This window comes from Liolophura sinensis, chromosome 7 (assembly GCF_032854445.1).
Source record: "Liolophura sinensis isolate JHLJ2023 chromosome 7, CUHK_Ljap_v2, whole genome shotgun sequence".
NCBI classification, from domain to species: domain Eukaryota; kingdom Metazoa; phylum Mollusca; class Polyplacophora; order Chitonida; family Chitonidae; genus Liolophura; species Liolophura sinensis.
The window spans coordinates 6,141,043-6,201,753 of record NC_088301.1 but is presented as its reverse complement, the minus strand read 5'-3'; the positions used below and the strand labels follow the sequence as shown (position 1 = coordinate 6,201,753).

The 60,711-nt window shown below is 39.3% G+C and overlaps 1 protein-coding gene across 1 annotated transcript; it reads left to right on the top strand.

The window, feature by feature from the left end:
- Positions 1 to 7,387: 7,387 nt before the first annotated feature.
- LOC135469907 (receptor-type tyrosine-protein phosphatase mu-like) lies at positions 7,388 to 33,212 on the top strand. Its single transcript, XM_064748547.1, has 22 exons — positions 7,388 to 7,406; positions 7,905 to 8,114; positions 9,081 to 9,230; positions 9,840 to 9,989; positions 20,437 to 20,548; positions 20,789 to 20,865; positions 21,090 to 21,247; positions 21,646 to 21,733; positions 22,868 to 22,941; positions 23,189 to 23,225; positions 23,651 to 23,748; positions 24,477 to 24,602; positions 24,936 to 25,087; positions 25,441 to 25,576; positions 26,010 to 26,159; positions 26,797 to 26,896; positions 28,475 to 28,548; positions 28,781 to 28,915; positions 29,504 to 29,626; positions 29,836 to 29,990; positions 30,639 to 30,774; positions 32,407 to 33,212. Exons 1-22 carry the CDS (start codon positions 7,388 to 7,390, stop codon positions 32,479 to 32,481), a joined length of 2,535 nt encoding a protein of 844 aa, XP_064604617.1. The 3' UTR covers positions 32,482 to 33,212.
- Positions 33,213 to 60,711: the final 27,499 nt, after the last annotated feature.

Genomic DNA, 60,711 nt, shown 5'->3' with positions numbered 1-60,711 from the left:
ATTCTGTCTAATTAATGATTTGTGAGTCATTGTAACATGTAAGTGATTGGCAGTGTATAATTGTGTATCACAAAACTTGGATAAGAATAAGGAGTTTGTCAAAGTCCATCTGCACACATTGGTGAATTTATATATACAGATATGCAAGTGACACAGCTACCAATCTTCCTATCACCAAATTAACAGATCAACATGCACAGCACGACCCCACCATGTTAATAACTATTAACACTGGAAACGAAATGATACCATTTATATCACCATGGTAGTACCACTGGGCTTGGGTAGTAATCTTGGGCAAATAGGGTTCAATCCAAAACAAACAAAATTCCTGCTACTTGTTGCAACAAAACAAAATTGACATTTCTAATGTATCACCTATCTATAATATCTTTGTGGAGATATTGTCCAATCATTGCTCCAGTACTTTTATTGGGAGAAAATCTTGGACCAAGTTGTATGAAGAGCACGTATGTGTAACATATGTGGCAGCTCTTACATGTAAACATGCGTCTAAATGTGTCATTGAAAAGGAACATGCATGGCTAGAGACAGAAAACATTTGGTGATTAGGGGTAGGTGTTCAAATCCAGGTCTTGGTGAATGGTATGCGTGAAACGATAACATATAAGTGAAATGGACTCCCTACAATCCTGTTTTGTGTCAGTAGACCTGGGACGGCATATATTCGTTAAACGTTCTTGGTTTAGTCAGCATTTTATGGTGAAAGTTATCCAGAGAGAAAGTTATCCAGTGAGTACAGGTACACCCGAAAGGCCAGCAGTAAATCTGTAAATCTACACTGTTTTATAGGCTGATATTTCCTTCATACCATGTGTATTTGAATCCAAAATGACCTTTTCTGTGTGATACAGCCGGGTGTTAAAAGTTGCAGCTACAACCAACCTGAAAGTCGTGTACATAGAGTTATAGATGGGGATTTGTGTATAAAGGGGTAATCACTATGGTTTTAAGCTGGAGGTATATTTGCGCATGCGTAACAGACACACTCATTCATTTTTCACTTATTCAGCTGTATACTAAACGCAATAGGAGCGTGACTTCCTGGTTAGTGACACGAATATCTCAATAGAGCACAGTATAGCCAGGCCAGGTACATGTAGGTGTTTACTTGTTGCCTAATGCCATACTCGAGACGCTTTCACTAACACTATGATCTGCATTTAGCTTAGGGCATTGGCGATGTATACAACCATACACGACACATTAAGATCAACAGAAGAACACAGGCTGTGTCCCTTTACGTAAGTTTAGTATCTGCTATTCTGCCGATTGTAGATCTACGCTTTGCGCGACGACATAAATATCGAGAAAAGTGAACACAAAGACATCAGGGCATGCTTTTGTGAAATTCCGCACACATATACAGATTCTCAGCACGCATATCTGTCTGTATATAGGTAAACAGTTTAAAAACTGACGAGAACGCTTTACCAGTGGGATCGGTACACACTTTTAGATCTACTTCATCTCATGTCTCATGATAGATTTCAGATGGACTAGTGATTGAATCTGCGCATTTCGATTGGATTTTCCTAAACTACACATGGATAGAACTTGTATATGTGAAGATAATAACTTATAGAAGCATTTTATGTGTCGTGAGAACAGCTTCATGGTGGGAAATCCTCTCCGGATAGAGGTGAATAACTTTTTGTAATCTGAGGCGGTTTACAAAGATTCCTAGTACACATGGGGAACCATAAGCCACAGATCAGCAGAGTGTTTCTCGTGATGATATACATAACATTAGGTAAGTCATGCGTGAATTGGTATTTATCTGTATATTACTTAGTTATTCACCTGTTGCATGAAGTGGGGACTTCCGTTAGCCCGCTGGGAGCTTCTCCGGCCGTATTATGGATGATCTGCGAGTATCCTGCGGACGGTCGTGGGTATCTCCCGGGCTCAGCCCTCAGCCCGGTTTCCTCCACCATAATGCGGGCATAAAGAATATTCTTGAGTATGGCGTAAAACTCCAATGAAACAAGTAAATCAATATTGCATGAATGCGACTTGTGTAACATTCGTTAGTCACCTGCTGTACGTGTAGGTGATAAGTACAAGATGATATAAGTGATGTAAGGTATTGAGCTGATATGTATAAGATATGATATCGGTTTAAGGTCTGCTGGTCGCAGTGAAACGAAATGGTTCATGTGTAGAGGTGAAAATTAAAGGAGTGCAGACCTGAACGATGGCATAAGCTGTTATTTACATTATTGCTTAGTAATTACAACAGACAATGCTTGGTCGAAAGAGAGAAGTTTGACTAATGCCGAGAAATTTTAGAAACAGTCTTTGTTCACTGCATTAGGTTTATAAGTTAACAAACGATACAGCGAATGTCTAACAGACAAACAGACAGACAGCAGTTCTGTAAGACAGAAACAAAGAAATGAATTAATACCATGAATTACACTGATTATAGTGTCCATAAACATGCAGTCAAGAGGCATATACTGTCATGAAACTATTCCTGAATACCTAAACATATTGCTCAATTCAAAAGGAAATAAATGGACTACAATATATATATATATATATATATATATATATATATATATATATATATATATATATATATATACCCCCATTAGCGCTAACGCTATATAAGCCCTGTAGCCCGTAAAGGGTCTAAAAAAATACGAAAAAAAAAATGCTTCCAATTCAAATCTGACACCGCTAAGTATTCGTTATTTTCCACAACAAAAATTCCTTTTAATAAAACACGCGAACAATAATTAGTTCATTATGACAAGTAAACTGTAAAATTTATTAACTGATTTGGTATTCATTTTAAATTTCAACAGAACCCAAATTAAAAACATTCTACATGTGTAACCATAATACGCGTACAATAGTAATTTGCAACAGCAAATGGGAGGTAACTCGGAATTTCAAACTACACCTAACGTTAATGAGCGGTAACTCTAATATCGTACTAAAATCGTAACCTTAACGCACTACGACAATTTACCAGTTACTTACTCAAGCGCTCTTACAATGAAATGAATTGTAAATAACCCTCTTACGCTATGAAATATGTTTCATTATTCTGTAATGTATTAACAAAGAATTTAAGCGAGAAAAAAGCGTCTCGGAAATTGGGCCTTTATGACACAAATAAAACCGAATATTACCACACATGTTGCAGTATAAAACTCTCCCAAGAAGAAAAAATATCTAACGCTAAAATATAGACTGTATGTAACCTTTCGAAATGTATATACACGTACCTGAAGAGTGAATCTCCGTGGCACGAACACGCAACACAACAGGACAAATGACTCAGAACAGCGCAACAGGCAGGAACGCGCCTCTCTTGCAAATAGAGATTCTGCTGGCGACCGCAGCGCTCCTACGCAAGGCCGGAAATTGCGCAGATAATCTCAACCAGTGCTTCTTTCATTGCACTGGAGATTAACTATCTCAAGTACCATGTAAGTCAATAATTCAGGACATGTACATGACAGAAACGTTCATTTTATGGTGGCAGCCTCGTCATGCCAACCAAATGCTTTTTTTTACATTGATAGCGAAAGCTCGTTTCTGTGTGGGGCCACTGAGTTGTACCTATATGTATCTGGTAACCATATGCACATGTACAGTTTGAGTCTGATTTATGTGGAATTTACGTCGTTAACGTGGGTCGGGTAGCAATACAGCATTACAGCAGCGCGATAGGTAACTAAAGCCTGGGCGTGTCCACTATGTTAATACGCTAACAGGTGCCTGTATGGTTACCCTGAAATAGTATATATATGTCATATAGATAATTGTGTTTGATTTGCTTAAGTTGGTTCAGTCTCTATTATTTGCACATAATTAGTTTAAATGTGGTAGCGGAATAGTCCATCTGCCTAAACTATATCATAATGTTGACTTTATATCTGTATACCACGCTTTAAATCTCCCTATAGCGCTTATTTACACAGTAAAGTGTAGTGTAGAGCTACAGCTTACATTACGTTTGAATGTAGACCTACCATTTAACTTTTGGCCGTGTATATGAATGAATGATTATGGCTTAACGCCAGGGCTGTGTATATGAAAAATTATTAATTTTAGCTTGGGGGCAGCTATGCACGAACTGTCGGGATGGATGTAATGAAGATACAGGAAAATGTTCCGGAAGCTGTCGTCGTGGCTGGGATGGTCCCACCTGCTCCAGACGTAAGTAACACCTAACAAGTGTTATCCGTCAGAATGTATGATTACGTATTCAGGAGATTTTGATACTTGGGATTTTTTTTCCTTGCTGATACTGGTAGTGTATAGCGACACAATGTCTCTGAGTAGGCTAAATGTCATGAAGTAAACTACTCACACGGATCACATACAAACCCAACATGTAAATCGTGAGCATTTTCCCTGCAGGCGGAGTATTGTGTACGTCAAAGCCGGCGTTTGTATTACTCCGTATGACAGCGCGTTGTTCATGTTGCCCGCTAGAGGCAAATGGGCTCCAGTTAATAAAAAATAACCTCAGCTAATGTCGTGTTAATGTGCTTATTGTTGAAAGACATTTCTTGTTCCATGTAATCCATTATTCAAACAATTAGCGTAAAATCGGGAAGTAAAGTGATAAAGGCAAATCTAAGCAAAGTATTCTATCCCGCTTCTATACAACGCGCCTTGCCATGGGATGCAAGAATAAAGTGAGAAGTAAAAAGTTCATTTCTTCATTTTGATTGGATGGGCAATGTGGTGATGAGTTGGCCTAACTGTATAGGAAGGATTAAGGCCATTCCCATTCACTGGCAGGTTATGAGTTGTATGTGATTTAAAATAGTTAAATTATGTGAAGGTGCTTATGTAAATAAAATTATGTCACATGACCCATGCAAAGGATTTTAATGTCAGGCGAATAACCCGTTTAACGACAAATGTAATTCAAGGGAAGGGAAGGCAAGGGCCGGGCCAAAAACAGCGGTGATGTTTGCAATAACTGCTAATGATTGGTATGCATGCCGTAATGCAATGCCAGACAAGTGTGTTGTGACCACTTTGAAGCTTCGCAGCAGCCAGGGTTCTGTTTTCACTGTTGATAGCAATACTTGAGTTATAGCACAGAACACTTCGCGCAATTGAGATTTGGACGATGGAATTTAAAATCTCGATATAAATGACATCTTTTCGCATATGACACATATCGTTAGTTTGTTTTTATAATATAATACAGGCATATGGTCTCATTGTTATGTTCAGATGTTGTAATTATCAGCACGTTACTGTATAAAAGTAATTCTGGCATGCAAGTGTTACAAACGTTACAATGCTAAGAAACTGTTCTGTCTAATATTTGTGTGTTATTGTTTTATTATTTTGCTTAACAGAGAATGTGGCATTGAAGAGAAACACCACACAATCATCGACCTATAGCCAATTCACATCTGAACTCGCCGTGGACGGTGGGACAGAACAAAAGTTGTTCAAGACACCACACACATGTACTCACACAGAAGAGGGAGTACAATCTGCGTACTGGACGGTGACACTGGACAAACAGTACAACATCTACAGCTTCAGGATCTATAACAGAAAAGAGTATTGTGAAGGCGGACGATGTAAGTTTACTTATATCTTTATAACCACCAAGAATCTATAAATACCCGGCGTTGGCGAAATGTTACAAATAAACAGAGTTATAGCCTTTTAAATGTCTGCCTTTATGACAGTTAATAATATTATAATAATTTTAGATGTGAATATTTGCGAAAACATGCATACCTTTTTAAATCTGATTGTTCAAAAACATTTATATTGCTGTGATGGTGATTACAAATGTTGATGTTTTCTCAAATAAAATAAAGACAAGTCATTAATATTGGCACTGAAGTGTAAATCCTACTAAAGAACACGTTACCCTACTGATTATAAACCTTTTCCTCATGGTTTTTTTAGCAAATATTTCCACACCGAAGAAATATTTCTGCTGCGAAAACCATTATAGATTATTATGTCGTCTTCGTTTTTTCCCCATTGTGTTGTCTTTCTATTGTGACTGAAATCTGTAGGAAAACAACCAGTGAGTAAAAACTAGTAACATTGCACTAACCATTTACAGTAAATTCTTTACTATGGTAATAATATTATCCATTATTTGATTCTGCAAATAAAGATTTCATCATATGAATTTCAGGTGATGCATATTTAAATTGTCCGGTAGCTATCTCACCATAATCTCAGCGTACAATTTTCAAAATACTTTTTTTCAGATTGAACTTTTTTTTGAAGAACAAGTTTTTGCTCGATATTTTAAATTAAAATGGGTATCTGTAACAGAAAGCGTAGGTTGATCAGAATGATACTTATTTATTTTTGATCTATACTTAAAGCTGTTCTCTAGGCTGTTTTATTCTAACGTTACGGAGGAATGACGACTTCGGAGATAATCAAGAGGTAACTGACATACCTCCAGGTAAAAAGGCAAGGAGGATTCGGTCTCAGTTGTGACAATCAAACAGCCAAGTATATGTAGTGGGAATTTTCTGACAAGAAGTTACAGGAGATGTTGTGATGAGCCTGACGGTACGCTGCAGCTCCAGTCAGAAGTAGATCCATTCAAAATCACTAAGAATTTCCAAACAACGTTGGTGACGGTAAATTACCCACCTTTTCTTTTTGTTTGTCATATATCCAAGTCCTTTCGGTCATTTTGTAATCGTTCATAGTTTAGTGCGTGGTGAGTTGATTTTGAACCATATTTTGACCAACGAAGTCTTTGACGGCGCATCTGGCTAGAACTGCAGCATGTCGTCAGACTTATCACAATACCTGCTCCAAGTTTTATTTAGAATATTCGGACTATTACCCAATTTGATTGTTATGTTTGAGAAGAATCTGCCTAAGTCCATTAAGCACAAAACCAGAATCAGGAATGCACCTGCCAGCGGATAACAACGCTCGTCTTCATACCCGCGGAGTCAGGGACGATCAGGTTCCGGCTTATAGCAACACTGATTGACAATGTACCAGTCAATAACTTTTCAAAAGGGTTTTAATGAACAGCATGTGGAAAAGCATCTCCAAACATCTTTTTGATACAATTACATTGCACACCCTTGCAAATTAAATCGAAAATGGCTAACTAGCAGTTCACTTAAATCAAGTATTTTTCTCTTGGCTCAATTAAGGTCGAAGATCAACATTTACACTCGCACAAATATTGATCATTTCGACGAAATGTCAGATCGTATGCCCACACAAACACTGATATCAGTATTATTTCTTTATTCCGAAATGAAGCAAAATAGTAAAGCGAATACCAAAGCGAATAAAGCGTTATTTTTACGGGAGATAAAAATCCATGGACAACTTCATCCACGTAAAAAATAGGTTATTGTGACCTGTTTTGTAAATCATGGAGTGGGACTGTATTGGTACAGGTTGTGACTCATGCAATACCACTCAATACTGTACACAAGACTTCACGATAACCCATAGTATAAAGTAGCCACATTTGGTAATGGTCGTAATTTTATTTGTGACAGAGAATTCCCTTGTGATACAGGATACAGGTCCGTTGATCCGTGGTACATGTTTTCTTTGGTCTGATTTGCAGGATTAATTTAAATTTTAGTCCAGGGTTCCTTTAATCTATGACACAGTTATTCTTTAATGTGTTGGATGCGACGATCTGTTTGTGGTTTGCGGAGCATGATTTCTTTCATCTGTGATGGTGCTTTACTTTCGTGTCTCACACAAGATTTTCAGTCATCAGTGGTACAGTTTTCTTTTTATCTGTGGTACAGTATTCCCTGTGTTGATAATTAACATCACTGTGCGCATTAACACAAGTTGTTCTGGTGCTTGCTGCTTCCGGTTAAATGCCTGATGGTAATTATATTACTCACAAAACTGTTTGGTTTGTATTACAGGCGGTAACCGTCTTAACGGTTTTACCCTGTTTGTGGGAAACTCCTCCCGGAATTACAGAGTGTGTTACCAGGACGCCACCACAAACAGCAGTGGTCCAGGGGACATTATTGATGGAGTTTGTAACGCCAGCAGCCCGATATTAGGGGACACCGTGAAGATTATGATCAACAATTCCTGGCCACTCACCATGTGTGAAGTACAGATATTCGGTATGCTGTCTGAATGGCAAGAATTCTATTACTAATAAATAGAAGTGATTTTACAGTTCATTTCGTTACTTTAATTCGATATTGTTTCGGACAAAAATGTGCAAAAGGAAGCGAAAAACAACACTACATGTATGCCTGTAAATATTCCTTAGATATTCCCATAGACAAACTACTTCAGTAATCTTTCCTTCAATGATATTCTCAAAGCAAATGTAAATATGCAAAAAGATAGTAAAATGTGGTGATTTGTAGTTGACAAAACTTTAGTATTTAGGAAATAAACAGGCGAACTTCCAAAAGCAAACGTACATTTAGTAAGACAAATACAAGTAAGAACCAAATTGCTGAAAACTCTCTCAGAGAGATATTAACTTACCCATATGATCGATGATAAAATCTATCCTTAGGGATTTATGGCAGTCAACAAACCGGAATGTATCTAGTATTTGATTTATTTGTTTGGTGTTTTACGCAGCACTCAAGAATATTTCACTTATACGACGGCGGCAAGCATTATGGTGGGTGGAAACTGGGCCGAGCCCGGGGGAAACCCACGACCATCTACAGTTTGCTGACAGACCTTCCCACGTACGGCCGGAGAGGAAGCCAGCATGAGCTGGACTTGAACTCAGAGCGACCGTATTAGTGTGAGACTCCTGGGTCATCACGCTGCGCTATCGAGCTAACCAACTGAGCCGCGGAGGTCCGCGAATGTACTTGGTAAGCCAGTGCTCTATTTCAGGAGTTTGACAAACCTCTAAACAAAGTTCTAAAGTCGCCTGCAAAGAATAGCAATGGCTGTGATATTTGCATACAGTGATAAAATTAATACTAGAGAAGTAAAATTACATAATATTAGTTTAAAGATGTATACTATGTTTTTTTCCGTTGTTTATGGATATGTAGCAATATATCGTGCCCCTAAATCCACGTCCATCTTTTTGATGTTGTGGGTGTGTTTATTAGTGTGCACACCCGGGACATACGGACCAGACTGTGGGGAGAGATGTGGGAACTGTGCTGAGAGACCGTCTGTCTGTGACATAATATCCGGGCTCTGTCCACAGAGAACACCAAGGTGCATGCTGGGATACCGCCCTGAAAAATGTGATGAAGGTGTGTTGTTTGTTAGATTGTTGAAGTTCCATCATGTCCAAACATGTACCTCTTGGAAATCTAGTATAGAACTCAACAAAGGATTGTAGTTAGTACATTACAAGTTTCATGCATCGCAATCACTACAAACTCATGTTGTGTTTGCTTTCTTCTTCGTCAAGTGAACGGTGTCGGAAAAGTTACCTTAGCATTTAAAATGACACTCGCATCTTTACTGTATTATAGTATATGTAATCACATTAATCATTCTTCAGTTTACCTCAGCCTTTCGACATCACACCAAAGTGCATAAGTTCCTGAAAATATCTTTAAAGTGAATGACAGCACCTGACTAAATGTTTATGTCCACTGAAAGACTGAAAGTACCTTAACACAACAATAAATATATTTTTTAGATTTTTAAAACCAAGAAAAGCAAAGAATGACAATGGCTGTGGTATTTGCATACAATGATAAAATTAATACTAGAGAAGTAAAATTACATAATGTTAGTTTAAAGATGTATACTATGTTTATTTACATTTTCGTTGTTTGTTTGTGGATATGTGGTAATATATCGTGCCCCTAAATCCACGTCCATCTTTATGATGTTGTGGGTGTGTTTATTAGTGTGCACACCCGGGACATACGGACCAGACTGTGGGGAGAGATGTGGGAACTGTGGTGAGGGACCGTCTGTCTGTGACATAATATCCGGGCACTGTCCACAGAGAACACCAAGGTGCATGCCGGGATACCGCACTGAGAAATGTGATGAAGGTGTGTTGTTAGATTGTTGACGTTTCACCATGTCCAAACATGTAACTGTTGGCAATCTATTAGTAAGTTCCAGCGCCTTTACTCTAGATCTCTAACGTCGAAGGTATTTTCCCTATAATAGTATAACCAGTAGCCTGCGGTAGATAAAAGTTGTGGACTTAGGCGATGAAGTCTCAAGAAAATATACACAGTTTTATCGGAAATTGGACATACTGGAAGAATATTTCTTGAACCGTTGGGCCCACCAAGAGGGACTGTGCTGGTAATTTTGAATTATCAGTGAAGTAAGCTCCCAGTTCCCTGTTCCTCGTTCGACATTCAAATGTGAACTAAGCTCGCAGTTCCTGGTTCTATATTTAAAGCTGACTTCAAAAATTTATTCTATTCTGCTCTTAATATTGCACCTAAAGGTACAAAACTTGGTACATGTGCACTTTTAGACATGCTGCACGTGATTTCCAAGTTACGACTCTAGGGGGCGTAAATGCAGATGGACATCGAATCGGGAACTGGGTGTTTACAGCTCTTAATATTGCACTTATATGTACAAACGTGGTACATGTAGAGTTTCAGACATCCCGCACGTGATGGTACCGGTAGTTCCAAGTTCTGACATTTTCCGAATTACTTCATCCCGCCGTGTAAGAAATGCACCAAACAATGGGGATGCGACATTGTCTTCAATACCACATACATTTACCCTATTTGTCCATCAGTCCACAGACTCTTATGACAGCCTGTAGCTTCCGGTGACAATTTTGATCTCTTATGACAGCCTGTAGCTTCCGGTGACAATTTTGATCTCTTATGACAGCCTGTAGCTTCCAGTGACAATTTTGATCTCTTATGACAGCCTGTAGCTTCCGGTGACAATTTTGATCTCTTATGACAGCCTGTAGCTTCCGGTGACAATTTTGATCTCTTATGACAGCCTGTAGCTTCCAGTGACAATTTTGATCTCTTATGACAACCTGTAGCTTCCGGTGACAATTTTGATCTCCTATGACAGCCTGTAGCTTCCGGTGACAATTTTGATCTCTTATGACAGCCTGTAGCTTCCAGTGACAATTTTGATCTCTTATAACAGCCTGTAGCTTCCAGTGACAATTTTGATCTCTTACAACAGCCTGTAGCTTCCGGTGACTATTTTGATCTTATAACAGCCTGTAGCTTCCGGTAACAATTTTGATCTCTTATGACAGCCTGTAGCTTCCGGTGACAATTTTGATCTCATATGACAGCCTGTAGCTTGCGGTAACAATTTTGATCTCTTATGACAGCCTGTAGCTTCCGGTAACAATTTTGATCTCTTATGACAGCCTGTAGCTTCTGGTGACTATTTTGATCTCTTATGACAGCCTGTAGCTTCCAGTGACAATTTTGATCTCTTATGACAGCCTGTAGCTTCCGGTGACATTTTTGATCTCTTATGACAGCCTGTAGCTTCTGGTGACTATTTTGATCTCTTATGACAGCCTGTAGCTTCCGGTAACAATTTTGATCTCTTATGACAGCCTGTAGCTTCCGGTGACAATTTTGATCTCTTATGACAACCTGTAGCTTCCAGTGACAATTTTGATCTCCTATGACAGCCTGTAGTTTCCGGTGACAATTTTGATCTCTAGTGACAGCCTGTAGCTTCCAGTGACAATTTTGCTCTCCACATCCATTAAAATCCTACTATATGTTCGAGAAATCTTTTGAAACGTTTGAAATCTTTGCACGTGAATAGCCGTTTATAACGGCATACATGATAGTACATGTACCAACACAAGAAATATGACAGAACAAGAAATGCATAAAACTCTTATCAAACAAGGACAGTAGTAGCATAATGTATACTACCTATGAAAACTGGTATCCTTTCTTAAAACACCAAAAATGATAAGGAACATGGGTCAAATTCAAATTTGTTCAACGGCCAAAAAAACCTTACTCTGTATTAAGTTAGAAAGGTTATAAGATTGGCTTGATTACCTGACTTTGCCACACACCACACTTGGGTAAGACAACGACTATACCACATATCCTGTTTGTAAGTTGGCATTTATTGAAGCCTTTACTCGTCATTTTCAGTGGTACAATTTGCAGCTTATCAAAATCCTAAGTGCAAGCGGCAATTTTTGCGCTAGCACGTCAACTTACAGGCACAAACACACACGAATGCGGGCGATTATCAAAGTTCGTGCGAGAAGAATTTGACGAGTATCTGGCAAACGTGTACCTATAAGCACAGAAAGTATAACAACGGCACGTCTTGGGGCGAAAAATACACCCCAGGAAATTTCAGGTGTGAAATTTTGCACGACTGTGAGGGCCTACGTAAAAACGAGTCATTTTGACCTTATTGTGGCTTTTTTTAACTTTGTTTTTTGGGGTGCAAGGGCTAGAATTTATCCTCAAAGCTAGATTTGTTTATCAGTTATCAATTGCAAATACCCGCGTTAGCGCGTACTTGTACCCGTTTTGTGTCAAATATACACGCGTGTTACAATCTGGTGTGGGGACATAGCCTTCAAAGAATTCAGACTACAGTTTGCTCACATTCTCCTTGCAGTTTAAGCCACCTAACTTGAAGTATAGTTTACGAGAGTAGACGGATTGAAATTTGCCAGCTTGACCACAATTTCGTCGTAATACAACCAGCCCTGTCGTATGGAACTTACAACAGGAGTGAATTAGTTATATCGATGCCGCCTGGCCCCAGCATGGCGAAACATCTGCTCATTAAGTTCTATCTGTCCGGAGAACTCTTGAAGCTTTGAGGAAGTCTTTTCCAGTGCGACTTGGTCTCAGATATAGAACACAAGGATTGGTGGCGGTGCTTCCAGGCTTCTCGTCTAATGTGTTATACCTCGACATCGCAGTGTTTTCCTAAATTAAAACAAAATTACTGCAATTGAATCAAAACATTGCATTAATCAATTATTCATTAAGCCGGGGACACACTAGATCCGCTTAATGTGTCTGCTCTGGCAACTGCGTATCTCGCCGGCGATCTAGTCCGCTCTGAAATTTACTTGCATCAAACATGTCAGATACTAGAGAAAAAAGACGCCGTCAATTCCACTCTGTCCGCTCCAGCGAATTTGCGAGATCGGGACCACCTAACTGACCAATCAGACAACATGGTATTGTGTTGGCCTGTGACGTTTAGTTTGCTTGACATGATTTACTGGGTCACATGACAGGGTTTGTTGTCCACGACAAATGTGTCTGCAACTATGCTGCGAATTCTGTCGATGTATTTTGTGGGCAATTAATGGCGTGCTACAAGATAAAATATCCGCCAGCTCATCCCGCCTTTAGTCTCATTTTCCTGCACGGGGTTTCAGATTTAAAGTAATGAATGAATGATTATGGCTTAACGCCACATCTGCAATATTTCAGCTATATCGAGGCGATAGCTGAAGAGGTTGAACCTTTCAATCCTTTCAGCGTCAGCAAAGACGTCTTTTCTGGAACATCTTTCTCCTGACTCCGCAGTGCGTGGGCTGGGGTCTCAAAACAGCCAACCATCCACCATCTCTGAGATTGTACTCATATCCTCGGTGCCTTCTTTGCGCTCTAAGAGACGAAAGAAAAAAACCACAACAATGTAACTTCCATATTTGTTAGTTTTGGCGTTAAGGTAGGTCTCTAATTAACACTTTTAGGAACAGATATCGCTTCCTCGAAACGTTCGCAGTGGTATGTGTGCAAGAAACAGAACTGGAGTGTTGTCCCCAAGGCAGATACGTGATCATAGAGCTACAAGAGCTAACTATGAACTCGTAAGGTTTTAGTCTTATATTTATGCCTGCTTAAACCGAGATTCAGTGACACTGTCATTGATTAACTGGGGGCCCAACTTAGTTATGTCAGGGTCGGAAATATCAGGATAAACTTTGTTTTATACTTCTCTGAATATAATCATCTTGATTTAGCAACTGGGTGTATACGAATGCATACAGCGTGCACTTTTAAAATCATAGCTATGATATTTACTGCTGCACCGAAAGCTGTCACTTACCACAGGCATACGCCTCTCAGGGTTCTTCTTTGATGTTCAAGGCATGTAGGATTAGTACAGGTGGCTACCAGTGTACTTTTGATTTCTGTCACAAAACCATTTGCGAACGCATCTGCTTCAGACCCGTAAAGATTACCTGAGAATTTAAGAGGAATGTCTGGTCGCCTGATGGCCCATGTCAGCTTTGCTGCATCCAATGTTGATTCTCTCAGGAAATCCAAACGTTTCAGTAATGTACCACGCAGCTGGTTCAAATTGTTGCACGCATCCCGAAGATCCCCACATTCCATGTCATTGACACGAAAAATGGCTAAGAAATTGTCCAGCGCCCATGTATTTACTAGTACCTTTCCATGATGCTCGCCTCCGCACTTCGGTACCGTAAGAAGGCTCTCCTTGTCAGACGTTTATTCACTTCCTCGTTGCCTTGCTAGTCTTGAGTGGTATTTGTTACATTTACGTGCTTTTCGGCGACACCAGTTTTCTTCACTTCAGGAAATGTAGTCAGACTTTTTTCTGCGAGATGTAGGCCCGAGGATGTCAGTATGTTGAGTTTCTTTCACACGCCCAATGGAGGACAATTTCAGTTTAGAAATAAGAAGAGCGGTGACAATTTTGTTTTCCGTTTCAGTACATCTAGTTTGACAGCCTTGTCAAGGCTAACTTTCTACTGAGGCGTTCGATGACCTTGTTTCTATGACATTTTCGGGGCCTGTTCCAGGGATATATCGGTATAAGGGCCCAAGCATATTACCTCTTAATAAAGGGTAAAATGACATGTACTTTTCAAGAGCTGCAGGGCAGAGCAGGGGATTGTCTTTGCCGAATAGGTCTTAGAATGGACAACACCGGGCAATTGTCTTGTCACCCATCTCTGCAACAACGCTCTTAAGGACTATGTATGTATTGGTCATATGTGCTAACACTGCTATTTGGTGCTGTGTTTTTGCGACGTCCTGTCACAACCTACACGAGAACAACACCAAGCACAGGTCTTGGAATACTGCCTTGACATTGTCAGGCTCAGTAGAGTTGCACAAAAGAAACATCCGACCACATGTTTAATGGCATTTCCAAAGGCTTTGTCATGTCTTATGAACAGCTGTTTAGACCTATAAACTGCTCAACCTGTTCCGACATCCGTCGGCACATCTCCCAGCAAGTGTTTATAAAGCGCTTAACGTTTTGGCGAACAGGAAGTTTTAACTGGTTTGGATTTTCTCCTTAGTATAACGTTTTCCTTTCAGAACACCGAAAAATAGCGAATAGTCGATCGAATTGTGAGCAAAAATGATAAATATGAAGTTGGAGGATGACGATTTAGTGTTGTTCAATAGGTATGCTTACTGTATAATGGATTGAATGCTAATGAAATGGTTGGTTTATAGTTGGTTTGATTGCTGTTTTGTCAATGAATTGGTTTTTCAATGTACTGGTGTATTGCACCTGTCAAGATATTAACAAAATCACGGTCATACAGTTTTTTATGTTAACTTTTTTGTTTGATACTTTATAACGCGGAGAAAACCTTCGCATCGCAAAGACCTCTTCCTTCCGCGAAGAAAAGGTCGCTGTGTTTACTTTTAATTCTTTGTTCGCAGTGACACCTTTTGACTACTTAAACCGACGAATCAATTTAAATTAGTAAAATGTTTTATTTAGAAAGAGAGCGTACAAAAAATGAACTAGCGCATACAAAGAAGCAAAAGCTATAAAAACGATAAATACGACCATAAACTTATTTCAAACAATGATAAACGTTTCTTCGGGGGTTTAACCTTTTCTTCGTAGTGCAAAGGTTTTTCCGCGGTTCAAACGTTTCCCAACGAATTACAAAGATTTAGACGTCGGAGAAAACATTTTCTCATCGGTGCAAAATTTTTCTCCGTGGTCTAAACCTTTTCTCCGCGGTAGAAAGGTTTTCTCTGCTGTGTAAACCTATTTCTGCGGTTTATACATTTTCAACGCCCTATAAATTTTTGTCCGCAGTAATGGTTTTCTCCGCGGTGAGAAGTTTTTCTATGAGCTGTAAGCCTTTTTTCTAAACTTAGAGAACTTTATAGTTGAATTCATCAGTTGTGGTTAAAATATTTTTGTGTCTGCCTTAATCTGCATTTGGATATACTTCAAATTGTTTGTTCGTAATGACAAGTTTTATTAGAAAGTGAATGATTGTAAATCAGTAAAAAATGGAATTTCAAATGACACAAAAGGGCCACCGTAATTTTACCATCTCTTCAAAATTAGCTACATGACGTCATTCAGTGACGCTGTGTCTGTTCTTTGTACATATTGTTTTTCGGTGTTTAAGATTAATTAGTTTTTGTTCCATAGGTGAATTTTTTGGTGTGGTGTATAATAAATAGGTTATTGACTAAATACCTCTCATGTGAACTGCATTTCCGCCATCTTACTCTACTGGCGTCAGAACCCCATTAGCTGCCAATGTTAGCGTTTAGCGCTATAGCTCAGTCCCAACCATTCAGTCCCAACGCCAAGGGGACGTCACTCGCAGCCTCATCACCACCTGTCTCCTTGTGACCTGTCGCCCAGAATTTCAAACTTTCATCATTAAAACTCATACCTGCCCAAAGCTAAGACAGTGTCCATCCTTTTGATATCAAGCATCCACCTGTACACCAAAAACGACAGGCTGGCAGCAAAAAAAGACTTTAGACCCTAAAATACACAGAACTAAAGTCGTAAGTCGTAATGGGGGTCTGTGTCCTATTACACACAGCCATATAGGTTATCTCCCTTGTAAAGGTATCGCGCTTTTGGGTCTTAGATGACACCTAATAATGCTATAGTAAATTAGCTGACACAAGTTCGTGTGAATAGCTTGTGTATGGATGATACCTATGCGTCTACAGTTAAATAACAATCCAAACGTCGTGAACATGTAAGTCTGCTAATGGACTCGATAGGATTAATAAATTGTTCACCGGCATCATCTCTGTGTTGATGTATTTTACAGAATGCAGTAACAACACGTGGGGAGTTAACTGCTCAAAGTCTTGTGGACAATGTTACAACAATAGCCAATGTAACACAACCACTGGGGATTGCCTTATAGACGCGCGGAATCCCCGATGTGACCCAGGGTATTCCGGAAGGGACTGTGTGGCACGTGAGTATATAGATTTAAAAAACCATGGATTCTTATTTCATTGAATTTTCTGGCTTTTATTGTTCAACAATACGTGACAAACACAACAAGAGCAGCCTTTAAAACTTTCACTTTTAAGTATACCAGTGTTACAGAATCATCTCGGTCATCTCAGATCGGAATGTATGACTGCCCCTTCCCCTGCACTTTCCAAAATATCACTACTGAATCTAAATCCTCCAAAGTGTCAGTGTTCTCCAAAGTTAAGTTAGCTTTCTTGTGGGGGCTTGTGGTTATCTGCTCCATTTTTATATCGAGTTTTCAACATCAATTTGGAGGCTAGAGTAAATAGCTGTGAACCTATATGTGTGTGGCCGGTTAGGTTCATTCTTGGGGGAAATGTCAACAAATAATAAAGACATCATCATGGCTGATGTACATGGTCAAGTTTATTCAGTGACGGTGAAACATGGGAAAAGTGACCAGGGTCGGGTACCTCATGGAGCCTGTACAATGACAGAACGATTTAATTAGTTCTGTGCATAAACACTACACCTAGAACCTATCGGGAGCTATTAAAAGTAATTAATCACACTAAATCAATCACCTGAGTACAACATAGTGGTTATCCGAATGAAAAACCATTCACATACATAACTGCGCAGTATTTTGGTATACTGTAGAGCGAATGAAAAGGATTATCAGAAACTTAATTCACTTATAACCTTATTAACTTACAGCCATGAGTTTACTGGTGTCACATCTCAAAATATCATTGACCCTGCACTTTAGTGCTGCCATGCAATATCAGCTTGCATTGAATTAACTATCAACTCCAAAACTACATTTACATCACATCAAGATTTCAAGAAATTGTTAAACAAAAGAAAATATTTGCAGCCACACAGTTGCAAATCGTTAATAAAGTCAATAACGAGAAGACCTCAATATCAATTAGAACCAAATGTAACCTACATTAGGTAACACTGAACACTATATACATGGACGAATACGATGACCCATAACTTTCAAATTTTCTAACCGAACGGCGTTCACTTAGACGCAGTGGTCCTCACTGAAACATCAATAGTTCCACAACAGTGTAACTATCTGCACTATTCAAATGCTATGCTACACCAGTATTTCAACAACACAACACACACATCTGCATAACAGCTAAATCCTATTGAGTATACATTCACTTAGCTCAGAGAAATGAACATGCGCAGTATACATGTCAACAACAAATGCATCATTATGCAATACACTGAATTGTACATTTAGTCTCTTAATTAGAAATAATCATCAAATACTAGCAAAATTACCTCACTGCTCACCATGCAGACTGATCAAAGCATCAAAGGCAGGCAGAATAATGCTGGTTACAGCTATAAGAGAACAAAAATGACATCTTGAGTGACATCTCACAGTTACACATATTTTTACGGTGTAACGGTTTTTACAGTGTACTAAGTAACATTACATAAAACTATATGTGGCTAGTTCCCTGTTTACAGCAAAATTAGTACAACCAGCAATAGCAATAAAGTCAGCAAATTAAGAAAGGTTTAATTCACTATTACCTTATGACAATAAGCAAATGCAGGGTGTCGACTAGTCACAGCAACGATAGCATGTTCAAACATTCACAAAACCCCCCAGCAAGTCTAGACCAGCTGTATATTTAAAAAAAATATTTCCTTGTCAGTTATATACTATAACGTGTTCAACTCATGCTAATATATACAGTTACATAATTCTCTGATCTAGGCATTCATGACATCTTACAAGATTTCCCGCCATCAACAACACTTTTACAACAGCGAAGAAGTTCCGAACTACATCAGAGCTCTCTCACACTACACTTTGTCAATGAAATCGGATAATGGCTGGCACCATGAACAGTTCCTTTCAAATGCCACAATGGTGTTTAGAGCTAGAAAAACTGCAAACATTAAGAAAATAACAAAACAACAAACCGTTAAACAACAATCTGCACCGCTGAACTATGCTCCATCAGCATCTCTATCTTCCACTCGCAGAGAGTTAAGAAGGGGAGGTAACTCTACATAATCATTGTGACAACGTGCCACGTATGGAATTTATATTTAATGCAATGCCTTAAGAAAACAATCGTTGTCCGTCCGTCTAGCAGAGACATGTTTTAGAAGGTGTTTATTATTATTATCTGTTACGCCAGAACTGCTCTGTGACAGAGTCACAGAAGTATATAAGAAATGGATTGGGAATGTCGTCTGAACAAAAATGGTAAAGGTTGCAATCGCTGCATTTATGAGAATCTGAAAAGCGCTGGCTCAATGCTATTCCAAACAGTTTACAATAAAGGTTCTTAAAAATCTTTCTAAAGGTTTGCACATCGAAAAGCAGGGTGTCGACCCTTTCCAGAGATACATGTATTGGCATCCGGTTTTCACAGTTTTATCTTGTGCGTTAGCCTATACATTGTTTTCACTCCCTCTGAGTAGACCTCAAAGTAAGCTGAACTAACCCCTATACATTTTCAAAAACATCACCTTTTGTAGCTTGTATTGGCCGTTTTTAAGCATACACGATTGCACTCGGCACATCAAAACGGTAGTGATATGAATCAGTTAAAGCCCATCAGTTGCTGTTATTTTGATGTTAAAACTTAATGAAATTTCTGAAATTCCTAAAAATTGATGAAGTTCAACATAAACAAGTGAATATAGCGCCTTTCATCGTTCCTATTTCGCCGGAAATAAATGTGCGGTTTTCTCAAGTACCCATATTAACCCATGGATAAATCTGAAATGAACCTTAATGAATAAAATAACCCTTGAAATTAACGCTTTTCTCGTAAGAAGAACTCTCGAATGTTGTCCCTTTCGTATAGATATCTATATGAGACGCACATCAAACACATGGAACGGCCACCTGGCTGTTAAATACAGTATTGTTGGAAATTACCTGCTCCTGCGCATGAAGATTGCAATCTGGATCGGATCTTAATTAAGTGTGGTCGTACGTTATTTACATTTAAGCATGTCAAATGACCTGTGGGTATATAACATCTTCTAAACCCAACTGAAGAGGAAAGGGTTAAAACCCCAACTGTTGGAAAGTAACCCTAAGCCCTAGTGTAGAACGATAACGATAACGATACTAATAAAGTTAAGGTATGTGAAAGTGAAATAAACCAAAACAGCAAAGCGATCATTAGAACAGATAGGGAGATATAATGGCGTGTCATAAATCTAGAGTGGAAATAAAGCTGAATTCAGATATAACTGATTAGGACAATAGATTCTCATCAGTATTTATTGATCTTTCTTTTTTCACTCCAGAAGCAAAAGCGTCTGCAGAAGGTGGTGTTAACCCTGCGTACATAGGCGGTGGTGTGGCTGCAGCTGTTGTTTTAATCATCATAGTGGCAGTTGTTGTCATTATCCTATTTAGGTATGTATTTGTTATGCGAATTTCCACAGTGACACTCAAAATACTTTGGTGGTCAAACCAGCATCCTGCTTGGTTGTTCTATGCCTTTCCGGTTACATGTAAGGACTAAGCATACTTTATACGCTTCATAAAATTCAGGTTCATTCAAAGGGAAGTTTGCTGTTTCCTTGTAGTTATCTCGTGCAACTTTGATCAATTTTGCCTTTGCTAGTAGTTTTCTTTATTTTACATCTTTTACAGGAGACGGCGTAAAGCGCACTGTAAATATGATGACCGGGAAGAAATAGAAGTGGACAGGCAGCCACAGAATAACATAGGTATAGATATTCATTTCCGCACCAACTCTTCCAATAAACTTATGAAGTTTAGAGTTGAACTTTTTTAACATCTAAAGATTATATGTGTTTAAAGGATGATTTTCTCGAAAGTATGTCATCTTGTTCTCAAAAAGTGTTAGTTTTTAATTAAGAGTGTTGTATAAAATAATTATGAAGTGTGTGAATATTGAAATAAAATATCTTTTCCTATTTCACGCTGGCAGCGTTTCAGGAAGACAGCGACGATCAGGAAGACGACCCACAGGGTGACGTTAATCCATACGTTAACGCAGACGTCGTCCCGACCGAAGTGTCTGTCAGCGAATTCCCAGACTACGGTGCGAGGAAGAAAGCAGCGAAAGGCTTCAAGAAAGAATTCGAAGTAAACAAACTCACAAACGTTTGAATGGTTTTGAAATGATTAGCATTCCCATTCTGTGTAGAGCTTAGGAGTCCGCCATTCTTCTGCAAGAAACCGATTGTGGCTACTTCCTCTACCTTACACACAAACTGACTACGGCAAATGAAAAAGTGTCGGGATTACAACGATAGAAATTTGGTTACTTTGCCAGTTGTTTTGTATGACCGTTGGTTACTTAAGCACTTAATTGATTCGTTTGTGGCATTGCATCATAGATTACAAATTATTTACACGAAAAAAAAAACTTTATCAACAGTGTGTTATATTTTCCACAGACATCAGGCGAGATTTACAGAAACTAATATCTGAAAATGCGCCTAGGAGTTTGCAACTCCTCGTATACTATCTATGTATTTCAGAAATTCCCCACTGGTTTGCACGCGAAGCATGACGCGGCTGACAAACCCGAGAATAAAGCGAAAAGCCGCTATCGAAGCCTCGTGGCATGTGAGTGATGTACCCTTATAATGTGCACAAAATGTACAGTGCTTTCCTCAGATGGTCTGATAAATGCCAAGCGTGTAACAAACCTGCACATATATACACTACAATAGATAAACCTTTTGTGTAAACGTCAAGTGCAAGACAAACACGATGTTAACATATAAAGATATTTACTTTTTCACAGAAAGGTCAATAACATCACCCACAGCTAACCACTGCCGTCCCTAACCTTTGTTTAAAGACAAACTTCTAGCAAAAAAACTTAGTATAGTGTTTTAGATTCCTTCAGATTTATATCAGTGAATAATCGAAATGTTTGACAAAATTAGAAATGACCGATACACTTGCATTGTGGAATTTATAGTACATGTATAACGCTAGACGACTTCGGACTTGAAGACCAAAAATACACATCTGGATCTGCGACCTACAAATGACACAATTCGTGAGTTGTTTCCTTTCCTATCATTCGAGAGAGTTTAAGCATATTGCTGCCTTAGAAGATTGTGTACGGGTTGTACCCATGGGAGCAGCAGTACATAAGTTCACAGAGGCCTGCCACTGTGTTATACCCATGGTGCTTCTGCACTGTTAATCTTACCACAGTGAATGGCGACGCAATGACCCATGAGAAGACGCCTGAGATTATTTCCATGCTTGTATGCTCCAATCAGTGTGTATTGAGAGTAAGCAGATAAAGAATCAATTAACGAGTGTGTGACATAAATGCACTTCTCTGTACTTAAAATATCCATTTATGTACTTCTAATATACAATATCTATGTTCTATTGATGAGGTTACAATAGACCGTTTCCATCTGCAATCTGCAACAGAAAATGTGCAGATATTACTAAACCCAGTGTGTTGACTTTTGATGAGTGTTTTGGCCGCTATTTACTATCTGTAGAATATCCACGCGCAGAGCTAGGTTGTCCTCTGGTATTATTATGAAATGTAGTTTTGATATAATTCATAATGAGAATTGGAAACACAAGCTTTTTCTTACATGGGAAGCAAATGAATACTATAAGTGGGTCGTCTATTTCAGACAAAGTGAAACCATCTATTATAACAAATGTGACAAACATCCATGATTATACTTAATGTTCAAGTTATGTCTCGTATTCTGCTTTCAGACGACCATTCCAGGGTGTTGTTATCTGTGACAGACGGCCAGGCTACTGACTACATCAATGCCTGCTACATAAATGTGGGTTACAATATTTAAACGTCAACCGATTGGTCTTGCTAATCACAGAAAGATAAAAGGAGACAGAACAATAAACAGAAATGATTTATAAGTGTGGAAGCTCAGTTACCCCTAGACTTTTAACGGAGTTGTTGATTAGTTAAAACGATTTAAATCATTTCGAGTACATGCAAGGTTTAATAGAAGGTCGTGGTAATTATCCGCTAGAAAATAGGAACGGATGTCTAACGATTTTGTGGATTTACAGGGTTACAACGAACCGAAGAAATACATCGCATCTCAAGGCAAGTAATATAACCCAGACATCTCAGTTCAAAGTAAGCAAAATCCAGCACATCATAAAATGGAATGCGCCACCATACTATATCAGCGTTAACCAATCAAGTGAAATTTTTTCTACAACCCGATAACACACCTATTTCCACGGCTACGTTACACGATCCCTCTTATACGTTTTTTATATAATGACACAGAAAGTTCATGTCACGGGCATCGTTTTTCCGGTTTCTCTAATATGGTGTATCTCGCGGCCCTCGCAAGAATTCCAAATTGAAAGTTGATTCATGAGTTATAACTAAATTTTAAACAATGCGGTTAATTTCTTTTTCACTCCCACGGATGTAATTTGGTAATTTGTAATTTTTTTACAATTAAGTGGCGTTTTGACATTGACATTTGGCAAATGTACTGTGGATTGATTTTTGCACAGGTCCTAATGACGTCATCCTTCACGATTTTCTGCGCATTGTCTGGGAACAGAAGTCTGGAAAGATTATCATGGTGACCAACTTAATGGAGACAACAAAGGCACGTGAACGGCGGGTTTGCTGTATATCTTGTTAAAATTATCCCCAAATCTTTCTATGCATGTTCACTCGATTTGAATACACGATTTTCAACTAAAGGGATGTAGTCTAGACCATGGAGATAGGGCGAGGTTGTGTAAATTAGTGTACAATAAGATTTATAATAAATATTTACTGACAGAATATATGTTTAACGATGAAATATGTACGTATAATTAAGGACTCCATTCTATTGTTTCAATTATCTGACAAACTGCATACACCACACACATAAAATGTAGAACATTTCATGGCTGACAGAAATACACGCTGCTGCAGCACTTGTGCTGAAGAAAATAATGAAAGTCGATCTCATTTAAAGTACTTTTCGGGACAACACCTGTTAACATACAGTTTGTGACAATACCAGTTTAAAGACATCACGACAACGGCTCACGATCCACACAGCTCCCCAAATAGTCCTACATACCACATCAACTCGATTCTTTATTTAATTGTTTATTTACTTGTTTTTGATCACCTTAATTAATATTCCTCTGTGATAAATACATAAGACGTTTTTGTTTTTGGACGGAAGAGGAAGAAAATCAAGGACTTTAACCACACAGACAAGTTCTGCTCACAGCACCAGCTTGAATTCATATTGCGACACCTTTTGTCCTGGCACTAATATACCAGCTGTGACTGTATTGTTTTGCTTGGATTTTCACGCCAGCTTCTGTTTTGCAGACCAAGTGCTGCCAATACTGGCCTGACGAAGGATCGGAGAGTTTTGGCCTGATTACTGTGACACTACTGAATGAGGAGTTTTACGGGGAGTTTACCGTGAGAACTCTGCTACTGACTCACAACCAGGTGAGTGGATGGGAAGTTTTACGCGAAGTGTACTGTGAATTTCAAGGATATTATCAATGCCTGAAATCTAATCGTGAATCGTTGTGCATATTCTTTCAATTCTTCTTCGTGAAGTTTAAGCATTTTGAACAAACGGTATATGTGGTTTAATGACATTTGGTAATTCCAAGCCACTCTTTGTGTAAGGATTTTTTTACAGAAAAATTATTACATTATGTGACCAGCCTAGAAAAAAGTTATATCATTCATTTTACGAACGTCCAATTTTGCCCTGATGTGGAGGCCGAAGGATTTATTTGTTATCTTGCCCGTCATATGTTATTTGGTGCTCAGACAAAGACAGAAAGCTACACAGTCAAGCAGTTCCACTTTACGGCCTGGCCTGATCACGGAGCCCCTGCTCAACCTACTGGGTTACTGGATTTTCGGGACAAAGTTAACGCTTATCAGACGCAGCTTAACGGACCAATCGTCGTGCACTGCAGGTAACCCATCTGCAAATGGAAACGCTTTTGATTTTATGCTCGGTGATTGAAACTCTACTTCCGTGTTAGGCATGCATATCAGTGAAGACACACCGCCACTTCAACCAATCAAAATTAGGAATTTTTGACCAACGCGTTCTGAGTATTTATTTCAAACCGGGTATCTTTCGACTAAGTATAAAGAGATAATTGTTATTGCTTTTGTCTGTTTTTCTTTTTGTTTGCATTTTTTGTCTTTTTACTTTTTTACTTCGGTATTAATCACAGAGACAATGGAGTGTTTGCTGAAGAGGCAGTAGCCGTGTCGTTCGGAGAGAAGTAATTGGCCGTTTCTTTTCCTTTCCCTTACATAGCGCTGGTGTGGGTCGCACGGGAACATACATAGCTCTGGATTATCTGATCTCCCAGGCTCAAGACGAGGGGGTGGTGGATGTGCCGGCCTGTGTGAGACAGCTCCGGGAACAGCGAGTTAACATGGTCCAGGCATTGGTAAATATGGCATTTTACAAACCCCGGTCCCCGATGGCAGACCAATCTAGACTGCTTCAGATGAGGTTCTCTACCTGAAGCTGTCTATCCAAGATAAAATGATACGATATTCATATTTTGTGCCGAAAGAGGTAAAAACACTCTCTGTTTCATAATAGTATAGCTTTTTACTGCTGCTTTATTTACAAAAAACCTACTGATGTGTTTTTTTTTAATAACCGTCCGCTAGGAAAGAGGAATTTTTTATTACGTGATGAAATGAAGAAATTGTTTCTGGCGCCGGTTATATTGGCCTTTTTGTTGCTCTTTTTCACTTGTCCATCTTCGTTTCATGCTTGATCACCTATAATTCCCAGATATAAAAAAAGTCGTCACGGATATGATTGTATCTACAAATTAAAAAATATGTGTTTGTACCTGTTAATTGATCTAGGAGCAATACATATTCCTTCACGAAGCCCTCGCCGAGGCTTTTGTTCTTGGGAGTAGCTATATTGGCGAGGCGGAATTCCACTGTGTCTTTGCCGAGCTGTGTGCTCCTGACCCAGAGACCGGCATGACCAAGATGGCAGAACAGTTCCAGGTTAGGATAAACTTGTGATTTTTTGTTGTGTGTTGTGCGTTTTATCACAAGGTGAAGAATATGACCTAGTGACATTCGTCGTCTTATAGGGTAAACCCATCTTGGATTTTTATTGATCATTTCAAGTCACAATACGACCAATCGGTGGTCACAAATACTGCAGCAGATTTGAAGACATTTATCTGTGTGTATGATGTGTAACGGTGTCACAATGTGGTGGCGTTAAGTTGACAGAACATTTGTGTAGATGTGTTCTTCGTGGTTATTGTAGTTATATTACTATAACATTTATGTGTGTGAATGGTGCGTGACGGTGTCACAACGCTGTGGCGTTAAGTTGACAGAACATTTGTGTGGATGGATTCTTCGTGGATATTGTAGTTATATTACTATAACATTTACCTGTGTGAATGGTGTGTGACGGTGTCAGAACGCTGTGGCGTTAAGTTAACAGAACATTTGTGTGGATTGGTTCTTCGTGGTTATTGTACTTATATTGCTATAACATTTATGTGTGTGAATGGTGTGTAACGGTGTCAGAACGCTGTGGCGTTCAGTTGACAGAATATTTGTGGATGGGTCCTTCGTGCTTATTGTAGTTATATTTCTATACCATTTATTTTTGTGTATCACACAGTGTCTACAGCGGCTGACATCTCCTCTGACTGAAGGCGTGCTTACCACAGCCCGTCATCCAGACAATGTCATCAAAAACAGATCAAGCCGAATCTTGGCAGGTTGGTCCAGTCTGGCAGTTAGATTATAATTACTCATGGCAGTGTGTCTACCCACTGTGGTACTTAGCATGAGAAATAAATGCTGATACTCGGAGATCATGTATTTCTGCTCACCATAACGGTCACGTGTAAAATGTATTGCCCGTATAAGATATGCCACAGGCTCAGAAAACTGCACCCAACATTCTCAAGAAGTGATCGCTGCTTTTGCGGTCACCCAGTACTCGAAGAATAGAAACATGTGAATTTGATAGAGAACAATTTTCAGGTACTTGGTGGAACAATACAACGGTACAGGCGAATACTTCCGTTATCCACGTTGTAGGGCAAATTTCACTAATAGTCCTGACGTAACACCTAAAACCCTCTTCCAGGGCACATAACATCTAAACTGTTCAACTGACTCGATCTTTATACTCTGCCTCAGTCTTAGTGAATGCTGCTAAGCTTTGAATAAGACCAGTAGCCTATCGTGTCACCAAAATCCTGTGAGAGTAGTGTTCCCCAGTTCCACGTCACCGAAAGACATGCTTCTGTGCGTGAACAGTGTAGAGACACATGGAGATTGTCATGACAGTGCGCTATCCGCGATGATGTATCAACATCAAGTTGTCTGGAGTCGGGCTGTCGTCGGGCAAGGCTGATGCAATAGCCCAACCTCAGACAACGAGAGGTTGATACAACTTCGCGGAACATACACGGTCGTGATGATCTATCTATCTTATATCTCTTTATTCAACGAAGTGAAGGGGAAATTTCACTAAACTGTGATTCACAGCCACAACATGAAGAAATCAAATGTCAAACTGGAATATAACTGAACTAATTTGATTAAAAAAAACAATTACTACAGCTCTCAACAACGCTGTACGTGACTGTCAACTTTCAGCTTGGAAAGAATTCGCAGGCTTGCCGATGACGATTTGTTTGTTATCAGAGTTGCAAAAGCAAGCAAGCTCAGAGTGTTCCTGAGTAGTCCCAGAAAGAGCGCTGTAGTCGTCTGACACAAAATTTGTATCAGATGGCTTGTATCGGATGCCGTAGACAGATAGGTGTATGATAAATGGATATACAACCTTGATTCTGACCAACCGTCAAGGCATACACGTGTTGCACATTGCTCTCCCATGGACAAGCTCTACACTATTCCCCTTTGTACGAAATATTTATCGAATATGTTGTCTTAAATTTGCTCGGGACTGTAGCTATCCGGGTTTCCGGGATTTCAACATAACATTTATATATTTATTTATTTGATTGGTGTTTTACGCCGTACTCAAGAAAATTCCACTTATACGGCGGCGGCCAGCATTATCGTGGGTGGAAATCGGTCAGAGCCCGGGGGAAACTCACGATCATCCGCAGGTTGCTTGTGACGTTCTCACGTACGACCGGAGAGGAAGCCAGCATGAGCTGCGACTCACAGCGACCGCGCTAGCGCACTAAGCAACTCAGCCACGGAGGCCATCTCGAACATAACAATCAACCCCGTAATGATCGAAAAACAGATTGCGGCTATAAATTCAGAGATGGAAGCGGTGGTGAGATCTGACAGTACGCGTGTTTCTCTGTTGACAGCGGACATATGCAGACCGTACCTGTCCACGCCGGTACCTGAAGGCAACAACTACATCAATGCCGTGTTCTTACCAGTAAGTGATGGGAGTTTATTTTCCTGGTGACAAAATCATGGAATGAACTGACAAATAAACATAGTTGTAATAACCACCTAACTGTATCCAAAACTGGAGTATTTCGGCATTTTTAATATTTGTGTCACAGATTCCCACTTTTCCATAACCCCGTACTTATTTCTTAGTGAATAAAAAGAAAAGGTTGACTTTGATTCTTCGCAATTCCTGCATCTTGCTGCTAATGTTACAGGCGTTCAGATCGAAGAAGGGTTTCATTGTCACCCAGACTCCTCTACCCAACACAGTCCTGGATTTCTGGCGCCTGGTGTATGACCACGGCATAAGTGTTATCGTCATGATAGACGTTGTCAAGCCACGTGATACGGTTAGTTTTGTAACAGATCAATGTACGAGTCAGACACGGCGTTTTGGGTCCCACAAAGGTGTAATGTATGCTATATCCACATGCACACTTCAGAACGATGCTTGCCTTGAAAGACGAGATTAATCACGGCTTTTAAATTCCGCTCAAAGGAATAGTTTGTTTTTTGTTTTTTTTTTAGATGAGAGCTATAACCATTTTAATTGTTGGATTCTGTGGCTGTATGTCGCCATCGTAAACTGTAATGTGAACCTAAGTGAGGTCAAAAATATTTTTGTTACAAAATAACTTTTAAATCGACCGGTGTATTCTCACATGACAGCGATTTGAAATGAAAGAATTTAGAATTTAGAGAAATATATGTGAAATTAGGTAACTTCACCTCACAAAAAACTTTTTGACCGCAACTGGATTATAACTGAACTCTCAGGGAATCAGACGAAGGTGAACCCATTTAAAGTTTTGTGTGCCTTTTATCAGTGTTTTACGACAAAAACAGTAGATTAAATAATTTTACCTAATAGGTCATATTTTAAATGATAATAAATCCTGAGATTTGTGCTAACGGTTAAAATGTCATATTTTCCAAAGGATGTTGGAGTATACTGGCCAAAAGAAGAGACTCAGTTCGACCCCTTTGTTGTGAAAATTCAGGGCAAACAGGAGCGCGAGGGCTTCTCCGTATGGACCTACCATTTGGCTCACAAGGAGACCGTAAGGACTCCACAAACTTAGAATATAACCATTGTATAGTTCCCTGGTAATTTAGGCAGTATCTTTAGACGAATTCACAGTTTGATCTAATAACTATGTAATCATTTTATGAAAACTTAACGGGATATTCATTTTTGACATCAATAATTTTAGGTTTGATTCACTGCTGTCATCGAAAAAGTTCAATGAAATTTCTATACATTTAACAGAATGCAGCGCATCATATCAAGCAGTTCCGATGTAAGTTCTGGCCAGGTGTAAATGTACCAGACCCCTCCTCGATACCATCTCTACTGGCCATCATAAACGAAGCGACCAAATGGCAACAGAAAACGGGCAACGAACCTGTTCTGGTGCATTGTAGGTAAGTTGTTATTGCACCAGCATTATGCCTTTGTCCTGGTTTAATTGAACATTGTACTGAAGGTTATTGTGTTGTAGCCGTAATAATGGATTTTGTTATTGAGTTGAAGCCGTAATGAAACCTGTAACCACTAATACTGTCTGTGTGTTGTAGCAGTAATAAGGGATACTGTTATTGTACTCGGGGATACCGCTAATGTGTTGTAACAGGAATCAGGGATACTGTTATTGTGTTGTAGCAGTAAACAGGGTTACTGTTATTGTAATGTAGCAGTAACCAGGGATACTGACTGTGTTGTAGCACTAGTCAAGGATACTTATATTGTGTTGTATCAGTAATCAGGGATACTTTTATTGTGTTGTAGCAGTAATCAGGCATACTGTTATTGTGTTGTAGACGTAATTAGGGATACTGTTACTGTGTTGTAGCAGTAACAAGGAATACTGTATCATAATACTCATGGTCTTATTTCGAGATCGAACTCTTTTATCGACAAAGGTAAAAAAATGTCATATTCTGTCATGTGACAAGCCAAAAATGTTTCACATTTTAAATGATACAGGAGGATTGTGGTTTTTTACCTTCAGTTACAAAAGTGTTCGAAAGTTCCCTATTAAATTGTCTGTGAAAGAATGCTTTGATGTTCAGAGACGGTGTGACGAAATGCGGTGTGTTCTGTGTGGCTGCGTCGGTGATTGAGAGACTGAAGGTGGACCAGCAAGTGAACATCGTCCACACGGTGAAACAGATGAGGGCCAATAGACCGGAGGTCATCACTGACCTGGTAAGCAATACACAGGGCTATACTGGCAATAATATAAGCTGGAGACATGAATACACGGTAGTAGTGTACGTTGTGAATACAAAAGACCACAGAACAGTCAGTAAAACGAGAATATCGACAAGAGCACGATAGTTGACAAATGGTCACACATAACCGGTGATATCCAGCGCCCAGACAATTTACTTCGGTGGGATTTCAATTTAACTGTCCATGTAAATGATTAAATGTATTACCTTAGACGCCCGCTAGCACCAGGGCTGAAACGGAATTAAATTAGAATTAGAGACGACGTTAATTGCAACTTGTAAAATGTGACTGACGTAGAAATAATCTGAATCTGTACTGTCATCATGTTTTAAGAAAACCATCACATTAAAAGCATGCAATTGGACCAGGTCTCGGGGATGTTTAGCCCATCAGAGTAATCCCCCTTTATACAGACATAGCCTATAACGGAGCACAACATGGAGACTAATAATCTCTTGCATTGTGCAGATTTTCCAGTTATTTTCATTAATGGAAAATAAAAAGAAATGAATAAGTCATTTGTTATATGAATATTAAAAAACTGTAAATTAATGTTATTGCATGTTAAATGTGACGAAAACACAGGGTTTTGAGTAAGACTAGATGAGTTACACCTAATAAATTGCAATTTTAGCACTGCATTTTTTCATCTTATTTTGCTGAAGCCCTGGTGCTAGCGGATGTGTAATTTGGTACTATTAAAGCATTTACATGAACAGTTAGAATGAAACCTTAACTAAGGTAAATTGACAAAACGCCATATTTCACGTGTCAATATTTGCCAGCTATCACACCGTCGTGGCTGCTTTGGTTTTACTCTCTATACTGTACGTCTGTAATTATATTATTCTGTTCGCTGCTTCTCGAAGACAAGATCTTTACACGCACATTAATAAAGTCAAAATGAGATATTTAAATAAGACTGTCTATACAAGAGAGACCTACTTAAAAGGCCATGTCTAAGCGGATGTCCTCTCTTTGGCCAATCAGATTGCCTCAATGAGAGATCTGATCAGGCACAAATCCGTGGACCTATTTTATCTTACCCGTAAGGAGTTATTTTCCAGCTATATCTGAATAAACTGCATTCTGTGCTCTGAGCGTCATTTACAATAGAGAACAGGTTTTCGACGCCTGAATAAAGTAGAAAGTCTAGTAGAATAATTGCCAAAATGAAATGAAAATAAACCTTAGTGCTTGAGCTATCAAATAGACATTTGCAGACTTCTAGATCATCCGTGGGGTAGTTAAGGCTACCAGCGAATTGGCGCGGTAGCCAACAGCACAATGGGATTGTACATATCAGTTCCATTCTGTGTACAATTGGAGACGTCTCCTCGCCTATGTGAAAAGAATCAAACAAAACAATCTATGCCTACAGGACATCATCCTACAAGATGGTCGTGGGTTTCCCCCTAGCTCTGCCCCATTTGCTCACACCATAATGCTGACCTCCGTCATAGAAGTAAAATGTTATTGAGTACGGCGTAATTCAATCAAATAAAATCAAATTAATACAACGTCTTCCCCAGCCTCCAGTAGAGTCTTGCACAACTTATAACCGAATTTTGTTATGTCTATACATCACCGATAATTTCTTTACAGGAGCAGTTCCATTTCGTACACCAAGTGGCCAAGGTGTATCTGGAGACAGCGCACACATATGAGAACCTGGAGTGAACATCTTGTCATTCCCGGTCTGCCTGAAATATGGACTGTAACTTATGACTCCGGCTTAAACGGCTCATTCGTCACTTTTACGATTTGGTCTTGTGATAATCCTCAAGCTAACTTTATCCCATGCACTACTTTAAGCTCAAATACAGCTGTTATTTTGGGGAATTATTCGATTTATTGGTAGAGAGCAGTTGTAGCGGTAATTGCCATTTAGCTATCTAGACAATATGCTGGCACTAAATTAATAAGTTATTATTATTAAACGCTGTTCTTTTTGCAGCATTTGTTACTTTTGGATTAAAACTGTATTAATTTGGCATTCTTGTCTTGTTAATTGAAAAATAAATTAAAATGGGCCATCACTGCAATCTTTAAATAGAGAATGCTTTGGGCTACACGCGTACATGCACATGAAATGACTGAAATATCAGAATGTCAGAGAACTACAGTGTCTTCTGGGATTAATAATGCTTGGATTGCCACAAAAGCTAACTTCTTACAAAATTAACGATAAACTGTTACTGTGAATAATTTTGCAATATTGTGAATTTTTTGTGATTTTCGCACTAAGCTTACTACTTGACACTAGCGGTAAGTGTTTCCACTTTCTTGTACATAACGTCAACAGTATAGCTTTTATGCTCACTGTACGAGTACATGTACATAAAATAACATTTAACTGTAGTGAGAACTGTTTTTGCAATAGTATGCAAAATTAAACACGGTTTTTTATATTCTTTGAACTTCGTCGGTTCTTTTCTTTGGCGCTCTGTTTTTTTCTGTATGTATCGTTGGAGATTTCTTCCGTCCTTAGCTATGTTTCAATCATATTACAGCGAGGAGTTTTTAGGTGTTTGTACATATATTATGTCTTCTTGTCCCATGCTGCAAAAGTGCTGTCGACATTAAATATCATGCCTAAGACACCAGACATGAAAACTCACCCAGTCATATTACACTGACAACGGGCCAACCGGCCCTGTTTCCCTGCTCTAATCTCTCAGTCCTGAGCGCCAAGCGAGGAAGCAACAACATCTTTCAAAGTCTTTGGTATCATCAGACCTGAGTTTGATCCACTGTCTCCGGCTTTGAGGCGGACGCTCCGACCACTAGACCATCGACGCGATCGTCCTTGACGTTCTGAGTTTTCATTTAATGATTTTCTCTTTATTTGGCTGCGAATTTATGCGTTCCATGTGGTGGGAATTACTTGCAGACATGATGACCGGAATCACATGCGGATGCAGCATGTGGATAAATAGCAGGTGGATATGTTGCCAAAATAACATAAGGACATGTTGTCAGAATAACATGAAAAATTGATGCCGGAATAACATGTGGACATGTTGTCAGGCTAACACGTAGAGTTGATGCCGTAATAACATGTGGGCAGGTTGTCAGGATAACAAGCAGAATTGATGCCGGAATAACACGTGGACATGTTGTCAGGATAACATGTAGAATTGATGCCGGAATAACACGTGGACATGTTGTCAGGGTAACATGTAGAATTGATGCCGGAATAACACGTGGACATGTTGTCAGGATAACATGTAAAATTGGTGCCCGATTAACATGTGGATATGTTGCCAAAACAAACATGTAGCGGTGTCACTGGAATAAAATATAGGCATATTGCGGCAAAAGGATGTAGACGTATTGTCTATTACATGTAGACAATATATGATACCGAAATAATGTAACATGTAAGAATGTCAGAATTACATGTTCGTATTCCACCAGAATCACATGTACACGTAGACATTTGCCGAATAACATGTAAACTCGTTGCTGGAATTAGATACGTTTTTATCTAATATGTGTCATATTTGGACAAGTCTATCTTTTCTGTTACAATATTTTGTATCACAAACATGTGTAGTTATGATTGGTGTTTTACGTCGTTCTCAAGAATATTTCATTTCTGCGACAGCGGCCAACATTGTGGTGGGAGGAAACCGGGGAAACCCACGACCATCAGCAGACCTACCCACATACGGCTTGAGAGGAAACCAGCATGAGCTGGACTTGAACTTACAGCGACCGCATTGGTGATAGGCTGCTGGGTCATTACGCTGCGCTAACACGCTCAACTGAGCCACGGAGGTCCCTTCACAAGCATGTGAGCTTCACATTTATTTAACACATGCTTGTGTTGAGGGAACACATTTCTGTGTTGAATGAAACAACACAAGTTGTTGTGTTTGATTTCAACACGAGTGTTTTTTTGTTTGTGTTATGGAAAAATGGCCTTGTGTGAACAAGTCGCCTGGAATAGACACTTGCCTTAAATGGAAACCGCCTAGTATGGACTCGTTGCCTGGTATGGAATCGTCGCCTGGTATGGGAACCGCTTGTCAAGGAAGCGTCGCATGGAATGAACGCTTCAACTGGACTTAATGCGAGAGTTTCAATGTTGATGGGCGATGCAGACTTAAAAAAGCTCACATGAGATGCTTCAGACAAACCAAAACCCAAATAGTTTCTGACATACACCCTATTATAAAGCAAACAAGGAAAACAAACAAGGAAAGTAAAAGTAAAGCACTACATACCTCTCCCACGTCGTTATTTTCTGAAGGCATGATCACCATACTTGGTACACTCTGTCCACTTTTTGGGAGCAGAGAGGACTGGAACCTTCATAGCGTTCGCACTGTGTTTTACGGTACATAATACATTCTCTTCAGACTGCAGTCCAATAGGTGTTGTAAACCCCTATGAAACTACAGGCACTGATATGCGATTGAAATAATATTAGACATATTGAAATTATTCGGAAAATTGTCACGGGGATTTTAAATAATGATCTAGACATGAGAAAATCTATATACACAAACAATGGATTGAAACTTCTTATTTCACAACGAGTTTAATCACCACAAGATTACTGCCCTACTCTCTTCAGTTTGATATCAATATGATAAGTAAAAAAAAAAGTATTTTTAATGCACGTTTACTTCCTCGTGTAGGAAAATTGAACACTAAATTAAAGTGTTTAACGGGAAATTGTTCCGTGCAGTTTCTAGTTACAGAAAGTAATTTGTAATAAATTAGGAAAATAACAATGTACACGTAACTATGTGTAATTCGACGTGGCATTTTGTAACACGAATCTAAACTCTCCAATGTGAACATAGCTGGCCACCAGCATAGCTGTTTCTAGTCAAACCACGGAGTACTCACCACGGTGCAAGTACTAGCTCTTTCAATGCCATTAATCTTGCACTCTGCGTGCTGTCTTGAAGGTAAGCCGACTGACAAATTAATATGAAAACAGATGTTTTAATAGAAAAGGAGGTTTGATTTTTTTAATAGGTTTGGATGAATTTAAATTACAATCGTTCTGTGGTAAAACTGCATCAATAAATTTGTATTCAGTGGCCTACATTGTATTCACTAATGGGGTCATATTGTCTTTATTGCATAGGTAATGAAAAAGTGAGGGGACGAACAATAACCGACATTATCAAAAATGTATTACATAAACATGTAGAAACATCTAGTATAATATCCTTTCTTGCCGGGGACATTTTCAGTATTTGATCACCTCACGTATGTGTAGCTCTAGTGTTATAAAATTGTCCATTTAAACATGGCAACTTTGATATACATTGGTTCATTTATCACGTGCGACAAGCTGGCTTCTGAAAAAAAAAACTGGATCTATATTGATGTCAATCAGCGGTAAGCAGCACATTACTTAAACCTTGTACCAGTTCTATAGACGTCATTCGACTGCATTTCCGATGTTTTCATTCTGAATAGTTGTCTAATTTAGACATGTGAAATGATTAATGCATGCTTTTGGGGGTAATTCCCATATTTAATGGTGAATCCCATCAATGTAAACCTGACCATTGTCATCTTGCAATGCGCGAGAAATATGCCACCAGAATGCACACAAAATTTAAGTGCAAAGAAATGAACAACTGACCACACAGATTGGACCCGAATTAACTCACACTGTGGTCATGGAATCTAAATGTCAGAGGGTAGGCTGTTATACAACAAGTGTTTCGGCACGTGCGATCTTAAAACAGAAGTTTGTGACGGAAACTGTGGCAATGACCCAGACGGACCTACATACCAAAGGCGTAAGTACAAATGGCCAATTACGTGTTACTGTGTTAGAGCCTCTATTGTAACATTATTGATCTACCTTTCGTTGGTTGCGTTCACTTGTAGTACGAACAGACATGGCGCCTGTGACAAAAGTCTATAGCCGTTTACCAGTTATGGCACAGCTCACATTCCAAGCTATACGTTTGCAATGCATTTCGTACTTTCTCTCGTCCATTTGCATTTCAACAATTTTTTATGTGATCCGGTGAGACTGAACAATACAATTTGTATCTGCGATCAGGCTCATAACTGTTAAAACCTACAACCTTTGGCAAGTAACGGGAAGCGGGTGACTATCGATGATTCCTTGCTTGGATTGCAGATCTAATGCAGAAACGAGTAAATGTGTATCACACTTGAATTGTTATAATTTGTGCTAACTTTGTTGGCAGAAAACGTAGCCCTACAATACAGTCATCGACTTATTCGCCTACGTACACGTCTCACATGGCTCGTGATATAAAGATTGGGCATAATCTGCGGCGAACACCGTGTACTCACACCCAGCTCGGCACGGACCACTTCTAGACGGTGAGACTGGGTAAACCTTACAGTATCCACACGTTCAGGATTTACAATTGTAAAAGTGGTCCGTGTAAGTTTAACTGATTTTAAAATCAAATTGCGCTACATAATTGCTGTCAAAGTGAATAATATAGGTTATATATGTATATACAAATCCTTTTTTGCCCAAGAGCAAAAATATCCTGTGTTTTATTTACTTCATGTAAATTTGCATTCCAAAATGCATTTCTGATGGTTTTATTTATTTTTATTCTTGTCTAGCGCCATAACACTTCTCCAGCATTATTCTGCATCGGGCAAAACAATAACGTTTAGGGAGACTATACAGGACATATTTGGCACAAACATCGATCAGTGTGATTCCAACCGAACTTCGCTATTATTTTATAACAACCAAAATAATCTTTCACAAAACATCGTCTCTTGCGGGTATTACCTACAAGAAATAAACCGGGTCGCATTATAATCATTTTACCACTATAGACATTGCAGGTGAAAGTCTGGTCTTTACGGACAGGCAATAATATGAGCTATTCACTTTAAATACAGAAATTTTTATTTGATTAGTGGAAAATGACTTCGCCCAAAATTCTCCAATAGAGCCTTTTTAACTGCTTTATTAACTGTTTATACTTTTAAAAATACAGCTAATGTCGATATTTTCGCTTGTCACATCCACTTCCACACAATACCACACAATAATGCCAGGTACTACATATACAGCATAGCAAAAGATAAGTTCTGATTGTATACAGTATGTACGACTATTATGTTGTTGCTGCTATACAGAAGACCATGTGAAGATGACAAGTACCACAGACAAACTCTCTACGCTCAAGCCAGTATTGTTTTCCATTCGCAAATCTAAATTTGTTGATGTTTTCTTTCTGAGCTGTGCCTCTCTTTAATCATGTAAGTATATATGTAGGGTAATGCTTTATAGTAGTTTAGACAGCATGCTTTAATGTCAAAGCTGACGTCAATACGCCTATGTCAGACTGTGGCCCTGTGAATGGTTTGGCATCCCGCATGATTTGGTAATTTACCCATTTCTAATGAGAAAAAAAATTCCATAAATTAAACAGAAAAAAACGCAATAAATTAGGAAGTTACTTCTCTTACAAATCGCTCTTCAAGAAATACAATCTCAGAGATATTTGCTTTCACATACACAAGTAAACAACATATACCATAAAAAGCAAGGATATAATCAAGGACAAGGACAATAGCAAGGACCTAATCAAGGACAAGGACAATAACATGGATATAATCAAGGACAAGGGCAATAGCAAGGACCTAATCAAGGACAAGGACAATAACACGGATATAATCAAGGACAAGGACATAGACAAACTATATAGGTAAAATCTATGTGAGAGAATTTGTTCGATCAATACACACTCTTTACCATAAGAATTGTGGTCGAAAGTCGTTGTGACTAGCCTATTATAGTCCCAGCTTTTGACCAAATTGTTTCGATCAACTTTTTCAGGGCCAACCAATCTGGGAGTCCAAGTTCATCTGACGATGTAACGGTGATGCTTGGACAGGAGTTGTTCACATCGCAAACTGACAATTAGCATAAATATTATCATTTTTTCCACTGCCGCTTACGAATTGGTACTGCCAATTAGCACAAAGCCGTTATACATTGTTTGGAATACACAAACTGAAAACCAAGCAAAACTAATTCTTCAACCTGACTCAAAGAATTGTGTTTTGAGTTTGCTTCGCAGTTACATATGTATCAAACTGCACGGAGAGATGTGGGAGCTGTGCTGAGGGACCGTCTGTTTGCGGCACAACATCAGGGCTCTACTGAGGAAGCCTCGAAAATGTCTTCCTCAAGTAGAGCAAACGGGTTGTTTGGCAAGCTCCACAACTCATATGGCTCTCCCCTTAGAAAATTTTATACAATTGTAATTAAATTAGTAGGAATAAGGAGCAGAAGTAAATGAGAAGGATGAGGTTACCAGGAAATTATAAACGGGTTAAAATAGTAGAGAAGAGAAAATATGGGAAGAACCTCTGTGGTCGAGGTGGTTAGCACGCCAACACCGCGCAATGACCCAGGAGCCTCTCACCAATGCGGTCGCTCTGAGTTCAAGTCCAGCTCATGCTGGCTTCCCTCCCGGCTGTACGTGGGAAGGTTTGGCAGCAGCCTGCGGATGGTCGTGGGTTTCCCCTAGCCGCCGTCGTATACGTGAAGTATTCTTGAGTACGATAAATTTACGCAGAACATTGAAAATCTGCACAATTTATTAATCTCTAAATGGCATAATGACCTGATGTCGTTTACACATATAATGATCGGGGTAGTTTAGTGTTAATGACCTGATGTCATTTACACCTATAATGATCCGGGTAGTTTAGTGTTAATGACCTGATGTCATTTACACCTATAATGATCCGGGTAGTTTAGTGTTAATGACCTGATGTCATTTACACATATAATGATTGGGGTAGTTTAGTGTTAATGACCTGATGCCATTTACACCTATAATGATCGGGGTATTTTAGTGTTAATGACCTGATGTCATTTACGCATATAAATGGTCGGACCATGGAGGACAGTGAGAACAGAGGGGTGTTTGTGTGTGTGAGTGGGCATGGAGATGGACATGGAAGGCGAGGCCCTCAACGATCGAGATGATGGCTACTAAGTTTGCCAACCATCACGTGTTTGTCAAACAAGGCACAGCATGATATTGCGTATGGATCTAGTTCTCTCTGCTTGCAAATGGTCGTCCCACCATAACGCTGACCGCCAATAAGTGAGATATTCTTTGAATACGGCGTAAACACCAATCACATAAACCTCTCCTTCTACCCATGGATCTAAAAAGTACAAAACTCCTAAGCTCTTCAATAAACACCAGCCTAATAAATGACGACCTTGATACCGTAAATATCACGGTAATGTTTACTGTGATACTATTTTAGAGCATTCGTCGATGTTGGACTGGTTTTGGCTATCGTCTTTATGGTCTGTGGTATTTTCGGCACTGTTGCGGTCTGGTATGTGTGTTACACGTAAATGATCATTCATAAATGAAAACTACGGTAAGAAATCAACAAAGAATACCGCGATAATGTGGGACTGCTCTAGACAAATCTTGGAACTAAAAGTTATCGCCAGCAATTTATCGTTTGAAACAGTGCATCATTCATTTATATACATAGACATGGTTAGAGTTAATACTATACCAGGTCAAATGTTAGATTTATTTGCGCGAGTGAAGTTTGTCCAACAAACCTAATTGAACGTAACCAATCAGACAAAAATTACCTTTCGAACTTCTAATTATTTTTCAAAGAAAACACAAAAAGCTAGGCTTAAAAAATTTCTACATGTTTTTAAGACAGCGCCCCACTAGTTAGTAGCAGGTAGGACTCAAAGCACTACCCTGAATATTTCAATGTTTAGTCAAAATTCCTCTTAATTTCTTTTTCCTATGGATGATTTTCCATCAAATCACTTTGTTGCCAGAAAGGCTGCTATAGGCTTTCACTCTCTGTACCTCATGGTTATATATTCTCAAAGACCTATACATGCTTATCCTCGGCAACACCTGCTTGAAGGAACTTACAAAGCACTCATTCACGCAAGGTTTGCGACGTTAAATGCACATATCAAATTTAAATGGTTAGTCCAGAACAACACGAATTGTTGTGACAGTCACTGAACAGGATCTGTACAAATAATACTAGTATGGAGTTGATGAAAACATGGGGCTAGAAGTCCTTGTGCGGTGAACTTGAACGGTACCTGTATATGAAGCCGAACGTTGCCGCTACAGGTACTGTCAAATATAAGTTGATTTGGCTGCAAAATGTGTGATGAGGCTATTGTACACCACTACGAGGTTGCACGCCACTGCTGATATAGATACTGGTAACCTTTATGTTGGTGCCCAGTGATATATATTTAAACCATCCTTTTATCTTGGACCACATTCCAATACGAATCAGTAGTTCCTGTATCAATATTCAAATCAGTATCCGTGTCAGATTGGCTGAAAGCAAGAAAGAAGATATGTTTTAAAATTAACCTGCACGCTGCGCTCCAATTCACATGGAGTTATCTCCCTTTCCTTGTAACTATCACTGTCAGAGTACATTTCCACGTTTAACATTGACACACAAATATCATAAGAACATTCATTGATAGCAGTGAATTTATCTACAAAGAAATATTGTAAAGCAGTACTTCGTTAATCATGAGTATCAAAAAATTCATAATAATATTTTACCGTTTTGGTAGACCTCTGTTATCCACAAAATTAGACTGAAAATCCTAGATGCCTGCAGCGTGCGTCTCGCACACGGTTACACGTCTGTTATATTCGGGTTCAACTAAAGGCCGAAGAGAAACTATATCGAAAACGGACTAATACACACGAGATCAATATATGGCCACTATAGCTATAATTGATTTATTCAATTTAGTCATTTGTAAAACACTGCACGAAATGTAAACTCTCTATCACCAAAACATGCTGCTTACAGTTAAATATGAATGAACGAATGCTATCATTGATTTATCATCATATTGTTTCAGTGATGTAATAAAAAATGATACAATCAGTGACCTAGGTTAAAAAAAATGTTTATTTGTGGTAAAAAGTTTAATTAGCTATTTTAATTTATTTCATAAAGAAGGGATTCTACGGTTATTACATGTGTAAATTATCCTGGACACTATATATTAGTGTGTGGGCCTCCGTGGCTCAGTTGCTTAGCGCGCTAGCGCAGCGTAATGACCAAGGAGCTTCTCACCATTGCGGTCGCTGTGAGTTCAATCCAGCTCAGGCTGACTTCCTCTCCGGCCGTAAGTGGGAAGGTCTGGTAGCAGCCTGCAGATGGTCGTGGATTTCCTCCGGGTTCGGCCCGGTTTCCTCCCAAAATATTGCTTGTCGCCGTCGTATAAGTGAGATATATTCTTGAGTACGGCGTAAAACACCAATCAAATAAATAAATAAATAGACAACTAGATGAATAAATAAATAAATATATGTATATGTATTAGTGATTTTCTTTTCTGAATACTTCATTTAGTTTTCTAATTAACTTTCAGGTTTAGTAATACGGAGTTTCCAAGTCACTCTTGGTTAAAAAATATCCTAACAGCAGCAAGCTGTGATTGAAGAAAAAATTGTTAAAAATATTGAAAATTAAAATGCTAATATTGGTAAAATAAAAAAAGCTTAGGACTATGAATTATTAAGCTGACGGATATGAATAGAGGTCAATCCTTACTATCTGTATTTGGATCTGTGTTCCCAGAGGACACTGTATATGGGTACTTTTTAATACCACCAAGTGACAGGTGCGATTTCACTATTTTACACCAGCTGGAAGTCTTGCTGAAAATCTGTGAAACACCAAAGACATTTTGAGAACATATATCCAACATTCAACAAGTGGCAGCATATCATGAAGGATAAGTATATTAGAAGACAGGACCTACAGTGACACTAAAAATAAGCTGTTAAACAGAAAGTGTGTTATCTGAGTAAGACTGAAATGTATTCTATTATTGCAGCAGATTATTCTATTAATTCCGCATAACCATCCTATTAGACCAACAGATAATTATGTTGAATGTGACACAATATTAAGTTATAATAACAGAATACATTCTAGCGTTACTCAGACAACAGGTTTTATGTTATATTAAACAGATTAATTTTTTTAGTCTAATTCTATACATTTTCACGTTCTTTTCAGTTTCTGTTCATTTCAGTGGCTGCTATACCTATAACTAACATGCAAAACTATTGAAACAAATGAATTTATTATGTTGTATAGTTTCAGATTATTCGTCCAGTCAACATTCGTAATAAATGATCTACACTGTGAGCATTTTTAAATGCTTGCAAATTCATCTGCAGGAACTGGTTTGGTGGATTTGTCGACTCGCCTAGGTCATGGTCAAGACAATCCTAAGTTATAGACAAAACAATACTATGTTATAGACAAAGCAACACTATGCTATAGACAAAACAACACTATGCTTTGGGCACCACAATACTATGTTGTGGACAAGAGAACGTTATGTTATGGACAACACAATATTATGCTATAGACAAAACAACACTATGCTGTGGACAACACAATACTATGTTGTGGACAACACTATGCTATGTCGAGGACAACAGAACGCTATGTTATGGACAGCACAATGTTATGTTATAAACAAAACAACACTAAGCTTTGGACAACACAATACTGCGTTATGGACAACACAATGCTATGATAGGGACAAAACAATGCTATGTTATGGACAGCACAATGCTTTGATATGGACAGCACAATGCTATGATATGGACAACACAATACTATGTTATGGACAACACAACACTATGTTATGGACAACACAGCACTATGTTATGGACAACACTATGTTATGGACAACACAATACTATGTTATGGATAACACAACACTATGTTATGGACAACACTATGTTATGGACAACACAATACTATGTTATGGGCAACACAACACTATGTTATGGACAACACAATGTTATAGACAACACAATGCTATGTTATAGACCACACAATGCTATGTTATGAACAACACAATACTATGTTATGGACAAGACAATGCTATGCTTTGGACAGCACAATGTTGTGTTAGGGACAACACAACACTGTGTTATGGACAACACAATGGTATGTTATGGACAACACAATCTTATGTAATGGAGAACACAATCTTATGTGATGGACACGCAATACTATGTTATGGACAACACAATCCTATGTAATGGAGAACATGAAACACCATTACACCAACAAAAGTATCCTGTTGTCATAAGAAAACAAGTCTTTCATATATAAGGTACTAGTTCGTAGCAACGTACGATCTGTTTTGTCATCATTCGGAAAACATAGTATTTTGTGAATTGAAACATTATTTTGTTAATAGAAACATTTTTGTTAATTGAAGCAGTATTTTGTCAATTGAAACAGTATTTTGTCAATTGAAATAGTATTATGTCACTTGAACGGACTAGCTTTTGGAGTGCTATTGGCGAGCGGTACAAACAAATGTTTAGAAACAATAACATTATTCATCTAGCTTTCCTGGTGTAGACACCAGACTCGGCTCCAGCTCCCGCACAAAATCGTCATTTGGTATTTGGAACAGCTTGTATATATGGCAATATGTACGCCACGTAAAGAACACAGACCTTTGAGGAGAACGGGGACTGAGTACGCCACACTTTTTAAATTAAAAAAAACATTGATGGTTTAATTTGCAATAGGGCGGGTGTGCAATTTAATGACATTCATTTCCGAATGACTGTTATATGGCTATTATCCTGTTCTTCGCCACTTGTACATTTTTGACTAATAAAACATAACGGAAAAGCTGCATGTATAATGAGATGTTTGTATTTTCTTCACTCTATGCTATTTCATACTCATACAAAGCTAGAGATTTTATCTGAAGTAACCTGTTAGTTCGGTTTCCGTGGGCCCTCAACAAAGACAACCGGAAATGCTGGTTAAAATCCGGCGTTGGACAGTGCATGAATGTTGGTTAGCGCGCTAGCGTAGCATAATGACCCAGAAGTCTCTCAACAATGTGGTCGCAGTGAGTTAAAGTCCAGTTCATGCTGGCTTCGTCTACGGTCGTAGGAGGGAAGGTCTTGCAGAAACCTGCGGATGGTGGTGGGTTTCCCATGTGCTCTGCCCGGTTTTTACCCACCATAATGCTGGCCTCCGTCGAAATATTCTTGAGTACGGCGTAAAACACCAATAAAATAAATAAATAATATTGAGCATGGGGTTAGACGTTTTTGTATGTTTTATGTAGGTGTCTCATTTTCTTGCCCGATCAAGTACATTGTTTGTAAAGATGGTACAGGAGAGCTGTTTTGTGACGTCACGTTAGGGTATCTAAAAAAATGGCGTCGTGTTCATTTTCTGTTCATTCTGTTGATAAGCGTAGTCTAGTTTTTAAAATATTTTTAGAAAACCTATACTTTGGGAATTAATTCACATGTAGTGGCTGACTTTATGATTGCTTTAAGTGAAACATTTGGTTCGGTTCTAAACCTATCAGAAATATGCGAGTATATCGACATGTACACATGTCACTTACATACTTGGCGAAATAATCACACGTTGTCTTATCTTTCAGCCGCCAAAACCGTATAACAAAAATTATGATATGCAGTCCGTGACCCTTTATAAACTCGTGATGCATATTTCCTAATCAAAAGCTCAGAACAAATGCAAATTACACCACTCGCTTAATAAATTTGATATACTGTTACCCATATATAAAATATATACAACGTTGACTTGAACAGCGTATATTAGTGAACCAAATGGTACATGTAAGTGGTAAAAATGACTGTTTGTGTATTTTTGTAAATACCAGTACTACATTTAAGTCCGGGAACAGAATTGTGAAAAAATGCATACATTATAACATATCGAATAACGCCTAACCGTATATCTAATAGAGATTATGCGTCATTGCTTATACAGTCAACTTCTGCGTCTGAGTTTACATACGACAATTATAATATGTGTGATATATTTTACACTGATCTATATAGAGTTTACTATTTGACAGTAGGATCTGACACAAGGTTTTACCAATGCACATGCGGTAGAGAAAGGCACGATCCAGAGCACGAGCAAGGCAGGTAACTGCGATTCTTTTGATTCTACATTGCCATTTTGTGTTACGCAAATTCCACCTTGTAACTCTTGTGTATCTTTTACGTTTATCTGTCTTCACTATTAGAAATGACTAAATCAATTTACCAACAAATTCTCAGGCAATTGGCTAACAGGACTGTTACTCTGACGGCAGCTTCTGAATTATATACTATTGTTTAAATCCTCTATTCTATAGTGGGAGCTTTGTCATAGGGATACACAGTAGCGAGCTGTGGGAGCTATTTTATCTGTTTCATCAAGTCTGTCGGTTGCTGATGCCCTCAGGCGAAAATACATAATTGACACATTTAAGGTTAAATTAACACGGCAGGAGCTTGCAACAGTTCCGGATTGACTCGTTCACATATAGGTATGTCTGCTAAGGGGTGATATAACCTAATGCCAACGAAAAGCCATGTTTCGGCTCGTATGACATCTGGATACGATACCAACAAGTTTACATGGAAGTCAAAAGCAACGGATGGAGAAGCCGCTAAAACCTATGGATCAATAGGAAAAGGTAAGTTATTGTGTACGAGTGTTATTAGCTGCACCTGTTACCCTTATATAGATTAAAATACATAAATGCCGCCGTCGTAAAAGTGAAATATTCTTGAGTACGACATAAAACACCAATCAGATAAATAAATAAATAAAATAGATAGTGGACATATTGTGACTCCATTGTGCTTGAACACCATCGAAATATTCCTTTAACCCATTGAAATGTTCCATGCGACTAAATTATTTCAGTGCAACATTGAATGGGGGGGAAAAACTTTCAAAACTGTTTAAAATGTTTCGGGAACTGATTTTCTTTTCATTTATTTTCACTGCGGAGAACCTTAATGTAGGGTGCTGATGAACTGCCTTTCCGCCTCACAAATCTGTAGGTAGTCAAATGTAGTTTTGGCAATAGCGTGCTAAATAGCGATGGTTGCCAACTGGTTTGGGGCTAAAATTTATTGGTGTTAGTTTTCCACAAAATCCCACCATAAGATTATTTAGAATTTTACAATAAAGATCCATAAACACGACATATTTTGTGCTCCATAGGTTTTATTTGTGGTGTGTTCTAGCAAGGAGGTATGGAAATAAGCTATTCAGTCTTCAGATTTGAGGGTAATATCGGGGGTTACAAGACTTTATCAGATGTCAGTCAGATAGATAACAAGTTATGCAGGTAATGTAAATAATGAGCGCTTTCAAAACTGCACTTTCTATTCGATTGTATTACCTGCCCTTGTGTTGATCTATCCGGATTTCTAAAGAACATTGAAGCATAACGAATTTTATTGTACCAAACTTCAATGTCCGGAAAACATAAACACAGCTCAGAATATCTAACATACCATGGACGTCATCACCTAAACTTATCCCTCAATCAACGTGCGGCTGTCCAAAATCGTAAGCATTCTTCCCACATAAACGTTGACCCTGACGCACATGCTATTGCTGACACCATATAAAGGATGTCCTCAGCCAAGTTTATCCCTCAGTAAACTTTTCAAAATCATAACCATATTTTTACATAAACACTGACGTTGATCCAGGGATGTCCTCCACTAAGCTTATTGCCCGATAACCACGCGACTCGTAACCATGCTTCAACATTGACCTTGACACAGATGTTATTTCCTACACTATACCAAGCATGTCCACACCTATTACAGCCTTATCTGCACCAACCACGTAGCAGTCCGAACTCATAAACATGGTTTCACATAAACATTCACCTTGACGCATGTGTTATTTCCTGCACCATAGCAAGGATATCCTCACCTAAGCATATCGCCCAATAACCACGCGGCTGTCAAAAATGGTAAACCACGCTTTCCTCATTAACATTAAACATGACATATGCCTCATTTCCTACACAATACCAGAGACGTCCACGACTATAAAGCTCATCCCCCCAATAGCCACAAGGCTATCCAAAATTCTTCTCACAAAAATAAATTCATGAATTCCGTGAATTCATGGAATGCAACTATGAAACTGTACTTGTAAATAGTCAGTATTTAAGCTTGTAATAGACATCTAGATAGAAAGACTAAAGTATTTTTTTGACCTTTGGAGCATAGTTGGCTTCACCGTATACATCAAATAGGTCCAGAGCTAATGCCACTCCTCTACCCCCACCCACCCACCCCGCCCCGCCACCAACCACGCGGCTGTCCGAAATCGTAACCATGCACCTCACAATGATGTTGAATTTGACAGATTCGTGGTAATTTTAATGTTACATCGCTGTAACTAATCAACCAGTAGGCCCTATAGGATTAAATGAAAATTATCTTGATTTCCGCTTAATGTTCTTCAGAGGAAACCCGTTCACGTTCGAACTGGCTATCCAGCTACCTATTTCCATCAGGGTTCAAAAAAGAGTTTAAGCATCTCTGGAAAATAGCTTGGCCAACGGTGGGTATTTCCGTGTTAATAGTTGGTTGTCTGCTAATAATCTAGAACAAGTGAACACGACTCTTTACTTTTACCCAGGCATACATTTTGATATAAATATATTCTATACATAAGTGAGCTTGGATGAAGTTGTTAAAGATTGTGAAAGCGATTGATTGTATTGCTACAATAAAATCAGGCGAAAATTATTTTTCTCATTTTCAAGAGTAATAAAGATATAAATGAGAGGTTGGGCCAAAAAAAATTTGCATTGCGTCATGTATTTGACAAGCTGACAACGTCCGCCCGCACCGCTCCCACCCCCCTCTAAACACACACAGAGTTTAAACAGAGTATACATCGTCTCTCCCCAGGTATCGACAACATTGCTTCTGAACATATTTGGATCAACCAGTTTGATCTTCTGCGGTCATCTCAGCCGGGTAGAATTCGCAGGGGCTGCCATGGCAATTGCGGTAAGAACACTCATGTCTGACAGAACTGTGCGGGGTGCCATGACCATTGCGGTAAGAACACTTATATCTGACAGAGCTGTGCAGGAATACCAAGATTATTGCGCTAAGAACACTCATGTCTGACGAAACTGGGCGGAGGTGCCATGACCATTGCGATAACCACACTGATGTCTGACAGAGCTGGGTGGAACTGCCATGAACATAACAGTCAGAACACTCATGTTTGACAGAGATAGGCGGGAGTGCCATGACCATTGCTGTAAGAACACTTATATCTGACAGGGCTGTGCGAAAATGCCATGAACATTTGGCTAAGAACACTCATGTCTGACGAAGCTGGGCGGGTGTGCCATGACCATTACGATAAGAACATTGATGTCTGACAGAGTTGGGCGGAACTGCTATGACTATTGCAGTAGGAACACTCATGTCTGACAGAGTTGTGCGGGACTCCCATGACCATTACTGTAAGAACACTGATATCTGACAGAGCTGGGTGGGACTGCCATGTCCATTGCACTGATGTTTGACAGAGCTGGAGGAGGGGGGGGGGCATAACCATTGTGGTGAGCACAGTGATGTCTGATAGAGTTGGGCAGGGGTTCCATGACCATTGCGGTAAGAACACTAATATGTGCCATAGGTGGGCGAGGCCGCCATGGCTATTACAGTAAGAACACTGATGTCTGTCAGCGGTAAGAATACTCATGTGTGACAGAACTGGGCTGGACTGCCTTGACCATTGCGGTAAGAATACTCATGTGTGACAGAACTGGGCTGGACTGCCTTGACCATTGCAGTAAGAATACTCATGTGTGACAGAACTGGGCTGGACTGCCTTGACCATTGTGGTAAGGATACTCATGTATGACAGAACTGGACTGGGCTGCCTTGACCATTGCAGTAAGAATACTCATGTGTGACAGAACTGGGCTGGACTGCCTTGACCATTGCGGTAAGAATACTCATGTGTGACAGAACTGGGCTGGACTGCCTTGACCATTGCAGTAAGAATACTCATGTGTGACAGAACTGGGCTGGACTGCCTTGACCATTGTGGTAAGGATACTCATGTATGACAAAACTGGACTGGGCTGCCTTGACCATTGCGGTAAGAATACTCATGTGTGACAGAACTGGACTGGACTGCCTTGACCATTGCGGTAAGAATACTCATGTGTGACAGAACTGGGCTGAACTCCCTTGACCATTGCGGTAAGAATACTCATGTGTGACAGAACTGGGCTGGACTGCCTTGACCATTGCGGTAAGAATAGTCATGTGTGACAGAACTGGGCTGAACTCCCTTGACCATTGCAGTAAGAATACTCATGTGTGACAGAACTGGGCTGGACTGCCTTGACCATTGCGGTAAGAATACTCATGTGTGACAGAACTGGGCTGAACTCCCTTGACCATTGCGGTAAGAATACTCATGTGTGTCCGAACTGGGCTGAACTCCCTTGATCATTGCGGTAAGAATACTCATGTGTGACCGAACTGGGCTGGACTGCCTTGACCATTGCGGTAAGAATACTCATGTGTGATCGAACTGGGCTGAACTCCCTTGACCATTGCAGTAAGAATACTCATGTGTGACAGAACTGGGCTGGACTGCCTTGACCATTGCGGTAAGAATACGCATGTGTGACAGAACTGGGCTGGGCTGCATTGACCATTGCGGTAAGGATACTCATGTGTGACAGAACTGGGCTGGACTGCCTTGACCATTGCAGTAAAAATACTCATGTGTGACAGAACTGGACTGGGCTGCCTTGACCATTGCGGTAAGAATACTCGTGTGTGACAGAACTGGGCTGGACTGCCTTGACCATTGCAGTAAGGATACTCATTTGTGACCAAACTGGGCTGGACTGCCTTGACCATTGCGGTAAGGATACTCATGTGTGACAGAACTGGGCCGAACTCTCTTGACCATTGCGGTAAGAATACTTATGTGTGACACAGCTGGGCGGGAGTGCCATTACCATTACAGTAAGATTGCTAATGTGTGGCTGAACTGGGAGGGGCTATTATGTCCATCTTGGTAAGAACGCTCACGATTGACACAGCTGGGCGGGGCTGTCATGGCCATCTAGGTAAGAACACTCACTTCTGACAGAGCTGGGCGGAGGTGTCATGGCCATCTAGGTAAGAACACTCACGTCTAACAGAGCTGGACTAGGCGGTCATGTCTGTCTCGGTAAGAACACTCACGTCTGCCAGTCTTAGGCGTTGTTGCCATGTTCATTTTGGTAAGAACGCTCACAATTGACAGATCCGGGTTGGGCTGCCATGGACATCTCAGTAAGAATACTTATGTCTGACAGAACTGGGCGGGGCTGCAATGTCCATGTAGGTAAGATGTCCAGAGCTACCACGTCTACTCTGGGAACTACAACAACTCTGGTACAAACATACCTGTACAGCCATGGAAATGTCTGGTAGTTGAATCATTTATAAATTCAAATGTTCTTCTCATTTTACTTCGACTACAGTGGTCACTTAAACCACATGGACTGATTGATTGTCGGGTCTAGAAGTTATCTCTTGCTTCTAACACCCCATAGCACAGGTTTTGAGGATGGGGGATTCGGTGGGGGTGATTTAGTGCAGGTGATTAAGTGTTGTTGACACGTTGCGGGTAGATAATATCTGACACCATCACTGACGTTGGTCTTTTTCTTAAATTTGAGCCGCTTGAATACCATTTATTTAAGCCTCTAACCACGATAACAGTGTCCAAACGTGCATAAACTAAATACGATTTTGAGATTATACTTAACAACAACATCGCTAATTAGTATGAATGTTGTTTGGAGACATGTATTGGAAAATGCATGTATGAATTCAAACTTCAAAGGGGTCACTATCCTGTCAGAAAAAAAATGTTGTGAAAAAAAAAGGGATGCCACTAGCCCACTGACCGTTATCTACATTCTTTAAACCAAAGTAAACCATAGCCATTTAAAGTTAGATAAAATCCTGTAACTTAACGCTGGAATCAATTATGCAACCATCGCATGTCATCGGGTGTCATCGGACGTCACATTCTTCCCCTTGGTCACAACATGTAAATTTAAATATTGCTTTAATCAAACAAAATCGCCCCTTAATCCAAAATACACGAAATCGTAATCTTACTTGAAGTACACGTAAATAATGTTGCGAACATTTTCGTGAAACTGCATAGTAGAATGCTTGTACTTTTGCCGAGTTAATTTAAAGTTGGCATTTCTCTGGAGGAAAATACAAATTCTACCAGTTTTGTTTTTTCTTTCACCAGCTGATGAATATCTTTGGGATGAGTATAGGGTATGGAATGTCTTCAGCGTGTGACACATATTTTCCGCAGGTACGTGTTCTCAGTTATTTAGAGTTCGTTTTCATGTAATCTGAATAACACAACCATAAGCTCGGCGTAGTCCAGAGCTCAACACACTGCACAACTGAACTGGTCGTCCGCAATTGGTACAAGTGACTGACTGACATACGACTTTGCAACTGAACTGGTCATTAGCAATTGGTTCCAGTGGCTGATTGACATACGATCCGTAATTGGTGCCAGTGACTCATTGACATACGACTTTGGTCGTCCGTAATTGGTGCCAGTGGCTGATTCACATCCAACTTTGGTCGTCCGCAATTGGTGCCAGTGCTTGATTGACATACAACTTTGGAACGGAACTGGTGGTCTGCAATTGGTGCCAGTGGCTAATTGACATACGACTTTGGTAGTCCGCAATTGGTGCCAGTGCCTGATTGACATACAACTTTGGAACTGAACTGGTGGTCCGCAATTGGTGCCTGTGGCTGATTGACATACGACTTTGGACGTCCGTAATTGGTGCCAGTGGCTGATTGACATACGACTTTGGTCGTCCACAATTGGTGCCAATGCCTGATTGACATACGACTTTGGAACTGAACTGGTGGTCCGCAATTGGTGCCAGTGGCTGATTGACATACGACTTTGGTCGTGCACAATTGCTGCCAGTGGCAGATTGACATACGACTTTGGTCGTCCACAATTGGTGCCAGTGGCTGATTGACACATGACTTTGGTCGTCCACAATTGGTGCCAGTTACTGATTGACATACGACTTTGTTCGTCCACAATTGGTGCCAGTGCCTGATTGACACATGACTTTGGTCGTCCACAATTGGTGCCAGTGGCTGATTGACATACGACTTTGGTCGTCCACAATTGGTGCCAGTGGCTGATTGACACATGACTTTGGTCGTCCACAATTGGTGCCAGTGGCTGATTGACATACGACTTTGGTCGTCCACAATTGGTGCCAGTGGCTGATTGACATACGACTTTGGTCGTCCACAATTGGTGCCAGTGGCTGATTGACATACGACTTTTGTCGTCCGTAATTGGTGCCAGTGGCTGATTTACATCCAACTTGGGAACTGAAACCGGGGACCTTGTCCCGTATTTATCAAGGGACTTAAGACTTATGTTAAAAATTGAAAGTGCTTAAAAAACCAAACTCATAACAGAAAAGAGTTCAAATTGTGACTGGCACATTGTGTTTCATTTTAACTGTGTGGACTGTCATGTATGGTGCCTTTACCATGATACTTCAGTAAAGCCAGCACTATGGAACTGAACTCGCCCTGCTACAAGGAGACACAGTACACACACCTAATTACTCCTTGTCATATAACTGAAAAATCTTTCAGTTCGACATGCTGTAATCCTTGAACCTTTGTGTAATGACCGGGAATGCTTTTCTTGAAATTCGCACTTGAATCTTACAAGCTGAATCAATCTTGACTTCTAAAGATTTTCTTCGAAAGTGAAAAACAGCCTAAAAGCATTTATCAAAACTTGTGAGTAGGCTGATGATGACGGTAGGCGCGAGAATATATACAAAATAAATTCGAAACTCTTTATTTGATAGGTCAAGCTTATTGTCGTCTTTGCGCAGGTCATATTGTAGTACACACACACATTACTCATTATTCTAAAATAAGTGTTTATTTTATACATTGGGTAGTGTCCCGTGTAAAACGTCCACAGTTGACACTTGTGAGTGTTTTAACGGATTGCTTTTTTTCTGACAAACACTACTGTTCAAAAAAGCCCTACACTACTTTTCGGCGTAGACCTACGCTTCTTTTCTGCGGAAAAAATCTGTTAAGAAAAAGATCGTGTATGCAATACTAATGCTCATGTGACAGCCAAGCAAGTTCTGAAGGATCCTACCATGGTACTTGATGACCTTCGGAGAAAATATTGTTACTGCAGTTCCTCCTGATAATATTACGTTTGTTTGAAAGAATTATTACTACTAGTATCAGGTTCTTTTGGAGGAGGTCAATATCACAACAACAACTGCCGCAACATCAACGTATTCCATAGGGAAAAAGGTACAGTAGCCTAATGTTACTATTCATTAATGTAATAAACAATAAGATAATAACAATGCAAAGGACCATGCCTCGGGAATGCTTAGCTCACCAACAGAATTATCTGGAGTATCCATGTTTTTTAAAAAATCAGTTCTTTCTCAAACAGAGGAGTATAGCCGTACCTTCCCGTCAAGCGACATACCGCACAATTTTACTAGATTCCAAAAATGCATAAATCCTAATAATAAAAGTTCGCGGGGGTCAAAAAGTTGTACCACCAAGCTTACATCCACTCTCTTACCGAAGGTACTACAGAAGTACTGTCATTTTGTAATATACACTGGTGTACAATTGTAAAAATTTCAGGCCTCAACTTTATGTGGATACTTAAAAACTAGACGCTGAAATATACGTACCGTTTAAGAACATATCAACTTGAGAATTCTCCACTCTCTCCACTATCATTCCTCACACGGTTTAAACAGATAGAGTTTCATCACTAATTGTTTATCAACGTCAAAGGAAACAAAGCCTTCTTCAGTTCCACTAGATACAAGGGTTATCTTTCATATAATGTTTCGATGTTCACTGAGTCACTTAGATGAATTGTTCATTAATAACATCTATGTGAAATTAGGGAAAACCGTACATGTATATAACAGTGTATAGGTATTTCGATGGGTACAAACTGTGCCCCTCTTTTGGTCGAGCTATACCTTTTCTCATATCAATACGACTATATTCAGAAACTATGAAGGAGTAATCCGCACCAGAACCAATATTTCTCATTCACTAAACGGTATATTGATGGTGTGCTAGCTTTAAAATCTTCAAAAAGGCTGACAAAGATATTTACCCACCCTCGTTGGATTTAAAGGAAATCGCAGACTGTCCGATGGTGCATATTATCTTGACCTGTATCTGTACAAGGACCAAAACGGTTTCCTCTCTCGCAGGTTTCACAACGGGAAAGATGGTTTCAGTCTTGACGTTGTAAATTATCCTTACTTGGATAGCAATATATTAAAGGATCCTGCATGTGGCGTGTGGATATCTCGCCTCGTAGCATTTGTTAGATCCTGTATGTTGTCTAACGATTTCAGTTGACGTCACAAGTTGTTACTGCAAAAACTAGAGTGTCAAAGTTATTCCATCAAACCCCTTTACTCGAAGTTTCTTAAGTTTTACAATGAGTACAATTGTCTTGTAAGTAAATCCAGAACCCCTGCTTCATAGTTGTGTCTAATTCCGCTAAGCGGTTAAATTAGTGATTTTAGTCGACAACTGATATTCTAGCATGATACACGATTTGAATACTGAATACCCGGAATGTCCCTATTAGCTGACGGCTGGTATACCAATGTTTTTTTTCGATGCATAGATACATATACGATGTACACGGCTTTTTTTCCCATCAAACCAGCTGTTTTATTGATTTTCTTTTACAATACGTTTAATTTGGTATCCCTGTTTATTCCACGGTTGTTTTTTTAGTTCTTTATAACATATTTAAGAATTACGGGCTTACAAGCTGGCAGATGGTTTATGGGTTGTAAAAGCGAGGATGCTTGAGATAAACCACCGCTTTTGAGCAAGTTACCGACGAGCATTCAACGTGTAACGTACATATATCTAAACGGTGCATCAAGTTCCCCCAAATGAATGTTTGACTTTTACCAAGATATTTGCACAGTCGTTGTGAAATTTTGCGCACAGCATCGCAATAATCAAGTCAACGCACTGTAGTAAGGATTACATTGTAGATACAGATGTGCTCCAATGAACATGCGCAAACGCATTATCGACCGGTTTTTAAAAATTTTGCTAACAGATTTAAAATAACTTTGACCACCTGTACGATCAGATAATGTTAAATTTTCGTATAACCATCGCGCTTTTGTGTTACACTGAGCTCGAGCTCGCTGTTAATGAGACGTTTGACCCGATGACTAATCACTTCTCTTTTGACGTCATCAAGATGGGACACCATCGTAACTTCGCGATGCACTGCTTGTTTCAATTTGTCCCATAAATGATCAGTGGGATTGAGATTCGAAGAAGAGGCGGATCATTGCGCGTGCTCAATGTCTTCATTGTTCAAGAAGAAATTTATCACTATTGGTATTTGGAAATCCATTGGTATTTTAAATCTGTTTGTAAAATTTTCAAAATCCAACGGATAATACAATTGCGCATGCTTATTGAGCACATCTATATCTACAGGGTAACCCTGGCTACAGTGTGTTTACTTGATTACCGAAATACTGTGTGCAAAATTTCAGAACGCTTGGGCAAATATCCTGATAAACGGCAAACAAAGCATGGGGAGAACTTACTTTTGATGCACTGATATATATATATATATATATATATATATATATATATATATATATATATATATATATATATATATATATATATATATATATGGTTGGAGACAAGTGGTGTTCACCAAGGCCCCACATGCATAACACGTGATCCCTGTATCACTATAAAAGTCAAGATGTGCATGTACAGCGCAAATCAAATGGACTAGGAGGTACATTGTTCCACTGGCTGTGGAAATGAAATGCTGTGAAATGTAATGAATACTGCCTCCAGTCCAACTTTATTCGGTTTCTCTTTGGTTCAGTTTCTCAAGCAAATAATCTAGAAATATTCTTATTACTGTTAAAATATTTTTTCTGAATTGCTCTTTTCTTTCTTCTTTATGGAAAACATACAGGCCTTTGGTAGCCCAAACAAACATATGATGGGGATATATCTACAAAGAGGTATGTAGGAATGAACTAGGGGAAAGTTAATTACTGCTACAAATTACCACGTGATGGCATTTTCAGTTTACTACAAAAGTGTATAATAGGTGTTTTTAATTAAATCATAAAAAACAGGTGTGGCCGTTTATATGTAGCATACATTTACATTGCTAGCCAGGTTTACACTTCATTGATAATAGCAATTTCCTACAGCACCGCTATATTTTACAAAGAGGTATGTAGGAATGAACTAGGGGAAAGTTAATTACTGCTACAAATTACCACGTGATGGCATTTTCAGTTTACTACAAAAGTGTATAATAGGTGTTTTTAATTAAATCATAAAAAACAGGTATGGCCGTTTATATGTATCATACATTTACATTGCTAGCCAGGTTTACACTTCATTGATAATAGCAATTTCCTACAGCACCGCTATTTTCTTTTTCAAATTGTGTTTTGAATTATAATACGCACCTGTTCATCTCTTCACAGGCTTCATAATAATGGTAATGGCATGCTTGATTAGCTCGAGTTATCTCCTTAACATCGAGGTCATTCTCGTCAGCCTCGGGCAAAGTGCAGAAGTGTCAAGGTAAAAAAATGTGTCCAGGCCTAATAGACAGCCTACTCTGGCGGCCGATGGCCTGATGACGGGCTGTGAATTTTGGGTACAAAGACGTCGCCGATACGAGCATCATAGATATCAGTTGAATCAAGTGGTCATAAGGCAACCAACCCTGCAATGTCTGACAGCATGATAACAGTTCACTGTCATGGGTTTACACATATTTATTATTTAATTCTGCTTAAGCGAAGGACGTATTAAACCGCTTACGAGTGATCATTTGCCAGCTATCACACCGTCTTTGCTGCTCTGGTTTTACTCTGCCCACTGGAGTATAAATTTAAGCTATTTTATGTGTTTTGACCAGGTGTTCATTTTCTGCTTTTCAGGATTGCTGGGGAATATATTCTCTACTGTATACCCGGCATGTTGGTGAGTGTCAGTTGTTCGATAAATAAGTAGTATTGTTAGTTAAAGGAAGTTCCGAGGCAGTTCTGCATGGAGAAGCCCGTTTTACACCGTGCTCAAGAATATTTCACTTATACGACGGTGGCCAGCATTATGGTGGGAGGAAACCAGACAGAGCCTGGGGGAAACCCACGAGCATCCGTTCTTGTGAAACATTCCCACGTACGCCTCCCACTAATATGATGTACATATACGCAACACGTCAGAAAGTTCACCAGTAACTTCCAGAACACAGAAGGAAAAGTAACTCCGAGTTTTGATTTATATATTGTTTTATGACTCGAATTAAGTTTTACGCCGTAGTTAAGAATATTTCACTCATTCGACGGTGGCCAGTATCATTTTGAGAGAAAAATCGAGCGGAGCCGAGTATTAAAGTTACAGTTGTTAATCCACATTTCGGCTATGTTTGTACCTTCACCAGAAAATATGTGCTGTCAACAGTTATAGGTTATATACATACAGAATGCACTCACTTGATCTCCCAGAGAGCTTTGTTGAAGAGAGTAGGGCAGAAAAGCCTGCCAGGAAAAGACATTAAACGACTGCATTTGGAGTCAGATGACTCTGGCCACCAGGTTTGTGGCGGTAAAGATGATGACCAGCACTCTCAAACGAAATACCAGTGCCTACCGTCGTTCAGCAGAAAATTGCTTAAGTGATCATTTCATCAGCTGTTTGTGCCATATATTGTCATTTCTTTTCTCTGCGGGTGTTGCCAAAAGTCTGTAATAATCGTCAGCTTAGGATACTCTAGCCTTCGCACAACAGATGGTAATGTACACGTATGAATGACACTTTGCTTACAGCGGTCAGGTTTGATGGATGCCTTTTTGCCTCTTATTTCAGCTTGCTTATCTTGAAATCCTTGGGACAAAATACATGCAGACTCAAGTAAGCTGGACCTTAGAGATATGAATATCCATTTTCAAATTATATCTTTGTCTACAGCGGCCATTTTATAGTCAAGAAACCTATCAATAATCACCCAGTCAATGAGTCAAGTCACCTAAACATGATTTTTTTCACGGGGGAAATGTACAATGCGTTGAAGATTGGAATTAAGAGCAAGTTATGTCCTGTAAGAACTGGTTAGTAATTTTGTACTATCTTTTCAGAATGCTGTCCACGCACCAGTAGTTGTAGGTCTTCTAGGGAACGTGTGCAACGCTATATTACAGTATCTTACTGTGTACCTTTTCAACCTAAGAACAAAGTAGGTACAGGCAATGCTGGCAAAAAATATTTCCCACAACTTACCTTCAGTATTTTAATATACCGTAATGTAAACGGTACTACATTATAGTAGACGACTCTCCTTACTGCAAATTGTTCAGACAACATGCATATCTCAACTATGTTAAAGTGACCGTGGATTTGCTGGAGCAGAAATTGCTATGTTTGGAGCTTAGAAACACTGTAACCAATTTTGAAATAACAGATTAACCAATGAACCAAGATCCCAGCAAATACATTTTATTGGTTTGGATGACATGCTTTCATGTCTCACTTTATTCCACATCGAAACTGTCGTTTTTATTAAGTTGTTAATGTTAATTAGGAAAACTGTCTTTATATGCATGGTATTTGACGAACTGTTCGGACAGGGAGCCTTCACATGCTATTGCAACACATGCATTGCAGTATATGCGACTCAAATTCTCTACAATAAAATATTCTTAGAACGAATTGCTTTGCAAACCTCTTTGTCTGCAGGGGCTCGGCTATTGGAAACATGTTGTCTTACGGCATCATGGTGCTGCTTTATGCCTCATATGTCAGACTGACTGGGATGCATAAACAAACGTGGCATGGTGAGAAAATTTGTCCTTCAGTGATTCCATGCGAAACTTGGCCCTAATTAAATAATTGGATGGTTTTTTTTTACATTTAATATAGCCATGTCTGGTAAAAAATCTCATGTTTTAATGCTATGTCTAATTTATTTATTTAATTGGAGCTTTACGCCTTATTCGAGAATATTTCACTTATACTTCAACGGCTAGCATTATATAGGGAAAACCAAGTACTATCTGCGGGTTCCTGGCAGGCCTTTCCACTTTCCTGGAGAGTTTGTGGATTTTTCCCGCTTGTCTATAAACATGATGGGTGTGTTACTTATCCCGTTTGCTAGATTGTCGTGGCATGTTCCAGGTTGGTCATGGCAAGCGCTTGATCACTGGGGCCAGTACACGCAGCTTGCGCTTGGAGGAATGCTCATGATTGCCATGGAGTGGTGGTCGTTGGAAATAGGCATATTTCTAACCGGTAAGAATTTTTCTGACGAAAAGAATGCAGGATGTTGCTTACACCAGCCTACTGTATACCTTTAATTGCATACGATAATATCCTTTTCCGTCTAATGCTGGTATCTGAAACATGTTTTGAATTATACCGCGAATACATGACAGTGTCTTTAAAGGCATTTGTTTTAAGGTTAAACTGATAAACAGGTGCTCCTTTTCTCGATGTAATTGTAGGATATCCTGCCTGCTGAAGTAAATAGCTCTGAGCTTTCATTGGACTGAGTGAGTGAATGCTTGGGGTTTAACGTCGTACTCAACAATTTTTCAGTCATATGACGACGAAGGAATCCTTAGGGTGCATGTACATGTAATATGCCTCCTTGTTGCAGGACGGATTTACACCGCTTTTTTATTTAGTGCTGCTTCACTTAGACGACTTACCGAAGGCAAGTAAACCGTCCCGCCCGAGACATTATACTGATACGGGTCAACCTGTCGTTGCACTATCCCCTTCATGCTGAACGCCAAGCGAGGAAGTTACAAGCGAGGCCGGTGCTTTCATTGGAAGGATACTGTATAAAATCTGTATAGATTTACAATAATACATTTAAGCTTATCTA

What these genes read in the sequence shown, in the direction of transcription:
- LOC135469907 (XM_064748547.1), top strand. An exon ending in GTTGTCATTATCCTATTTAG is followed by an intron (nt 20,549 to 20,788) that starts GTATGTATTTGT and finishes CATCTTTTACAG; the next exon opens with GAGACGGCGTAAAGCGCACT. An exon ending in ATCAAGCCGAATCTTGGCAG is followed by an intron (nt 26,897 to 28,474) that starts GTTGGTCCAGTC and finishes CTCTGTTGACAG; the next exon opens with CGGACATATGCAGACCGTAC.